Below are 72,089 nucleotides of genomic sequence, written 5' to 3'. Positions count from 1 at the left end.
GAATCTCTTTCACACTCCAAAAAGCAAAAGATAATGTTTTTAAATTCTCTAAAAGAGGTGTGTGTGTGTGTGTGTGTGTGTGTGTGTGTGTGTGTGTGTATTCACACATCTGTGTTGGGTTGGCAGTGGTGGGAGGCACCCTTCTACAGTTCCAGTAATCAGTAGACTTATCTCATAAAGATTAATCTCCAATAAAAGAAAGCAAAGGAGAGGAAGTTGTTTGTTTTTTGATGTAACCTGCTGCAAGGAATATAACCAAACACAGCATCAAAGAAAACTGGAGATTTGTTACAAATTCAGCTACCACAGAAGCAGTTTTTATACTACAATGCTAGAAGCTGAGGACTTTGGGAGAAAACTGCATGCCAAAGACCCAGGGAGGCCCTAAGGCTGTAGGAAACCTTTTATCTATCATGTAATTTGACTGTTTAAAAAATAATATTGTGGAAAAAAATGGCTATGCAGGTTTCTATGTGATTTCATTGACATACTCCTCTTGTATTACCCATTCAGCCCACTATCTTCACTATTACCCCTCCAGATAGTCTATCCACCCTCCCATCATGCCCTGAGCCAGAAGCTGACCTTTGCTCACACCATCTGCCCAACTCCTTCCCTCTCTACCTTCTGGTGGGTGCAGCCATTGCTAGGTCCTACAGGAGATGGGCAGGAGATGTGAGGATACAAAGAACAGACGAAGTGAGGGCAAGTTTATTCCCCGCAAGAACAGGGTTGCCAGTGATTCCTTTTCTCTGGAAAAGACCATAGTTCCCACCATCTGGTATTCTCCAGCAGCTACATCTGTCTTGCAGGGTTCTGGTAGCTTTTCCCTCGCTCTGCCTCTTATTGCCTGTGGCTGGTCAACACTCTCCTCTGCTGCTAGCCCTGGGTACTGTACCATCCTTTGTTAGTTCCCTTAAATTGGCTTGTGACCTTGTATAAATCAACTTTTTCTTATATTTCCTTGAAATAGCCTCCTCTTTACTGATGCCCTCAGGAAATTAAGGATGGTGCTTATCTACACAGTGCCACATGAGAAAGTACAACAGCCAGTGATGAGTAAGCAAGAGACAAAAGAGAGGTTAGCTATGAGTCTAAATGGACAAGTCAGGGACTTCTGAGAAGTCAGGGAAGATGGTGGAGTGATGAGCAGCACAAAAAGAGTTTCTCTGAGATTTGGTGCCCAGATACTGGAATATAGCAATGTGAGGAAGACAAGAAAGAGGGAAATGGGGCCCTGGGACCCAGGAAGGATCTGAAGCAAGAATGGAAGCCCATCCGGAGAGTTAAGAGAGAGACTTCAATGAAAAAGAAAGAAGTTGCAGGTGGTGCTTTCTCCCTGAGCCCAGACTCAGGACGGGAGGGGTGGCTCAAACCTGCAGATGCATGGTGACTACTGTGACCCCAGAGGCCTCCACAGAGAAAGGCACCAGTGGAACAGAGCAGTAGAATGGAGCAGTGGACACAGTGGACTGCAGTGGCTGGTGAGTTATTCTGGTTCAGACATCCCCCAGGAGTGGACAATTGGCCTGTAGCCATCTTGGAGAAGGTCCAACTGAGCTCAGAACTCAGAACAGCTGCAGGCTCTAGCCAGCAGCTCCCAGAGTCAGGGTGAGCCTGCCAAGTGAAAGCTGGGAGGAGATCAGGGAGCTGAGTTCAAGCAGGCAAGAGGTTCATGGAGTGTTACAGCTGAACAAATCAGGTACCAGCCTTTTAGACAGAAAACAGCCTGAACTTCAGTAGAATTAAAGGTACAGGCTCACTGGGATTATTCACTACCCCGCTGTAAAGCTAGAGCTGGCTTGCTGTGATTTAATCAACTCAGGTCTGGACTTTGTCTTGCCTATCTATGTTATCTACCTGTGACAGCAAAGACATACCTTGAAGTGGATATTTTCTTTTTCTTCTTATTTTCTTTAGTCTTGATTTTGTTTTTGATTTGCTTTTTCTTGTTTTTATATGAGTGTGAACATAGTTTCTAGGTTTTTTATGCTGTTGTTCTGTTTTGCTCTTTTTATTTCTTCTTTCTCTCCTTCCCTCCTGTCTTCTGCACCAGTTTCCCAAAGATTGTGTAATCTTGCTTTGACTTCAAGCATTGCTTCAAATCTCTTCCTCTACTTCTATTTCTCTATTTTCTCCCCCTAACCTCTTTTAAATCTTATCCCCTGAAGGAAAAATATCACCATATTGAGAGCATATTTATTGCATACAATTTTCTGGTTCATTTTAGACTGCATTATACAACCATAAATCTAGTTCATATGGCTAAAAGTGACAAATTAACAGTTACCACAGTTTGTCTTGTTCTAGGCTGTGTTTGATGCTATTGTTATTGCTGATTATACTACTTTAACCAAGGTGATATAACCAAGGTGACTATACTACTTTAACCAGTTGTTCTAATCAGTTGTTCTTCCTGGTATGCTAGGACAAAGGTTGCCTAAGGATCATAAACAATACTATAAGCCAGTGCCAAAGAACCAGGGGCTGGGCCAAATAGGCAGAAACTTCTCATTCCCAATAAATTGAAGAGGTAGGCTCTTGCAACAGACTCAAAACCCAAAGCCCAGCTACACCTAGAAGACATCTCTGGGGAGTAGTCACTTTCTAAGGTTTCTAAATATTAGCAATAAAGCTGCTCACCATAAGTAATTTGCAAGCATCCACCTAGGAATTAAACTTAAAATATATATGTATTTGTTATATAAATATAATATGATTTTTATTTATATAATAAATATATATATTTTAAGTTTAATTCCTACTTTGATGCATATATATCTATCTATATATATATCTGTATATATCTATATAGATATATACAGATATATACATATGAGAGAGAGAGAAGACACTTAAACAAGATGCAACCTCAGGCCCAGGGATATAGGTTAGCAGCACAGTGCCTGCCTGTCAAGGGTGAGAGCCTGAGTTTGATTCCTGGTAACAAACAAACAAAAAAGAAGAACAAAAAAGATGCAACTTAAGAGTTCTAGCTAACCAAAGGCAAACCTAGGAGGTAATGAGGTAAAACAATCAAAAGCCACCCAACTGGACTGTGAAGTGGTAATAGTGAAAGCAACAAAGCAGAGAAATGAGGCTCAAGAAAAAATCAAATCAGAAATAATTTCTCAGATAACTATAGAGATAGTGACTATAATGAAAGACATGCTCAATGACTGTAGAGCAGATATGGATAAAAGAAATCAATGAGCTTAGGAAAATGATGGAAACCATGAATGCCCAACACAGGAAAAAAATGAAATTCATGAAACAGACTCAAACAGATATCCAGGAAATTAAAAATTTCATTTAAAATGTCCTAAGCAGAATGAGCCAATGAGAGGACAGAATATCACATATGGAAGACAGGATTGCAGTTAGTGATCATGAAAAGTAAGATTCCTTAAAATTAGCAAGGGACCATGAGAATCAGTCTGGTAGTTGCTAGATGATGAAAAAAATAACATAAAATTTATCAGAGTCAATGAAAAAGCAAAAAATCACACAAATGACATAAAAAACCTGTTCACAGAAATCCTAGCAAAAAACTTCCCAAGCAGAGAAAAAGAACTTTACATAGAGACAAATGAGGCATATAGAACTCTAATGAGGCATGATCAAACCAAAATAAAACAAATCTACAGCAAGGCAAGTAAATAAAATAAATAATAAATAAATAAAGTAAATAAAATAAATAATAAAACAAATCTACAGCAAGATTCCAGAAATTTAACACAAGAACAGAATATTAAAAGCTGTTAGGGAGAAGAAACACATTATCTATAAAAGGGAAGTCCATCTGAATCACAGTTGACTTTTAAACACAAACCCTCAAGTCAAGGAGAGCTTAGAATGAAGTATTTCAAGCCTTAAAAAAAATAACCTCCAACCAAGATTGGTGGACCCCACAAAACTATCTTTTAAAATTGATAGAGAAATAAGATACACTCATGACAAAGAACATCTTAGGAAATTCATGACCACCAAACCAGCACTCTAAAATATCCTGAAGGACATTCTAGAAAGAGATAACAAGGACTACAACTCCATGAACCCCAACAGAAAGAATCCACCAAACAAGGCAAGCAATTAAACAGAGGTAGGAAAAAGGAAACCAAGATCAGAAAAATAACATGGCAAGGATAAGCAAATACATATCAATTATAACCATCAATGCTAATGGTTTCAAATCACCAGTCAAAAGAAACAGACTGGCAGAATGGATCAAGAAGGAAGATTCAACAATCTGCTGCATACAAGAAACACATTTAATTCAAAAAGAAATTCATAGACCAAAAAAAGGATGGAAAACAGCACTCCATATGATAGGTACCAAGAAAAAAACCCAGGAGTAGCTATTCTATTTGCAGACAAAGTGGATTTCATGACAAGATTGCTTAAGAGAGACAAAGAAGGTTACTAAACCCTGTAGAGGGTACAATCCACAAGGAAAGAATAACAATCATAAATATATATGACCAAATACTAATGGACCCATCTATATAAAATACATATTAATAGACATGAAAAGTCAAATAAGCACTAATACAATTGTAATGGGGGACCTCAATACCACATTTTCACAAATACACAGATTAACTAACAAAAATCAACAATAAAATTTCAGAACTGAACAAAACTTTTGAATAAATAGACTTAGTAGCTCTCTACAGTGTTCTACTCCACTACATCAGAATACACATTCTTCCCAGCTGCAGATGGAACATTCTCCAAAACAGACCAGATACTACCTCATATAATATGCTTAAGTAAATGTAAAAGAATTGAAATTATCTCATGCATATTATCAGACCATAGTGCAAAGAAATTAAAAATCAATGGCAAGAGAAACTACTGAGGGCTGATTAGACCCTCAAATATCTATAGTGGGGACAATGGGGAATAAGGAAAGACAAAGAGACAAATCTCAGGGCTTGAGGGGAACTGGGAGAATTTTGCCTCTAGTAGATTGGCTCAGCTACCTCTGTGGTTAGCTCACTTTTATTAACTACCAGGAAGCACAGGAGGAGTGGTAGTACCCATTTCATGGAACAGCAACTATAAAAGCTGGGTGGATAAGGGTTAAATTAATGTGGAACCATATTTTCTCTAAACTCGAATGTCTGTATTTTGACAGCTGTCCTCAGCAGATGCTACCTTGTCTCAGGAGTGCCAGGTTATTAGCATTCCGCCCATAGCAAAGGGGCACATGGCCCTCCACATACCTCCTTGTTCCTGAAGCAGGGTCACACCAATCTTGGGACTGTGGGGCTTAAGTGATATAATCAGGCTCCCCATCATCTATCACATAGCCTGGTCCCCAACAAGAAACCACAAAAACATCATAAACATATTAAATAACACTCTCCTGAACAAACTAATGGGTCACAGATGAAATTAAAGAAGAAATTAGACAGTTTCTACCTTTAAATGATAATGCCAGTACAAGATACCAGAACTTATGGACACAATGAAAGCAGTCCTACGAGGGAAATATACAGCAATGAATTCCCATATCAGAAAGACAGAGCAAGCTCAAATAAACTGACAAGTCATAAATAAAGGTGTTGTCAGTGGCCTTAAAAGATTTTCATCTTGCTTCCTTGGGAGGAAAAAAAATAATACCTGTAAGAAAAAAAAAGGTTTTTAGGCAAAGTCTTCACAAAAGAGAACAGTATTATCATTTTTCTGTAGCACTTTATGCAAGTAAAATTACATACAGCCCAGCATATCTTCAAATATGCTATATCTGAGAGCACAGGAATGCAATGAATTTTAAAATTAATCAAGTTAAAACCTCAGAAATTAAGAGATGATACATATTTGAAGTGATAGTTATATTTAACCTAATTCAAACATCACACAAATGTATAAAACTATCACATAGTACCCTATAAATTTGTAAAATTATATTTTTGAGTATCAGTTGAAAATAAATTTAATTTTAATGCAAAATAATTTTAGAAATTAATACCACATTAGAAATTTGACCTAGTGTTTTCTGTGCAGTTTGAATATGAGAAAATAAGATTCTGAGTTTAGTTTCTCTTTATATCATATAGTTCTTTTTTTCCTTCCAAAATAGGCAAACATTGTTTGGATGATGGTTAATAAGGCTGAAGTTGGAGGATCAAGCAATTGAAGAAGATACACATAAAAGAGAAATCCAGCTGCTACACTTCAGAAAAGTGTCCCCATGGTTTTGTGTGTAAAGGGTAGGTCCCAGTTTTGGGGGCTATAGGAAGGTGGTAGAACACTTAGGATGCAGAACCTAAACAGAGTCTTAGGTCATTGGGAACATGCTCCCTTCTCTTGATTTGCTTCTTGGCTGCATGAAACGAGCAACTTCCCCTTCCACGCTCTCCCACCATAGTGTACTGCCTTGCCGCAGGCCCAAAAACAACGATAAAGATAGCTACGGACTGTGAGCCAAAACGAAACTTTCCTCTTATCAATTGATTGTCTCAGGTATTTGTCACAGTTACAGGAAACTAACATAACAACATACATTTAAGAAGCCATCTGTCTAAATGAAGATAAAAAATAGAAAAAATAACAGGTTCCTAAATGAGGCATGAACCTTAGTCATGTTGGAAAAGAAAAATGAGGGCAGATGAGAGAACAGTCTAAAGGATCTCACTTCTCAAATAAAGATAAATGTAATCATTTTGATCCCTTTTTAGAAGTCTGACATTGACCATTACAGTTATACCACCATAAGGAGTTGGCAATTAATATGGCACTGTAGAATATGTTAGCTTTGTATTAGTATGAAGACAACACAAAAAATAATTCATTTCTTTTCCCTCACATAAAAGATTCTGCTTACTGCAGTTCTCAGTTAAATTTATCTCCATTTTATTCATTCACTCATTCACTGAAGAGCAATTGGTTATAATGTTCAAAGCCCCGTGTTTGATAGTAGGAAGACGGACACAATATGATTTCATCTGTCTTCAAAATTGTCACAACTTAATGGATATTGACAGTTGATCTAAATATGTGAAATTAAAATGTATTGTGATTCATTCTGTCATAAAACAATAGAATTAGTAATATGGTAACTAGTATCTATGTCTACCTCTATCTGTCCACATATCTATCTATCTATCTATCCACACACATATAAAGTTATGGAAACTCACAGTACATTATTGTGTCTGGAATTATTACATGTGTTCCCATAATTTCTCTGCCAGCTTCTCAAAAAAGGAGATGTGTGATGTTTTCATCTGAACCAAAGTAGCTAACATAGTGCCTGGCAAGTGGCTGGTTTTAATGAAGACTAAATAAATGCCATAAAATTTATCTGAAAAATATAAAGTGCACCATAAATACAGACAACTGCTAGTGTGTAACGAGTGGAGATGGAAAATAGATAAATTAATTAAAAATGACCTGAGAGAGTGTCTATCCTTTTTTAAAGGTAAGAAGGTAAGTAATATATGAACATGTCCAGATCCAGGGAATCACCAACATTCACTGGAATCTCTGATAGTCATATTTTAAATGATAATTCTCTTTAATACACAAAGTCACTCCCAGGGAAATTATAAAATTTTAATAAATAAAATGTAATAATTTTAAAAATAAAATGTAATAATTGTGCTATGATTTTAAAATCTAACGAAATTACTATATTCTAACTTGCTCAATATTTACACAGTGGAAATAAATACTAATACAAGTTTGACTGAGATTTTCCATTTGGCGGATTCAGCAGGCAAGGAGGTAACAGCTGAGCTCTGTCAATGAGAAACCAATTTGGGTTAAGCTGATATGAAAATTAAACCACTGTAGTGTGTCAGAACACGGTAAAGTGCTTTAAATCTCAGCCTTGGTGATTTATTGAAAAGAAGGAAGTAACTTATTGGAAAGGAGAAAGTGAAGAAAGAGTAGTGAGAGGAGTTGATGATGAAAGATAGAAGAAGTGATCATGAAACCAACCAATTCCTTCCTTCAGCTTCTGCACTCATATTTTATTGCATTTAAAGGGAAACATAGAGGTTAGATTTATATTTTTCTCTTTTTTCTGCATAGGGAAAACATCAGGAATAAGAAAGAGAAAGAGTGATGGTATAATACAAACAAGAAAGGAGAAATCTGAGTAAAATTAAAGAATTGGTAAAGAAGAGGAAAAGAAAAATAGAAACCCAATAATTTTTTTAAAAAAGAAGTAAGAAAATTGGTCAGAAAGCAGCAGACAGAACTGGCCCCTTTGTGTATTTTCACCCCTCAAAATAATAAAACTAATATTTTGATATGGTTTAATATTTTTTCTTCTGCTCCTTTCAGCTCATCACTCTACTTCTTGCTCTAAAATGACCACCATGATCCGTCCTTCCTACCCCACCCATTAGTATTTTAACAGATTTCTTCAGGTAAGAATTTAAAGATCCATGTGTCTTGATGTTTGGACCAACTGCATTGGTATTATCTTTTTTTTTTCCAGAATAATGACACCCAATTCTATGTATTGGGTCAGATTATCAAAAGTTGAGTGTGGCCCAAATTGTGGGTGACCAAGCCATCCTAAGATATAGAAATGAGAAGGGAAAGGCTGGCTTGCAGGTATCTCTAACACTGGGATAAATGTATCTACTGGTTACAGACTAAGAATGAGATGGGTCAATATAGACAAAGCACAAAGAGTAGGTACATAGCAAGAGCTCAACAATTGGATTTTGAATAAAGGTTCAGTTTAAGAGAAGGATTTGTGCTTGAATTACTTTAATCTCTGAAGCATCAAAAACAAACTTTGTTTAATTTGGGAACATGTGTATTTTAAAATTCCTTCTTACAGTTTAACACCTTTGAGATATAAAGTCCACAAAGTAAGTTCCACTCCATGACAGGTCCTCAAAGAAGGAGTGACAGGAGCCCTCCCGCTAATGAAAATATGGCCCATGTGTCCAAAAGAAAACCTTTCCATTTACCTATTGTTTGGCATCTTGGCCTTAAAAGATGCATTGCATTTTCAAAAAAATCATTCAAGCTATTTTCTTTCCTTTTCTACCACAGAGACAGTTCAGGTAGGGTCTTACCCACCCACCCGTCTTCCTAGAACACTATTGTAAAAATAAACTTACAATGGCAATTTCTGCCAAGGAAAGGGTCAAAACTATGCCAAGCAATTTCATTTTAAAAGTGATTTTTGAACACGAAATAAGGGGCTCATTTCTGGGTAACTCAAGCAAGGCTGAGGACTGTGATGAAGTCTCAGATCCTGCACCCCTCTAGACGTACTAGGGTCAATGTCTACAAAGAAAAGTGTGTAAGCCCTTGTTAGAAGAATATCTTACTTTCAGGCTGCTGACTGTCAGTTCTCTGCTCTGGTTAGTGTTATCCAGGGAATCCTTGCCTGACAGAGTGTAATTTAGGATCTATTAAATATGATTACTTGGCCTTGAAAATGATGGATATTGGACAGAATTATAGAGCCACTTTACAAAAGAAGTCTCTTTTACATCCTTTATTGTGGAGCCTAAAAGGAAGCCTGGGGAAATCCCTTAGAGGGGCTGTGGCATTTATAGGTTAGGTTTATGAAGAAGGAAATTGATATTCATATTAAAACCTGTAAAAATTGAGCAAGGTGAAGATAGTGAGCATGCAGACAGCTGTGACGTGTGTCTGAAGGGTGAGTGGCATGTGGCCCCATTGATTTACTTCCTTTAATTATATGAGCAATGTGAAAGTCGACATGATTCAAAACAAGCTCTTTGGGTTTTTCATTCAATGGTGGCCTCCAGTGACTACCTTTTACGGTCCTCCCCGATTCCAATTACCTAAGTGTTCACAGCTAAAGTACTTTGGAGTTCATTGCTGGGTTTGCTATAGAGGTGGCCTGTTTGGGTTTTTATTTAATTGCACATTGTCTCTGATTATAAAAGTAAAATATAGCCACTGAAAAAATTACAGAACATAAAAATATTGCAAAGAAGAAATTACAATCACTAATATTTCTGCCACCCAGAGATTGTCATTAACATTTTGCTATATTACTAATCATCTTCCCCCTCCCTCTCTTTCCCTCTCTTTCCCTCTCTCTCGCTCTCTCTCTCTCTCTCTCTCTCTCTCTCTCTCACACACACACACACACATACATACACACAGTGTTCATATATATACACACGTATACATATAGGAGGGGTGATCAAAATGGTGAGTGTTTAATTTTAAATTTATTACAGTAAAAGATATATTCTCATTAATCCCCTTCAAAATACTTCCTTTCACTTTAAACCCACTCATCCCATCATTCTGTAATAATTTTTTAATTTAAACACATATTGTATCTTTCAATCACCCCCTGTGTAGTTATATATCTCTGTGTTATTTTAATTAGTTGGTTGGCATAATATTAACTAAATAATATCCAAATAATATATATATAAATTTTACTATAGCATAAGTATACCCCTTATTTTTAATTCTTCCTTTTTGTAAAAGATAAGTTTGGCCCCAAAGGTTGGCCAGATTGGCCCCAAACTCCAGGGTTCAAGAGACTCTCCTGTCTCAGCCGTCAGCATCCCAGAGTTGCTGGGACAGCAGGGTTTTGTCACCATACATGGCTTAATTATAATTCTATAATGAGATATTTATTCATTTTATATAGACCACATATACATGTGTATATGTCCTATCACTTTTAAACTGATCAGCAATTGATAGAAATTTGAGACCTGCTTATTTTTTAAACCATTATCAGATAATTCTTTGTACATATCCCTACTTATTTCCTGAAAATATACTTCCCAAAGAATCACTATGTCCAAAAGTTTACAAAACATTAGGACTTTTTACATGAAGCTGAACTGAAATTTTCCCTTATGCAAATTCTACATGTTAGCATTTCTTCACTATGTCTTTTATCTCTCCAGGATAGAAAATAATGGAAGTAGCAGATGGGATTGAGATTATCACTATTAAGTGGCTGACAGTGAATCTGGAGTCAGGGGTAATGTGGAGCCAGCATTTGAATTCTAAACTCCTTCAACGTAAAAGCAAGCTGTGAAGGAGAATTGCTGTTGGGGAACTGCTTTTTAATGAAATAGAGTTCCAGGTTTGCAAGGTGAAAAGAGGTTCTGGAGATGAGTGTGGTGATGGTTGTACAACAATATGAATCTGCTTAATAAATATTAAATATGTGTGCACTAAGTGGAATATTTAAAATGATGGAAATAATAAATTACACGTTATATGTATTTTAACACAATAAAAAATGGAAATAGACAAAAAAAAAAAAAAAAACAAGGAACCAAATGTACTAAACACTATTCATGTGGCAGAGAAGCACATTTACAAAAATAGAAAAATAGGTTCCCTGGGGTCCATGATTGTGTGCGTGTGTGTGTGTGTGTGTGTGTGTGTGTGTGTGTGTGATACGATGAACACTATCTAACTAACATTGGTATGGTACCTCATGGTTTACAAGTGATTTTGTACACCTAATGTCATTAGCATAAAACCCATGTGACACTGTTGATCATCCTCATTTGATGCTGAGAATAAAGTCAAATAACTTCCCAGGATGATAACATTGGCAAAGAACAGAAGCGTGACAGCATTTGAGGGCACCGAATCCTCACCCAAACTGTTGGCCTTGAAAGACACTAGCAAGTCAGCAGCAAGCCTGGTGAGCTGGCAAAACCAGGCATTTTCGTTTATCATGTCAAATATTTCTACATAAACTCAGAGCCAAAATATTTGAATATTTGAATACATATATTTGAATTACATATAAAGAACACATGTAGCTTAGGAAAACAACTTTTTGCAACAGTTTTAGAGAGTTTAATAAAATATTAATTTTATTAATATCAATAACAAATATGTCTTAATGTCTTCTGTGTGTTTTGTACTTTTAGCTACTGACTTAATTTTTTAAATTTTCCCTCCATAAAATTTTAAATTTTCCCTCCATAAAATTTTTATCATCCGAACAAGTGAAGCAGATGACATAATGAGTTATTACCACGGCCACTGAAAGTTGCAAAGCAGAGAACTAAAGAAACTTCTAATACACTAATTCAGAGCCATGAGCCACCCTCATCCCGGTAAGACACTGGTACAAAAGTCATATATTTAAAAATTAAATATTAGAATAAAAGTAGACGTTTTAAATGCAGATTTTCCTTTATTCCTCAGGGTGATTTTTTTCCTAATCATGTTTTGGACATAAGATCTGATCAAAGATTTCAAAACTGTTATTGGTTCTTATTTTTTTCACATATCATCTTGAGTTAAATAGATGTTTTCTCCAACTTTTCAAGATTTCTTATAGTTCTGCTTCTGGATGGTACCTCAAATAATTTGATCTGAGAAGCCAGTGTTTTTTGTAAACAGAAATCTGATCTGTAAAATATTGTTTGCCTCTCATTTATCTTTGCAATTACAAGTATTATAGGCATCATGAACTTTTTTTCCATATATTGATGACACACATGAATTCAATATGTATTATTATGGACTGGTATGTACCCAGTTTTACAAAAATAAGTAAGACACAGGGCCAAGGAATTTCCATTATATTATTAAACTAACATTTACACAAATTATTAGAATTCAGAAAATAATTAGAAGTACATGGGGCCACAGAAACATTATTTTTCTCTCTGTGGGTAACATAAAGCTTTATCAAGAAAGAATCATCTGAGTAAGGACTAAAAGGAAAGAGACGGACAGTTATAGACATGTACTACTTTACTCCTTGCTTTATGATTATTTTTCTTCAGTGAATAGTACAGAATTATGCAATGTAAGATGCTCTTTCTGTGAAGTCAAAAATATTTTCAGGTTGCATAGTCCATTCATTGCCCTTCCATAAAGTTCACATTTTTTCTAAAGTGGTGGAATTGTGTCTCTTCCCCTGTACATGCCATTGAGTGGTTTGATAACAATTTAGCATATCTGTTTGATGAGAGACACTGCTACTGCTTTCCCACTGTGGTATATATGCTGACTACTGTATTATTCTTTCCAGGCAAACTATACCTACAGGAGAATTTTAAGATAAAAAAATTACTGCCTGCTGTCTGTGCTGGCCACTTGCCCACTTAATTTGGTTAAACAGAATTTATAGAATGACAGTGATGAATTTCTGAGTCATTTTATCATCATCCAGGTTAATCTCTTACTGGTATTGATGTAGCATGGACCACTGAACAGTGTAATCTTATTTTATAGTTGATAGTAATGATTTCTGGTCAACCAATAGATACCAGATTTGTTCAGAAATCATAGCAACTTTGAAGTTTCCAATCATGTAGGCTGTACTTTTTAAAACATTAACTGAATTCTGAAAAGAGACCAACATTCCACTAACTTTCTTTATGAGGGTCAATCAGGCCCAAGTAGTCTAGAATCTTGACTGTGCCTACCTTATTTATTTACAAGTGAATATCGCAGGTTATTTTGAATTTTTAAAACATTTCAATCGAAGAAGTGATAGGCCATACCTTATATGGCTCTTCTGAGTGACCTTACTTCCTTTTACAAAGTTTTACTATTGATCTTCTCCAAACCATCAGATTCCTTTAACTTTGATGGGTCTGCCTAGCAAGGGGTTTAAACAGCGTCATTTTCCATGCTTTAAACTTTGCCTGTCAAAGGCTGTGAACTTCTCTCTCTATAGAGAAGTAAAGATATGAACAGAATAATTTAAATATTCAATACTTACTTGTAAAAATGAATTCTGCAGGACTACCAGCACTAGGATTCCATTTGTAAAATGGCAGTGTAAAAATAACAGATTGCGGTTTTATTACCGTCATCTGTATTATGTCAGAGGAATAAAAATACAAAATTCATCCTGAAGCAGATGAGACGGTCCAAAGAATTTAAATGGAGATGAAAAATCTATTAATTGAATTGCGAATTATAATTTACAGTATTGGGACAGCACAGATTAAAATAAAAATTTCTTTAAAAATTAGTTATAACTCTCCAAAGGTTTTTGATATACAGTTCCTTTATTCATTTTTTCAGACATTTTGCAATGTGACACTTCACCAGGGCTGGGGAAGCTGCACAGTCAGGAGCTATCACACTGCTGTGTTATCTTGTTGCAGGGTTCTCTTTACAGTCAGGTACTGCCTGCAGAACAGGGAGTCAGGGCAATTTAGGGACCAGTGATGGTGCTGTGAGAACAGAGGAAGACAGGTTTTCCAATACCGGATAAGCATGTTTTCTAATTTTAGAGGAAAATTTCTCTCTATGTTATTCAAGAACAAATGGAGCATATGATCAATGCCAAACCAAACTTTTAAGTCAGTTATATTTTTAAAATATCAGTAGAGCCTGGATGTGGTGGTGAACACTTATAATATCAGCACTCAGAAGGCTGAGGCAGGAGGATCACAAGTTTGAGCACAACCTGAGCTGCATAGACAGATACTTTATCAAAAAAATTAAAGGGATGACTTTTTCCTGTACTCATGTTCTTATGATTAGTATGCAGCTGCTTAGAGCTGTATGAAGTGTTTCATTAATAATGCATACAGTAATGTTTTAACACTGCAGGGTAATAGCCTACCGCAACACAACTATATCAGGGAAATCTTGTTCTATAAACAATAGATTTCTTTTCTTGCTTTATAAAGAATAACAAATATTAATTTCTGAAAGAAAGGCAGGTATTTATGTTAGAATGATGTTCTTATAGCCATACCCTCCATACAGCTCAATAAATAAGACATCCCACTTCGGTAGCATATTCTTTTTAGATGTTTCATTAATGTTCAATGGACTCATAGTAAATCTCATCTTTCTTTTTATAATAATAAAACCTAACCCTTGCTGAGCAATTAATATGCATTACCCTGAACATTTGAGTTGTAACATCTCGTTTAATTTTCACTACAGATCTATACAGGGTTTCACTCTGCAGTTCAAGTTGACCTTGAACTCACTTTGTAGCCCAGGCTGGCCTCAAACTCACAGCAATATTCCTGCCTTAGCCTCCCAAGTGCTGGGATTATAAGCATGTGTCTCTACACCTGGCCTAAGGTAAGTACTGTTAATAGTCCATTTTACAGATGAGGCAAAAAGTGATTGACAGCTTTGGCCTATAAAATCAGTAAAAAATACAGTGTACTAAAATTCAGATTTCCTAAGATGACTGCCATGCCATAAGGAAGAAAAACCCAGTCTTATAAAGTAAATAGGAAATGAAAGAGCTTTTCATCTACCATGTGGAGTTTATAAGAGGGTTTTTCTAGAAAGCAGACCATGTACCAAAAAATTATACATACTAAATTTGGGTTCTGTAGGCACTGACCTTTACTACTAAAATTTGATTTGGAAGCCAACTTTTATAGCTCAGTTAAAAACTGCTAAACCCTGACACTTAAATAATAGAAATGCTGACATGACCTTAATTCTAGAGGTGCAGAGGGTATAATTGAATTTAAGAACAATGTATCTCATCCATTAAGTCATTAAATAGATGGCAATAATCTTACACATTTTGTAAGTACTACACAAAAGTGGTAACAATGGTATGCAAATAAAATCAGCTTGTATTCTTAGCTACTGCTACTGTATTCTAGGAGATGTTTGCCAAATATAAAATTAAATTATAATACAGTCATTTAGAAAATGTTATGGCAATACATTTTAAATGTTTCTGAACATGATACACACAAAGAGGAGAGAATGTTGGAATATGCAGAGTTGCCAAGTGCCTATGTATAGTAATACAGATAGTTTATGTTTATAGATTTTAGAATTAAACCTTATTAGTTTGGGTCTTTTTTAACCCAAACATCTGGAGTTGCCCTGGTAGTGTGGTGCATCTGGTTAAAAAGCATGTATAAAGATGCCAATTACATGCCAAAATTGGAACATTTGCCTACTGAGGTGCATAATTGCCACTTGTGAGAAAAAAAATACAGATGTTTGGCATTATACCACCAAATGCCTAAATCCAAGCAAAATCATGAGCGGGAGAATATAATCAATGTAGTCATCCAATTGAGATCATTTTAGCTCAAACAAAATAAATGAAAGCCAGAGCCACTCTCTTCTTTATCCAGGTTAGGACTGAAGACCTGGATTTACCATTTATTTTGTCTCAATTCTTCATTTAATCTGAGGGCTGATGGGATTGCTATTAATGAATGCTATCTCTACAGTGCAACAGAAAACACAGTAATACAAAAAGCTTTGACTCAGAATTCCAACAAATAACCTGACTGGGTTTTCTGCTTGTTTTATTTCTCTATGTAAATGCTGGTAGAGCAGGTAAGAGTTAATAAATAAATATAAATATATCTAAAAGATTTTCCAGGTGAATTTTGGTCAAAATAATTGCAAATACATTCACATGTTTTATTTTAGGTTTAAACATAGATAGTGAGCCCATGGACATGAATATGTGCATGTAAAAAAGACATATAGCACAGTGACTCCAGAATCTAAAATGTCAAAAATCATTGCACAGTTAAATGCATTTGAAAAACCCCAAAGGTTTAAATTAAATATAAGTATAGGAGAAGGGGTCCAAGAGATGTAGGAAAGGGGAGGGAGGGACAGGAAAAGGAGGAAAAAAGAATTAAGAAAAGTCATGTGCATGTACCAACTATCCATGGTGAATAGGATCATCATACACTGCAAACATCTATCAATACAAAAGTAAATAAATTAAAAATAAGTGAGTCAGAGGAGAATGACTCCAGTTTGCATACTTTTTTCCAACAGTCTGCGTAGTTCTTCCAGTCAAGAGGTAGAATGTGCTTGTCCTACACATCCGTCCCTTGAATCAGGCAGTCTTGTAGTTTGCTAAGGCCAGTAGCTGTAATGGACATGATGAAGTGCTGGGCTCAGGTCTCCAGAGGTATTGTGCATATACACTCACAGACTGATTCTTCCTTTGCTATAAGAACAACTCTGAATTAGCTGCTGAGACCAGGTGGGAGAGAGCCAAATGTCCCAGCTAAGGCCATCCCAGATCAGCCAGCCCCCAAGTGAACCCACCAGCAGATCCGAGCAGACCCCAGCTGAGAATGACATAGGGCAGAGAACCCACCCCACTCATGTAGGCATATGGGAAAAAATAAATTTGGGACTAGTTTCTTACGAAATAATGTATTACCCATCTAATTAGTGTCCAACTATATTTGAATAGCAAACAATGTAAATGTCAGCATTAATGATCCTTGAATTTACATGTATATGATTTTTAATTTATTGTCACAGATTTGGTCTGAAGGTCAAACAGGTATGTTTATACTCTTAAAGATGAGAAAATTGAAACACCAAAAAAATTAAATGACTCATCTAGGTATTTTTGGGAGAAGAGTAAAGACTAGAGTCCAGGAAGGAGGACAAAATAGAATCCAATTCTTGTCTCTCTAAATCCACAACAACTCCTAGTCATCTTCATATACTGACTTTGCTATGCACTGGAATTATGGATTAAAAATACGAGCATCCTGTATCCAACAAGAGAACTATCATGTCGAGTCCTAGCTCTATTACTACAAAACTAGGGAACCACCGCCTCCAATAAATCCCCTAAAATAAAAAATAAGTATTGTTTAAAACCCACATGGGACTCCATGTTAATTATTACTTGGTTTTTGCTGCACTTGCTGTCAAATATCCTAGGCTTTTGCTATGTTTCACTTCCTCAAGAAGAAAAGGAAAACAGGGAGACTTCTCTGACTTTGCTATGAGCCTTAGGACTCTTTAATAAACCAACTAAATTAAAGATGCAGAATGTACAAATCTTTACCCTAAGATAACCACTGAGAAGATAACCACTGAGTAATCAATGATAATTAAAAAAATCAATTGGTCCTCTGTAGTAATTAAATTTGTCCACTTAGATATAATTGATATTGTTCGCAACTAATTATCCAAGTAAGGGCTCTGAGGGACTTTTAGAGACTAAAGGAATTGAGCCAAAGATTCTTCCTAATTTGAAATTGGACTGAACACCATGTTTTCTCAAAAACTGATTAAGTCTTCCCTAGAAATACAGTATTGAACAAGCTCAAGTACTGTCAGGAAATCAGTATTTTGTTAAGGAAAGTTTGGCACAATGCCTCACACTCTGTGTGACCATAGGTGAACCCAGACCTTTGTGTTCCAGTCCCCTCACGCCTGACACAGAGTAACTGTATCCCTCTCACAAAGCAGTTGCACAAATAAACTAATTATTATTATGAAAGCGGACAAATGACTAGTCAACAATACACCTTGTATTAATATTATTAGTTATCATGACATTATTTTTATAAAGAATAAGATAAACACCAATCAAGTGTTTCCATTGTTTTAGGCTCACTCACATCTAATTCCTATAGACATTTTGTATATGTTACTACTTTGCCCACATTATGAATTTATTTTGTTCTTCTTAGGAAAAAGATGTATAAAGCAGGGAAATGGGAAGTGCACATTTGCTGTGTGGCGAATCTGATTACAAGTGATTAAGCCAGTACCCACTTGCCTCTCATAAGAATTCATTTCTCAGCACCAAAGGGAATGAATAATAATAAAAGAAGATATTGGGTCTTCTTATCATTGATGCTTAGCTTTTGTATATTCACATAAGAAGATGGCAGAGTAATTTACTACAGCCCTCAGGCAGCCTAAATGACATGTTAGCACATTACATGGATATGCTATTACCTATTTATCCTGATATTCAACGCAAAATGCCAGAGAGATCTCTACTTAAGTACCCTAAATTACTGACTCCTGAAACTTGAAAGTGTAAGTAGCAGCTATCAACTATTGAACCCACACCCTGGATAAGAATCTATGGTCTGGAAAAAAAAAAGAGAGCATCTATGGCCTGTATAGATGCAAACCTTTCCAAATTCTAGAGAAAAGCCATTAAACTATATTCTACATTAAGCTCCTCATTCTTCCAAGAAAACTTTTAATGTATTCTGGCTTTAGCTTAAGTACATGTGCATTTATTCCATCATTTGATGGAATGAAAGTAGCTAGTGAACCTCTGACCTACGCAACATTTCCATGAACTCTCTCCTTAGTCCCAGACCTCTATTTCCCAGCACCAACAGGTAAGCATTACCTGATTTCACCCACTTATCCCCCAACAGATCTTCCTCTGTGAGGTTAGATTATGACTACATATCCTATACTTTCTGACTCTGACAATACAATAATAATAACAAGCTTTGCAGTTCAGACATGCCATCTCCAATCCTCTGAGATACCATCAGTCAAATAAGTGTTAAGAGAAGAAACAGCAAGGAGAGACACTTTTCTATTGCTACCACCAATGTTAGATAAAGCTGTCCAGCTGAGGATCAGAGTTTGAGCCAGAACACCAACATATCACAGTGTCAGCGATCATGGGACAGTGTAGCTCCTAAGAAAATGCAGAATTAAAAACAGATGTATGAATGAAAAGCATCAAAAAACAAGCTTTTATGTTTCCAAATCTATTTGTTAAATAATGTTGGCACAAAACAACTGGAAACAACCTGTTACCTCATGTAAGAAATTAAATTTTGATCTTTGACAGCAATCTTTGATAAACCACAAAAACCTGTGCAACAATGGCAGACTAAGCACAGTACTGCTTCCATGTCTTTCCAAAACCACTAAAATTCATACTTTTTAATATACATTGTGCCAGAAAGCAAAATAGAGCAAGTATCAGACTGGAAAGTTGAAGGAAATATTAGAAGAAAAAAGACAAGACTAATAGATAAAACAGAGTAGGGAAATTTGTAGTCCAAAACACCATATGGCAAAAAAAAAAAAGCTCTTTCCTAAGAAGCCATGGAGAAGGTCCAACTTGGGAACCGTGATAGAGGTTGGCCCCTAACTGAAAAGTTTTATTTGAACAACAGAGCAGGTTGACCCTCATCCAGTCTTTTTTCTCCCCTTCTATGAAGTAGAATGTATAAATCTAGCTTCTGGGTTTTGCCCCAAAAGAAAACCTCAAAACTTCCAAGATACCACTCTAGGTTTCAAAAAAGCTTTTCAAAGCAGTCTGCAACTATAACGATTTCAAAATAAAAAGTAAAGTCTATTATGAACACAGAGAATTAATGTCATTAAATATACTAAACAAGATCAGGCTACTATATAAAAGAGTAACTAGACAACAATAGTATAGACTATCAGGAAATCAAATTAGAAATTAAAAATTTAATAATTCAATGAATACAAAAAGTACTTAATGCTCAAAATAAAAATGAATTGAAAATCATGAAATTGCAATCTGAAAATTAAGTGAACAGTACCAGACTAAGCTGGTAATCAGGGAGATAAATGCAAAGAAACTTTCTATTTCATAAAGGAGAGAGCCAAGAAAAAAAAAGGAGGAGAATAAGAAAATTAAAAGTTGAACTATAAGGGGCTGGTGATTTAGCTCAGTGGCACAGAGCCTGCCTGGCAAGCATGACATCATGAGTTCAATTCCCAGTACCGAAAAAAAAAAAAAAAATTAAAAATAAAAGTTGAACTATAATGGAATGAGGGAAGGAATTTAGGAATTTCAACATCTTTTTGCCTATAGACAATAGAAGTGGGAGGGGAATAATATAGGAAAGACAAGAAAGAGAGGAAGAAGATGAGGAAGAGGAATAGGGAAATTTCTCTAATTCAAGAAAAAAATGAGTCACCAGGCTTAAAATACCTAGTGAAATAACCAGCTAAATATGTGAAAAGAAAAATAAAAGTGTATGCAATTCTCACAGGTTGGCAAAAACCTAAAATGGTAAGAGATTTAAATGTAAAGGTGAAACCATACGTGTACCAGGTGAAAATATAGATAAGTTTCTACATGAATAAATAGTAAGGAAACATTAAGTATGGTTTAAAATCCAAAAGTAAGGAAAAAAAGTTTGATAAATTCATTACATACAAATTTAAAATAATATATTTATTTTGCTTGTTTTTATTTACCAGTTTGAGCATAGCTAAGAAATATACAATATGAAAAATAACATTGCAGGGAGGAGCAATCAGCAGTTTATATCATATAGAGTTAATATTTCAAAACTTATTTTACACAGTATTAAAATCTCTGACATATAAAGAGATTATAAAAAATGGACATCTGAAATACACAGACACTTCTCAGATGAAGAAACACAATTAGCCAGTGGATATGTAACAACCTCACCGACCACTACAGAAATGCAAATTAAAACAGTGTTAAGATTCCACCTCAACTCAGAAAGAATGGCTACCATTAAGAAATCAACCAATGACATATTCTGGTGAGGCTGTCAGGAGAAAGGAACTCTTCCTTAGTGTTGGCAGGTGTATAAACTGATACAACCGCAATGAAAATCAGCATGGAGATTCCTCAAAAAACTAAAAATAGAAATTCCATTTGACCCAACTATTCCCTTTTTCAGTATTTTCCCCAAACAACTAAAGCTTCATACTACCTTGATACATATGCACCTATGTTTATAGCAGCACAGTTCATAAGAGCTAAATCTTGGAATCAGCCACTAAGCCTATCAACAGTAGAATGGATAAAGGAAAGTGATACCTATACACAAGGAGTACAAGTCTGCTGTTAAGAAAAATAAACTTGAGGCATTTGTAGGAAAATAGAGGCACCCTGAGACTACAACATTAAGTGAAATAAATCAGAAACACAAGCTTTTACATCATATTCTTTCCTTTATATGAAAAATTTAACAGGAAAGAGGTGAGTGAAAAAGAGAGAAAAAGGTAATTACATTCTAAGTATGTTTCTCTTGTTGATCTCTGGTTTCACTCTAATATAGTGTCAGGGCTCAAATTACAAGATTTATACTCCTGTAGATATGTTGGGATCTTTATTGTTGTGAGCATGGTCTATTTTGAAAGAAAAAAAGTAAACTCCAAGAATAAGAAAATCTATGAAGATAGAGGTAGAGGTTTTGATTTGGAACTGCAAAAATGAAGATCTTCCTGTTTTTAGAAAGGTATAGATCAAATATTTTGTAAAACAATAAACAAAAAAGACTAGCAATATGAGCAGATTGTTCACAAGAAATAAAATTCAACTTGCTTTCATTTGTGTAGATGACGTTCAGCTTCACTCACTATAAACAAATGCCAATAGAAGCCACAAGGGAATACCATTTCTTATTTTGTTTTTGGCAAAAATCCAAACATTTGACAACATGTTTTGGAGAATTTATGGGAAAAACTCAATTCTGCTGTTGATTGGAATACAAAATGCCACAACCCCAGTGGAAGGAATTTTGGCAATATCAAGCAAAATTACATATTCATTTATTTCTTGATTCAACATCATTTCCCTGAATTTGTCCCAAATATGCATTGTCAAAAATATGAAAAAATAATATAGGTACAAGGCCATTCAGTCCACCACTATTTTTTTGTGTGTGTGTGGGGGGGGGTTTCTCCGGTACCGGGAACCGAACTCATGACCTTGCGCTTGCCAGGCAGGCGCTTTTGCTGCTGAGCTAAATCCCCAGCCCCTCCACCACTATTTCTAATAGTAATTTGGGAGCAATCTGAATGTGCACTTATAAACTGACTGACTCAAGGGAGTAGCCCAACAGTGGATTATTATACAGTTGAAAAGAGGAATGGAGGCTTTTTGCACTGTCAGGGATATTAAGTGGGGGAAAAAAGCAAATATATACATATATACATATATGTATATATTTCTATTTGTCTAAAAAAGGAAGAGGAAATACAAATATATTTTTGCATTTGCTTAACTAAAAACAACAGAAAAAAATGGAAGGAAAACCATAAATAAATAAATCCTCATTATAGAAGAAAGGAAAAGGACAGAAGCATGAGGATAGCATTAGACTTGTCTAACCCTGAGTATATCTTGTTTATACATTTCACTTTGTAATAAGGAAACATTTTACACAGTAATAAAACCAAGTCATATCAAAAATGTAAAAGGAAACCCTGAAACTTAATTGCAAAGCAAACTATATTCCAAGTGTTTGAACTAACTAGGCAGAGTAAAAAAATATTTCAAATTACTTTGAAGACAGTAATTTCATTGCACATCACTAGTGAGATATAACCTATGTTGGGCAAGGGAGAATCCCACAAAAGTCCTAAACTTTTCTTAGTAATCTAATTGTTAGTTCGATTATTCAAGAACTGTTCAACCTAGAAGAGAAAGTAAGAAATCATATCAAAGTGTGAAGAACCACGAAGAAGAGAGACTGTCATGAAAATAAAGTCTAACAAACCCTTATAAACCTAAATTTTAGCATTGAACACCAGTGAAGAATTCACACTCTATCCCCCTTTTAGGAATGTATATGCAGTATCTCCTAGCTCTTCCTACTGGGAAGGCTGACCACTAACTCTGCAACAGCAAGCACCCAGCGCAATCAGCCTGTGGCCTCTAAAAATGCTATCTCCCTTGAAGAAGTCAAGACTCCCTAAAGGCCTGGAACAGGAGGAATATAATTTGTGGTTGAACATTTTGTAATTAAGAAAGTAAGGAAGATATCAGAGACTATGGAGGTCATGCCCAACGGTTGTCTTGAAGAGGTCTCCTTTGACCAAAGATGAAAATAAATAAGAATATTTACTGCAATGGACTGGAAATATATTAAACATGTTAAAATCTATGAGTCCATGATATTTAAAAAAAAAATCTCATTGGTTACCTTTAGACGATTCTAAGAAACTGTAGAGAATGAATATTTTTTCCTACTCTTTCACATTCAAATTAAACAACAGACTGATAAACAAGAGAAAAGGTACAGAAATTTTATTTGCCATTTGTATATTAATAGATGTAAAAATGAGTTCCATGGAAAAGAAAATAAAAATTGAAAGCTGGTAGGCCTGACAGCCTATATTCTATTTTAACAAAGACCTAGAAGCCAGGAGTAGGGCACATGCTTGTGTGAAACCCTAGGTTCAATCCCTAGTATGGAAACAAGGAAGGAAAGAAGAAAGGAAAGAGGAAGAAAAGGACAAACTTGTGGAGAAGTGACAAACAGAGAAAAGATTTCTAGGGAGAGTAAAATGTGGGCTACAAATACATAGGGAAGCTAAAGGAAGAAAAAGATTGTTTCAGTAAGATTTTGTTTATGTCTACTTTGCTAATGCTGTGATCAGTCCTGAATCATCTCTTCTGGTGTGGGAGAGGGGTATTCCCCATACTTATGCAGAAAGGGGGAAAGCAGAGTAATTTCCTGTGTCAGCAGTTTTGCAATTGCCTTCAGCCCAAAACCATTCTCATGCTAAAGTAAGATATTTTCAAGTAGCATATTCTGACCCGCTTCAGAATCAACTTACCATTCTTAAATCTTCTAAATAAAAGGACGAGGAATCAAGCCCTCAATCTGCCCTTTTGTATTTGATACAGCACAGCACTCGAGTGCCCCTCAGAACTGAGGTGCTCGTTAGGCCACTGGGGGCCCTCACTGTAAAAGGTCCTCAGCTGCTCTCATCCTCAGGAATTCCCTGGGGTAAAGGGGACCGCCTCCTCCAAAGGACAGCCTCAATCTGGGTAGCCCACAGGGATGAGTGCTGCAGGGGTTGGGACAAGGCACAAAGGCACAGGCTAACTTCAAAAGGCTCCCTGCTCCAAGCCCCCTGTGGGATGGGCTGAGTTCCACCACAGTTCTGTTTCTCCCTTACCCTGCCCCCATTTCCCTGCCTCTCTCACAGTGCTGTCGCTTGGAGTGCTCCTCTTTCCATCTCAGGCTTGCCTCCCGTCTCATGTCTGTTCTGCAGAGAACTGCTCTATGGTTTGGAAACGTGCCTTAGGTCAAAGAGCAGTTGAAAAGGTAAAGTTCCCTTGGAGGATAGATAGAAGAAGGGTATAATAAGAATGACAATAGTTTTCCAATTTCTAGTTAAATTATGGATCTAGGCAATTGCCATCAATGGCTAATATTACAGAAAGAGTCCCTGGTTATTATGTGCCTCCTAATAGAAGTATGCACCACTACCCATGAGATTTTCTTGCAAAACATTTTAACCTGAATCAGAAAAAAATCTCTAGGTCCAATCACTAGTTTATAAGAATACATACACAAAGGGGATATACCCAGAAAAAGTGAGAATGTAGGAGACTTGAGTAGACCACCAACATTCCTTAACAAATAGTTTGCAAGGAAAGGGGGGGCTAGCAAAATTATAGCAAAAGGAACTTATTTAGTTTCTGGCTTTAGAAAACTGTAAAACTTAAGAAACAATTAGAAAAGTCTGAACCTTCATTATGTATTGGATAAGATTAAAATACTGTTAAATATAAGGTGAGTACAGTATGATAGGTATGTTTAAAAATCTTTGTATAGAAAAATATATTTAAACATTACTGATGAAATGATTTCGTGCCTGAGATTTGCTCTAAAAATACAATGGTAATGAGGAGGAAAAACAGGTTAAGGGAAGATAAACAAGCTTGGCCATGAAGCGATAATCGCTGAAACTGGCTGATAGCACATGGAGGATCATAATATTTCTTCTACCATTGTATATATTTGAAATAGTCTATGAAAAGTAAAATAAATACAGTTCTATGGAGAGCCAAAGAGAATAGATGAAACTCAATCCTCAAGATTTTCTACTGTTAAGTGGTGATTTGTTTGTCTTCAAATAATGCATAATATTGACTATTAATAGACCATTGTGATAAAAGTCTTTATTGATTTAGAGTTAAAACAAGAAAACCCCAAGAAAGACCCAAACTAATCAAGAAGTTAAATTAAATCTTACAATCCTATGTAAAGAGAGAAAAAGAATGGTTATTTTGAAAGGAAATGTAATTTTAAAGAAATAAGTAATAATATTCAACTCATTTAAAGAATAATGCTAAAGAATAAATATTTCTACACAACTAACACTGTATTTTTCACTGTGGAATAAACAAAGCTGAGGGAAAAGAAGAGGCTTTCCAATGAGTGTTGCTAGGTAAAATACAGGGCATCCAGTTAAGTTTGAATCTCAGATTAACAATGAATACTGTTTAATGTGCAACCCGAGTATTTGTATTTCCTAAATCTATAACCCTACATCTAATTCTTTAGCTCATTTTTCTAGCTGATCATTCTCCTTTTTATCACTGTTTGACTGTTTGTCCTACAGTGTTATTCATATGGCACTTCTTTAAGGCAGACATTATTTAAAGCCTCTCATGTTAAGAAGGCAAGGGTGATTTCTAGCATTGTCACCTTGGGAATGACAGTTCTGGTACAGGTATTTAATTTTGAGATCTCAAAATACCAGCAGAAAAATTATCCCCTAGAGAAAGAAGAATCTGGAAAGTGTTTTTGACAGATCTACCACATTCTTACACAGGGAACACTGTGACTTTATTCTCTCTCCTCCTCCCCTTGCCCTTATAATAACACAGGAACCATATTAATCAGCTGCATAATGGCAGTGGTGAGTGGGTGGCTGATGAGGGGCTCCCTTCAACTGACTGTGTGTGAGGTGGGAAAAATGAGAACCAGAATGTAACCCTGTAGCCCCAAGCACAACCCTTTAAAGATGTCCCCAGCTCTTCTATGTCTCCATTGAAGTGATTCATATTTGTCCTGTTTTCAAAGTAGTTACCTTTATCTTGCTACTCAGAAAAGCTCTGGGGTTGAAGAAGTTAAATAACTGGGAAAAATCCACACACTCAGATGAACTTCATGTTCCTGACTCTCATCCTGAGATCTCGAGTACCATCATTTGGAGAGGCTTGAGCTTTGGAGTGAGCCACTCTACACCAGGGCTCCTATGACTGATCACAGGTCCAGTCCCAGTTTTGATCCTTCTAAAGTCAGCTCATGTGGCTCTTCCCAAGATCCCCAGCTCAGTTTGATACAGTGCCACCCGTGGTCCTAACTGTGGCTTGCTTTTATTTCCAAAAAACCTATTTTTATCCTCTTTCATCTCACCAGTGTCTCCATGGGAAATGACAGGAGACAGTGGCCATTCCTGCTAAGAACAGGGGCTGAAATTGAAACAGTGGTGAAAAGGAGTTTGTCTATACACTTCTTGGCCCTATCTGAGGCCCTACTTCACTCATGAAAACCTTCCCATAGAGCTGGCCACATGCCGGATGACTGGAGAAAGCAAGCTATGTGATGACCAGGATTGATTTGACTTTTTCATGGGCCAAAGGGACAGTTCTAAAGTGGCAGTGGCAGAGGTACTGCATTCTTCTAATGATGGGTGATTACCCCTAGCACATCCAATCACTCCTAAGACAAAAGCTGTCCATGGAAGCACACCAAAATTTTTCTTTGACATAAGTACTTGGATTATTTAGCATCTTTCTCAGAATTGAATTTTTGAACTTATATTATTTCCATTTTCCTCATTTTTTGCAGTTATGTAAGTGTGAGCATATCATGTCTACTAAAAATATTTTATATTATCACTAAAAATATTTTTTAATATTTTTGTCATAATAAAGTTAGTATAATGTTTGTTAAACACAATTCAGAAAACCCTGACAATGTTATATAAACAAATAGGTAAAACCATTTTGAATTATTACCTAAAGATAATAAAATTAATATTTGGATGTGTTTTTTATATGCATGAAAGTATATTTAATAAAATTGGTAAAATTCAATAAATATCATTTCTGAATCATACCTTTTCACTAAACACTATATTATGAATTTGTATCATATTGCTAACAATTTTCAAAACTCTAATTTTTAATATGGACAGTATTCTAGCATATAAATATTATATAATTTATTTCTCTGTTGTTGGACTTTTAGCGTTTTTTCCTAATTTTTTGCTGTCATAAATATTAAGAGCTAACTTTCTTATTTACACTTTTCCTTTGGGAAACCTAACTTAGAGAGTTTAAATGGCTTGCTGCAGGGTTAGAACTGAAATAAAAATTCCATACTCTAGTTGAATTCCCTTTTCCATAGACCACAAATATTAATTTGTTGTAACACCATCAATCAATGCTTCAACTATACTTGCCACTTCAAAACATTTTATTTCCTGGCCTTCTCTTTAAAAGAAAGTATTACCAACAGTATGAGAGGATATGAATGAGATTGATACATAGTCCCACAGTGGGAAGGGAGAGGCTAATTCAGACCCCCTATAACACCTGTCTTCATTTTTACCTCTTCTCATTCTACCAACATCATGGACTGAAAGTCCCAGCACTAAAGACATGATGACATCACTTCCTGCTTTCACTGATAAAGGAAGATAAAGTTTTTCTGATGCTCAGCCTCCCAACCAAGAAAGGCTCTCTCTTTCTCCTCTCTCTCCCTATTTCTACCTCCATCTTTCTCTCTCTCTCCCTTGCTGTCACTCTCACTCCCTCTTGCACATGCACACATACCTCAGCACACAATCTGACCAGCCTTTTATTTGTAGTATAAAAATATTGGTATTTGTAGCTTTGTTGTATCACACAAGCAAAAAGATATGTAAAAGCTATCCTGTAGCCTTCATTCTTTGATATTATTTGAAGTTACACTTTAAATGAATTCAGCATTCAGTTATGGAAAGAATTTAAGTCTGAGAACATACAAGCTCAACTTCCAAGTTTTAGGGTGGGACTATGTTATGTGTGACCTTGCAGTCTAACCTTGACCAAATTGCTTATCTCTATGGTCACATACCACCTTTATTAGATTATCTTGAAGTTTCTTTCCAGTTCTGACATGGCACATTTTTGACAGTCTTGTTATATCAGATACTCTTTTAGAACATTTGTGAATTTCCCCTCTTAAAATACAGCTTATTTAAAGGTCACTTTTTTATGATTATCAAGTCTCTATGCTTCCATTCCTTCCTTCCAAGAGGTAATAGAAAAACCCCTTCCCAAAGCTTCTTTGCTTTTTACACAGTCTTGATCCTAGTCCTATGCATTAGAAGACCCTACTCGGGAACCCTTCTCATTCTTCTCAGAAGGGTCTAAGTAGCCAACGGGACTGGTCCATGTGGAACCTCTTTCTCTCATATAGGCCAAGTTCCCTTCCCATTAAGCTCTAAATTACTTCCAGGATCTGTTTGGGATCCTCTTCCTCTACATTCTTTTAAGAGCATATTATGCTACCTAAAGAGTGGTCAAGGAATAGCTATTTTTGGAATATGTATTTGGAGTTGTGAGTGGGCTTTAGATATGTGGGATGGAGTCTACACATGTCTACCATCACCCTCCTCTCCTTGAGATAAGTACGGACTTAAGAATGGATGATGCATTAGAGAAAGACAGGAGACACCCATTTGCACATTCTCCTTAAACTCACATATGTGAGAATGGGCCTGTGTGCGGGATATATTTCTCACAAGATGCATTTAAAAAAAAGAAAAAAATAAGAGACCCCTCTGAAACTCTATGAATTACTTGTGACCATGAAGTGTGTCTCTATGTGAAGTGAGTGGGCAGCAGAAAGAGGACAGAGAAGCTACAGACTTTTCGTATTTAATTTTGCACATTAAGGTAATTTATAATTACTGGTCTAGACTTCATACTGTGAAAATAGAGTTATTGATAGTATGGGCATAAAGTGTAATATTATATTAACAGTAATAATAGTGACAATAGATTACTGAGCCGAACCAAATCCTCATGCTAATATTATTTCTGTCTGTGTCATCCTATTTTCTTTTAAATCTCCCAGAAAAGGTCATGAGGTAAAAACAAAGCAATATATTTAGACTCACCTAATAAACCCTCAATTGAGTGCATCTGAGACCAGAGTTGCCATAAGTGTGCAATTTAAAAGCTTGCTAATAACAGATATCATTTAACCACTTTTCACATCACAGAGTATTTCAGGTTTAGAAGTGGTGATTTTGTGAGTTTGGCTCTGTAAATAATATCGTTGTAATATTTCCAAAAGATCAAAATGGAAAAGTATGTGCCATTTCAGATTTGTTTTATAGTTCTACCCAAGTTAAAAAATAGTTTGGGAAAATTCTATCTGGTCTACAAATTATCTGGATGACATTGAACAAGTTATTTACCCTCTTAGGGACTCAATTCCTTTAACTGTAAAAATTAAGAGGTTGGATTATATGGTCTCTAAGTTTCCTTCCAAATCTCAAGTTTTGTAATTGTCTATGATTTTATAAACAGTTATGCTTACAGCTATTTATCAGAGAAAATTGCAGAATGCAAAAACATGTAGGTTTTGGCAAAGAAAGAAAAGACCATTCATCAAAGAACTGGGTCAAGTTAGAGAGCAAAGAGTGGAGTTGCCTGAGCAACTCAAGTTTAAAAAGAAATTCTTACAGATTAAGCATGAGCCTTCCAGGCGAAGGAGAAAGAAAAGAATCAAAAGTTCTGTATTTTTCTATTGCTGTTCTGGAATAGAAATCCTAACCAAACTTTCTATATCTTTGTGAACAAAGTGAGCCATAAAATAAACAAAAACACATAAAGTATTATTTCTTATAGTACTTGTTTCCAGTGGTGTCTTTCCTTTGTTTTTTAATCAGTCTGAAAGCTTGAAAACCACTCTCCATAGTAGTTCAGTGGCTGCCCATAGCATGCTAATTTTCTCTCCCTCTTTTCAGTATCAGAAAGCCCTGTTTTAGTTCTTTCGAGCTGCTACAAGAAAAGACATGAACTAGATGGCTTATAAATAGTGGAAATTTATTTCTTACAGCTCTGGAGACTGAAAAGTCCAGGATCAATGTGTTGACGGATTTGGTGTCTGGGGATGCCCACTTTCTTCACATGGTAGAGGAGAGGAGGTTCTCTACTATAACAACACCAATCCCACTCAGTACGACTCTACTACCTCCCCATAACCTATCCACCTCCCCACTTCTTAAAACCATGAACATGGGGAGTAGGACTTAAACATGATTTTGCAGGGGTGCAAACATTTAGACCATAACATAGCCCTGAAGTTCTAGACATATGATTTATGCTGAACCTGAGGTTTAAAGCTGGTGTCAAGCTCCCAAATGCTATTATTGATGATGAAATTGATGCATTCAACTTTGTTGTGAAACTAAAGCATTATATAGCAACCAAACTACTTGGTGAAAGTGTTCAACTGGAGGCTCCGGACAAAATATTCCAAGAAAATGTAACCTCCAGGAGAAAGTCTTTAGTCCTTTTATCTTTCTGCAAAAAAGGGAGGTAAAGAACTACTCAGTGTGCCCTGGCAACAGTTGCATTTCTAGTTCATATGCTTTGTAATTGATCAAAATGCAAGAAATGGCAGACATGGGGTGGAAAAGAAATAGTAACTAAAATCTTGTAAAATCTCAGGTCTGATTAATCATCTCTTGAATAAATAAAAATTGGCTGTATTTCTAACATTAAAGTTTGAAAACACAGGATATAAATATACATATAATCAATGAATTTTGTACTATTTTTATGTTGAAAAAGTCATAGAAATTCCTGAGAATTGTAATTATATTTCTGAAAGCTGACTCAATTTTTTTCTTTGATGTGATTTTCCAAATCTCTTCTCGTTAGAATAGTTTGTTGAACACAAAGATATTGAAAAACTGACACTCAATTTTCTATGTATAAAATAAAATATTAATTCTCATAAGAGAAAAATCACACAAGAATGACATCTGTTTTTGTATGTCTTTAACATATAGGCATATTTGGACATAAGTAGAAAAAGTCTAAAAGTCACATACAAACCTCTTAAAATTGGTTACATGTGGAAAATGTGCTGAAGGTGAGGAGTGATAAAAAGTAAATAAAATTTTTACATCATAGTTCTACTTGCTTGTAGTAGGTAAGATTCACCAAATGTATATGAATTAACATACAAGCAAGCATATGGAAACTATTCAACAACTGGGGAGAGATTAAGAAATCAGCAGTAATAAATAAGGTGTATGAAATTTTGACAAACTGACTCAGGAAATATATTAACCACTTTGCCACTCATCTAAGATTATGTATAAATCATTATTAGTTTTACCAGATTTCTATTTTGCTAATGCTATGGATTTGAAGTTTTGTTTTCATTAAAATTTAAAGAGGAGGAAGAATATCTTCCAAAGACTGATAAGATCTTCATGCACAGGTCTTTTATTCATATATGTTTGTGTGTGTATATTTAGAAACCCATACACATATTTTTGTGAATCACCACCATAGAGAAAAAATTAGAGAAATTAATGCATAACCACTTATTTAAGCAAATAATGATTCATGAATAGGGTATCACTCAGGACAGTAAAAAGCTCAGAGAACTACACAAAAAGAGCTAGACCCAGCAGAACTAGCAATGAGCTTTGATAGGCCAAACATAGAAACAAAGTAAAAAAAAAATCACCTTATCATCTACAGCTGGGTGGCTACTTTATTTGGGCATGGTCTGATCGGTTTGCTGCTTGCTGCTTGTGATTGGCTGAAGTTTAGCTGTTTGTTACAAAGTATACTCTTTGCTAAGATTTTCCCTTTTGTTTTTTCTTCTGTTTTGTCTGTATTACTGGGGATTGAGCCCAGGACCTTGTACTTGCTAGAACTGTACTGCAGAGTATCCCAACCCATTTTATTGCATTTTATTTTATTCTAGTCTAGTCTAGTATATTTGTTTTTTGTTTTTTGTTTTTTTTTAATTTTTTGAGGGGGCTGGGGATTTAGCTCAGTGGTACAATTCCTGCCTGGCAAGCGCGAGGTCGTGAGTTTGATTCCCGGTACCGGGGGGTGGGGGGGGAAGGTGGGATTTGAGACAGGGTCTCACGAAGTTACCCAGGCTAGCCTCCCCGCTGCCTCAGCTTCCTGGGTTTTTATACTAAGTACGATTGCAGTTTCTTGCACAAAAACTCAAAGTTCAGAGACAGTCTCAGGCCAGTAACCCCCTGCTCATTTAAGAACACTGATCAAGTGGAAGTGTGGTATAATAAAAACAACATGACCCAGAGTTAGAAAAACAGTTAAGGTTCAATTACTGATTCTTTGGGAGACTGTTGCCACTTAATACCTACAGGTCTCTAATCTTTTTTTAAAAAACCTACAATTTGCAAAAACAAGGAAGTGGCATCCCTCCTGGTAAGCACACATCTCCAATGTTGACAGACCCTTTGTTAAGCAGCTTACTATGCAGTGCTGAAGATGAAATCTGAAACCGTTTTCAGTGTCCTCTCCTTGCTCTTCCATGCTTCTGCTGGTGCTTCCCCTGTGTCTTCCACATTCCCTGTGGTACCATCAAGGGAGACACCAGGGCCAGTCTTTTATATCTCTGGGCTTCCCCTCTTCCGCTCATTCTCCACTCTGAGGTGTGAGAGAAATCCCGCCCCCTGGCCCTCACGTGTTCTGCCACCTAGGGGAGTCCGACCTAACCTGCTTGTTATAGTTGTATAATCTTCCTAAAAAAACATATCTAACCATATCTATCCTGTAGTACCGTTACCCACCACCTATGACCAAGCCTCAGTTCACCTTCCCATCTCCTCTCCTGCCTTCTACATTATTCTATTGCCAATTCCTGCCTATTCTCCACAGGAAAAATCTTCTGTGCATAGGGATATGTCATGGACCCATAGGGTAGGTCCATGAAGCCTGTGTGCTTCCAGCAAAAATCCCAGAGTCTAGAAGCATTTCAGAATGGATCATTTTCTAGTTTTTCTACAGGTATCCTCATGCTTGTATTGTATATTACACAATCCTCAGCATGCAATAATTAATGATTAAACATACAATATTTCTGCTTCCAGAAGGGATAGCAGTGTGACCGTGGGACCATACCCTGGCACTGGAAGCAACAGAGCTGCTTTGGCTCCTAGGAAATGAGAGAAAGGACCAGTTCTTGGAACATAGAAAGAATATGAGTTGTGAGAATATGACTGCCTATAATATTCACATTAGGTGTGATAAGCTTGCAATGGCTACAAGGAGTTTGGGTCTAGTTTTCCACTGATCTAGAAATCTCCTCTCAGCCCTCCTAGATCTTTTATCAGCCTTTCTCTACCTGTTCTGTGGTCCTAAAAAACTGACCCCACATTCCATCCCATCCAGGCTTGTGTTAGGATACAGGCAGTGGGGAGTCCATCAAGCTCTCCAGGAAAGTTGGGGGTATTCTCTTTGCCTGAAAAATTTTGACCCTGAATGTTGCTCTTAGGCAGTCATATTCTCACAACCCATATTCTTTCTTTGTTCCAAGAACTGGTCCTTCCTCTCATTTCCTAGAAGCCAAAACAGATCTGTTGCTTCTAGTGCCAGGGTATGGTCCCACGGTCACACTGCTACCCCTTCTGGTAGCACCAGCCCCCATGGTTTCTCTGTGTGCCACCCATACCTTTGTAAGCAGTCTCTTTATTAAATCCTGTTTGAAGCAATTACAGTTGGCAAATGCCACCTGTTTCCTGATGGAGCACTGAGAAATGCAGGACACCAGGGAGTTCAGGCTAAAGCAATTCTGGCTTTCTTGTCTAATGAGTAAAACTTTCAGTGTCGAGAACTTTCAGATTTCAGACTGATAGATAAAGTATAGTGAATCCATATTGCGTACTGTATTGTTTCTTCATTTTAACACACACTGTCTTCTCCACCTGAACTGCCTTTCTCTCTCAGTCCACATGGCTAACTCCAGTTTAGCCTTTAAATATCACCGATTCAGCGAACTTCAAGGAGGAGTTACTGACTACATCTCTGTGCAGAACCCACTACCCAAGTCTTGCACATGTGTAAGGTCTCTGGAACAGCATTGGAAAAATGAGTGACAATGCAGCCAGAGGGTAAAAGCACACCCAGGGAAGTAATGATATTGCCACACATCTTAAATACACATTGAGTTAAAGGTTTAAAACATTTTCATTCTGCTGTATGATTCAAGAAGAGAGTGGGTAAGTACATTCATAAGTGACTAATATTCAGTGGCTTTTAAGCCTTTTCTTTATTATCTCCTTATACCAAAGATTAACAACGAACAAAGTTTTGTGGAAAATATTCATTCTTACAATGTGCATGCTACTTGGGAATTTTCTAGATTATTCTAGTCTACATCACTTTTTGAAAATATTGAACATATTCCAGGAATGAATCGGGCCATGCACCTTGTGGAAGACACCAAACAATATTCGCTGACTAACGTTTCCAAATGTTGCGAAAGACTCAGAATGTTAACTAAAATTCTAAACATAGTTTAGTTTTGTTCTGTTTTGTTGTTTCACTGACAATTACATTTTTTCCTATTTTTTTCTTCTCATTTTTGGTGATTGGTTCTCCTGAGCAGGGGCAGAAATTCCTGTCCTGAAGATGGATGACATCTGGCTGGAAGCATAGGACGTGTGCAGAGACAGAAACCAGAGCAGCTGGCAACCTGGAAGTTGGGACTGTCTTCACCAATTTTAGATACTTGGTCACCTTATCTGAGATTACATTAAACTCACATTTTTAGTCTCTCTGAAGGCAGTTTTTATTGTGTAATTTGAAAAGAATTTTTTGTGTTATTTAATGATCTGAGTTAATTTTAAACAAGGATTTATGAAATGTGAGCTTCTGTCAGAAAAATGTGGATCAACTGTCGCTTCCCTAGAGGAAATAGTAATGCTTTTAATAATAGATACTAATAAGGAGTCTATATTTCTTCTAAATTTAAAAAAGTAAATCAAAATATGGGTTGGGTAGGTCTTTTTGGCGCACGTGAAAAGTAAATTGTATATAAGCTGAGTAAGAAAAAACTTGTCCTTAACTAGACTCTTTATTGAAGCAAGCAGATATTCATTTCAATGTCCTTAGAAAAATGTATTCAGTATACAATATCATACCACTTATGAAAAACATTTGCTGCATGGGATAGAGATCCAAATCAGTGATGTCTTAAATAAGATATATTTATCTCTCTTATAAAAACCCAGAAGTGGACAAACCAGAGCTGGTCTGTCTACATGATGGCAAAGAATCAGAACTTTTCTTCCACACATTACTAGAATTTCTACAATGCATACAATATCTAGACACTGGAAGGTGAAAGGGAGAAGAAATCACATGTCCTTTTCCTTTATGAATATACCCAGAAAATTATACACACTACTACCCCTGATATCCCATCAAACAATACAATCATGCAAGAGCATTTATCTATATGTAAGGCTGAGCAATGCAGTTCTTATGCAAGGAAGTTGCTATTTGTGCCCAGCTACAAAATGGAAGATTTCTTACAAAAGAAGGTGACAAAACATATTTGGGGAGAAATGAGCCCTTTCTCTTAAACTAGATTAAATAATTTTCAATCTCACTTGTTAAATATTTAGGCTTAATTTCCACAGCTTTGTCCCTGTCTTCTTAAGCCTTTGTTGGTCTCCAGCTCTTTCTCTCCTCTGCCACCTTCTCCTCTTCCTCTTCCTTCACTTCTTTCTATACTTCAGAGTCAAAGGGAATTACAAAAAGAATCACTCCACTCCCTTTTTCAGTTGATTACTCTGTCCCTACAGAACAGAGCCTGATATGCCACAATAGCTTGTGGTTGGCTGCAATCAGAGCCAAGTAAACCCTAAACATGAGGCTGGAAAACAGGATCTAGCTGAGGAGGCTCTGGACAAATGTATTACCATAGTTTCTAGAAGGAGCTAATTCTGCATTAACACACTCAAATCAAAATTCGTGATTCCTCTCCTAAATTCCATCTCCAAATGCAATACCACCCACTCAGATTTTTAAGCCAAAAATTGTAATCTTTGAGACATTTCTCCTCACTACTCATATCCAGTCAGGAGCAGTTACATGATTTGAAGGTCCCAACAGAAAATGAAAATGTAGGACCCATAGTTGCAAAATTATGGGACAAAATACCCAACAACCAAAGTTAAAGGAGGAAAGGTTTGTTTCAACACACAGTTTGTAGAGGTTTCAGTCCATAATCAGCTGGCTCCAAGGCAGGGTGGAATTACTCATGGGAGGCAGAAGGCAGCAAGGCCTTCTGCAGTGAAGCAGTGAAATAACAAAGCAGCAACTGACAACAGCAGCCCTCTCTCTGTCCCTTATACTCTATCCAGGCTACCAGTCATTAGTGAGGGTAGCACTCACTCCCAAGGTGGGGCACCCTTAATCTTAGCATCACTCCATGAATCAATCCAGCATCATATCCTTACTCCCAGCATCACACACTCCAGAGCCAACCACTATTGAAAAGCACCACCTATGCCCACATGAGGCTTTGGGAAGACATGTAGATACAATTTACAACACCATCCATGAAAGAGAATACAGTGGCAAGAACTCAGTGGTGATCAGCCTTTTGCATCACTCAGTCCTCAGGCTGATGTCAGATCTAAGGGATTCTATGGAAAACCTGCTTTACTTCTCATGAGAAGTCAATGTGCAGGGCTTAGGGAACAGTTCTGCACACCTGTCCCAGGATTTTGTAATCAGTAGGTATCATTTAGTTCCCTGGCCAGCTTTGCCATACCCTAATTTCCTGTCGCATTTCCCTGTAAGAGACACATATCCAGTACTTATTTTTGGGGTGCCAAGAGAATGGAGATCTTTGTCTTCTATAGCTGCTCCTGGCTAGAATGGGCTTGCAGACACTACATACTGAGAATTATGTGCTCCCCAACTACCTTGAAGTGTTATGGCTCACTGGTTTGGTTGGCTGGATTGAAGAAAAAAAGCCTGTCAGAAGACAATGAGAAAAGAGTGACTATTGAGCTGTCTGTTCAGTGGGATATAAACAGTAACTTTACTATTACGTTGGAGATGCAGAGCCCAAATTTAAGAAGCAGGTCAGATTTTCTTGCTTCTTGTGGAGGACAAAGTAAGGCAAAAAGAGAGCTTAGATAATTATCAAGAGCCTGAGAGCCATAGTCTTAGCAAGATTAGCCATGTAATGGAACTAATTAAAGTGGAATCCTGGATACAGCTGTCCATTTAAGCTGTGATGAATTAGGGTCATTACTCATTACTTTCAGTAATACCTCACTTCACAAGTGCTTATGTTCCAGAGCAATTCAGTTTGCAAACAGAAGCATTTAGCAAAATTGTGCTTCCATTCATGAACTCCACATCAGGTGATGAACATGACCACGGCCATCTTCCCCTCACGAACATGAACACAACCATCTTCCCCACATGAACATGAACACTGCCATATTCCCCAGAATTGTGGAATAAATTAAGTTCATGAACCAAGACACAACTGTGTCTATACACAGAGCAATGCTGGAGTCCTGCTTTCTGAAGAGGAGCCTCAGGTTTTCCAGATGTTCTCAGGAATAGCTTTATTAGTTCTGTGAAAATTCTAGTGACCCTTTCCTATGTAGGATTTTTATGGCTTGTCACTACTTACCTTGAAAAAGGACCACAGTGGTTCCTCAGGAACTGAAAATAAGTCTAGAGTCTTGAGGGTCATTAGGGCCCCACTTCTTGCCTCCACTTATCCTGTTTGATTTCCTAAGGAGACTTTACACATATCTCTTGGGATTCCTTACAATGCATGACAGTGATCTGCTTGGGAAGACAGACTCTAAGAGTTGTAGAACTTCCTGCTTGTGTTTTATAGGTGATTTCTTGTTAATCAGTAAGCTCCTTCTTTCCAGATGGCTTCATGGGCATGTAGTACTAGAAAGCACACTTGGACTCTGTATAGATCTACAGCTTCTTACCTCTTCCTAATATCAATGCCTAAGGAAGAGCTATTTGCTCTGTCTTTTGAGCAGAGGTCCCTGGGAGATGAGCTTTAGCTTCAGTGACCTGTTATGAACTGATAGCTGCATAACCTGCCTTTCACTGCCTTTCTTGGATAAAGCTACTGCCATCAGTGAACCATACCTCCTCAGGCTCTTGGGGTGTCAGGTCACTGATGTCTCACCTGCAAACACTGATCTGACAGATTACTTGTTCACAACAGTGGCTAACTTCTGGGCCTGTATGCATTAAAAAGGCAGCATTAAGAGTATTGAAAGTTTTAAAAATAGAATCAGGAGTGTCTAAGACCATGGTTTGATACTTTGCAAGCCATTCTGCTGTTAAGCACAAGAACCTTTGATCTCAATATTTGCTCTGACCTGATGGGGAATCAGGACTTCTAGTTTCTGTCCTGAAGTTAGTTTTAAAACTTCCTCTGTTAGCATACCTGTAGTTGCTACTGACCTCAGGTAGGGTAGCCATCCAGCAGCCACTCCTTCTAATATTTTGAAAAATATGCCACTGGTAGAATTCTTGTCCCAGCCTTTGGGTCAAGATATCCAAAGCAATTCCTCTCTTTTCTGACATGTAGCAGAACAAGGGTTTTCTTAAACCAAGCGTGCCATTATACCATGCAGTAGGATCTACCCGTTTGCTAATTAGGTCAGGGAGACCTGGCAAAGTTCCAATTAAATGCTGATGCTTTATACTCTAAGTAACTGATTTGAAGATAACAATATGCAATGTGCTGATGGTTGTTACCCTCTTATTATATTGTTTGGAATTTTGGTTTTTGGTTTTTATGTTTTTTGTTTCTTTTTCTTTATAATAAATTTTTTTTAAAAAAGGAAACATGGCTGTCTTTGGGTTTTCCCTTCAATGACTTAGATAATTTTAACCATTTCTAATTGCAACAGCTATAATTTTAGCCTTTTTCTTTTGACCCTCCTGCAGATCCTGATTGTTGAACACAGAAAAGGCCATGTTCAGCAACTGGGTCATAGGTGTTCAGGAGTCCCATCAGAAGTTTTTTCATTAAACATGTGGGACAGACCCATATGCTCCTGAGAGGCGGGTGGGGGTCCAAGTGGTAGGGCAAGAGAGACTCCATTTTCTGTTTTTAACTCCATATTGAGAAGCCACTTTAAAGTTCACTTAAGCTGTAGTTGATCTTCACTCTTCACTCCTTCCCCTTGGTTAATTATCAACCCGTTTAAAGGAGAGCACAGTCATAGAATGGGAACAGAATAAGAGTACAAAATGGGGAAGTATGGTAAAAGTTAAGCTGTAATGGTCATTTGGAATCTGGCTGTCCGACAGCTCCTGAGATCGTAAACTTTGTGCATTCTTGTAAGATTCCCAAAAATGAGGTAAGTGTTACTATGGAAACCTAAAATGTACTTGAAGTGAAGGTAAGACACAGATTGGGGCAGACATCTTCTCTGGCTCCTGGTTAGAGATTGTCCATCAGCTGGCTCAATAAAGCTTTGTTCATTCCTGTTCTTTTGATCTCTTGTGAATGCCGTTCTTGATGAACTTACTTGCTGTATCACAAGAACAGGATTGTCAAAGATATCTCTCTCTTCCTTGAAGGGCACTGTAAATACCATTGTTTCTGGGCTTTTCTTGAGACAAAGGCTCACAACATCCTCAGCATATGGGATTTTACTCCATATTCTATGTTTTAAGCAGAAACAATTTAACTGAAAAATAGTCTCATAACTTAAACTGCCATCCCATATCTATCTCTCACCAATTCCTAGTTCATATTGAACACAAACTGTATTACAGCAGTAGATTAGGTGTTCCTTTTTTAAATTGGCAAGGTCAAACCATTTCCACTGACCAAACATACAGCCTAGTGGTGAAGTTGGTGGAATCTTTTGATGTAGTTCTGAGGTTTCCCATGCCTTGTCTTGGGACCTATATAGAGAGACAACTAGGTCTTGTGTCCTTAAAGTGGTGGCCCATGCAGGAGGGGAAGACACAGTGAGTCCGAATGCATCCTTTGTGAGGCTCAAGAATTCAGTAGTCAGATGCCTCTGTTGAATCTAGGACAATGCCAACTTCTTTCAAAGAAGCATAGAAGAAAGCCCTACTGATGGCTTTTGTCCCCAAAGGGGGTCCACCTACCCTTTAGGGAGAAGGGGTTGACCACATGATGGCTCTCCCTAATCTGTTGAAAGAGAGATCAGGGTGGAGTCCCTTCCCACTGGAACTCCCTTAGCCACAGTTAAGCCACTTGATGGCTCTTCTTAGAAGGGCGAGGCCATTTGAGGAACAATATGTCTTCCATTGCCCTGATAGTAAAAACTTCAGAACTCTGTTTAAAGCCGTAGAGATAAAAATCTTTTTTTAAGGAAAAAGAAACTTTAAAAATTCTAAAACAAGGATAGCTTACTTTTGACTCACAATTACTTGAGTTAAAGTTTACTCTATGTTCTTTTGTTCTGTTCAGATGGTCAGGCATATGTTAATCAATTACCTGTATTTTATTAGAAGAAACAAGATGAGGGTCTAGCCTAATTTGAAAGAAAAAGAGAAAATCCACATGTTCCTTGTAATTGGAGGCTTAGCTTTTATCTGCAAGGGTGAGATTTTCTGATGACCATAAGGTGTCTTAAAATCAAACATGGCAGAACCCAGGCTGACCAAAATCATGCAGCCAGTCACATGACAAAATAAAATGGAGACCCTGATTAAGATAGCATGCTGAGAAAGAAATGGCCATTCAGAGGAAGACCTCAGATAATACTTTGAGCACACAAAGAGTAAACCGGAGCAGGTTGTTATTCGGGCAGTCTACCAACTTACCAATAGCTATTTCCCCTCTCAAGAAGTGAAAGCCAAGCAAAGTATCACGGAGAACAGAAACATGAGGTCAAAAAGGCATCACACACATGGTGCCTAAACAATCTGTTCTACAACCAAGTTAATAGCAGGGTCTTTGTCTGCTCTTTACTGACTTGGATCCATAATGAGTGAGCAAAAAAGGGGAAGAGAAGGAAGAAGATGGGAGATAAACCTATGGGCCTCTTCCATGCTGGGAAAAACACAGGGGCCATGCATTCCCCCTACCCTATGTGCTGGGAAACAGGAAACATTTCCTGGTGCCATGAGAAGTCTCCCAAGTTTCCCAGGGTTGGGAGGAGAGACAAAGAAAGAAAAAGTAGAAAAAAAAACTATCATGGTATTTTTAGAGAGAAACAAACCAAAAAAGAGGGTCCAAAGGGCCTTACCTGTTCTCACGGCTGGCTTGTCAAATATGTTACCAGTTTTGGGGTGTTGAAGTCTCCTTGTAGAGGTGGTTTCTATGTATTTTCTGTCCTGAGGAAAGAACTGATCAAGACAAATGCAAATGGTAGCAAATTTTTATTAAAGGTAGGAAAATAAATCAGCTCTGCAGAGTAAACTTGGGTCAAGTAACAGGATGAAAAGAAGTACACACTACAGCATGAGGGTGGGCCTACCATGCAAGGGAAAACACAGTGGCAAAAACTCAGTGGTGACCATCCTTTTTCTATGACCCAGTCTGCAGGGTGATGTCAGGTCTTGGCCATCCTACGGAAACTGCTTGAGTTCTCAGGAGAAGTCTATGCTCAGAGTTTGGGAACTATTTTGTGTTTGAATCCTGGGATTTTATAATTAAACAGTTATACCTATTTCCCCAGCCAGCTTTGCCATGCACTAAACTTCTGTCTTAACAAATGTGTACAATGTATGACTTTAAAATGTCGTTGTGCTCCATGGGGTCATTTTGGGCCCAAGATCTAATATCTGATTATAAATGCATTATATATTGAAATCTTTGGGTTGTTTTTGTTGTTGTTTGTTTTGTTTTACATAACTGTAACTAGCAAAGCATAATGTTTCAGACCTCCTTTGTCCCTCTGGCCTGCTAATGTCTAACACCTGCCTGACAACACCACTACTTCTTTATATTCAGGTTTTAGATTAAAGATAATCTCCTCAGTAAGTTTCCTCCATGACCACATAAAGAAGCTCCCCATGCCTCAGTGTTCTCTCATATTACCCTATCTTATTAGTCCTGATCGCCACCAGAAATTATCTTGTTTGGGGCTGGGGATACATCTTGGTGGCACAGCACCTGCCTAGCATACAAGGGGTGATAAAAATACATGATGAATGTCCACATCTTTAAAAAATATATTACTATAAAAGAAACATCGTCATGAATCCCCCACTGAAATGTTATCAACCACTTTGGTTCTTACACACAAGTTCTTTTGCTTACCACTGACCAAACCAAAGAAAGGCATTTATTTTGGTAAAAAGATTCACTGAAAACTAGCTCTGTAGTGATGAAAGGGCCCATTTGCCTCAAAGCACCATCTCACCTGGTACGGGTGTATTGGGATCTTTTTTTGCAAGGCACAGTGGGTAAGGGAATACAACAAAACAGTAGACATGTTTAGGGTTCTTTCATTCCTTCCTGGACCTGGACATTTCCCTTCCATGTGGAAGGGAATGTAACTGGACTTGACTTCCTGGTGCCAGTATCTGCATATTCTGTCCATTCATCTGGGCTGAGGAGAGGTGGGCATAGCCATTTATGTCCTAGGCTTGAGAAAATCTGGGGAAGCTCCTTGTCCCTAAAGGAAAAAGCTCTAAATTTTAGAGCTCCATTTTGTACTGCCAGCTACAAAAATATTCACCCTCACTTCTAATACTTTTCCAACATTTTTGTTAGTTTATGGAGCAATTCTGGAAATCCTCTTTTGTGAATGTCTTTACAAGATGTGGTGAAATAAATACAATGCTGCTGCTAAGTGTAATCCACCAGAAAGGTATGCTCGTGAAAGCATTATAATGTTTCCTCATCCACCTTATTCATTGGATCTGGGACCATGTGACTTCTGCCTTTTTCCAAAAGTAAAAATAGCTATGAAATGTAAACATTCTGAATCAGTTCAAGGCATCAAGGTAGCCACAATAGCACAACCAAACATACTGATGAAAGATGGCTTCCAGAACTGCTTCTGAAAGTAGCAAGAATGATGGGATAAGTGTGTTTGAAATGAGGGGATCAAGGGTAATGTGTCTTTTGCTGTAATGAATATTTCATTTAAATACTTGCTGCTTTTTTCAATCATATTTTGTAAGCAAGGCCCTGGCTTTATTATCTAGCACTAGAATAATAAAGAAAGAATGAAAGGAAGTGAGGGAGGGAAGGAAAGTAGGGAGGAGAGGGGAGGGAAGTGGGGGAAGGATAAAGAAAAACAATAAATTGTCCCTTTGTTGTTGTTTTGGCTTATTTTCTCTTTCCCATCACCATCACTATCAGAATATAGGCTTTATAAGAACAAACAATTTCTCATTGGTCTGGTACATGATAGTGCTCAATAAATACTTGCCAAAGGAATAAATAAAAATGCTTGAAGCTTCTGATCCTGGTTAACAGGAATTGGCTATGGTAACATGGTTCACTCAGAGGACTTGGGGCCAGCCACCCCTTTGCCATAGTCACAGAAGATGGATGGCTGGAGCAGCACCATCACTACCCGTGGTGCTGGGCCCTCCTCACTAGGTACTGCATCTACTTTAGACTGAAAGCTATGGAGTGACTCCAACTGTAAGAACAGGCTTTGAGAATGAAGAAAGAAATAGGAGCTTGCCAAGTAGAGACCTGGGCTTTCCGAGTTAACTAACCTTAAAGTGCTAAAGCTGTTCAAGAATTCTTCCTCAAAGAAATGATACGTGGGAGATGGGTGTGGGATGGGTTCCTAGGATTCTCGTGCACAACAAGCGAAGTTATATACACGATGGGAAAAGAAAAGGCTGCTACATGTGTTGAAGCTGGTGGGGGAAGTTGCACTCACAGCAAGCAGGTTTGTGCTGGCAGAAAAAAAAAGGTGGCACAAACAGGGAGAGAAGTGGTGCTGGGGCAAGGGGAAGAAAGGGAATGAATGTAAGCTGGGCTTTTGGATTTGAAAAAATGCCTGCCCACCTAGGGACCTTCTCATTTGGTCCTTCTGGATGTGTTTGATAAAATGACTGACAGGGTGCTGAGACATCTCAACAGTATCCACCAACCATGACCTTCCCCATACTTCACTCTTATAATTACATGCATGACATGTAGCCCATACGTATGAACCATTAATGAATTTCAAGTGAAGGAGTTCATTACAGGTCAAGCCACTGTATGAAATGAATGTGTTCTGGCCTGGAGTTTTAGGAATTTCCTGGATCTTTATTATTCTTATAGCTGCCTCTCAGGACAATGGAGGGAGGGTTGGCTCTGGGGTGATGCCCATGTTCAAACGAACAGAGGAGGAGTAGTCCCATGGCCCCAGTTGTTCTATATGTATTAGAAATACAGCTGGTGAAGAGTTGCCGGCTCACAGTGAAAATGAGGAGTTTGTGGACCATCTATAGAAGTCATTTCTGTGCGTGAACCATTGCTTTAGTCCCACAGCAAACTTCCACCAGGCTTCACGTGCTTCTGACTCACTGCCCAACATTTCGTCAAAGAATTGTTAGGGTCCAGAGCTTGGTTGAAGATGATGTGGAATGAAAAACATATCTCAACAGCACAAGATCTAGTATAAAAGATTTCACGAATTCTTAACTTGAAAGTTGAGCTGCTCTGGGAAAATAAGGGCAAATGTGTTTGTTATGCACTGTCCTTCATTGACATCTAACAAAGTTATGTTGAATTTGCATAGATCCATTTGTCTGGTTTATTTATTTTTCTAAGTGAAGTCTATTTTGATACGGAGTTTTCATTTTATAAATACACTCTTAGTTGCTAAAACATGGATTTTGTTTATTCCTAAGGAGACCAGGAGATAAAGAAACTATAGGTAGATAAGGGCACGGGCTGAGTAAACTAGGATAAACCTTGGGAAACTGGAGCACAAGGAACAAAGGCCTAATTGAAGTGTAAAGGACAAAGGACTAATAAAACCTGTTTCCCTGACAAAAAGCCTAGCAACAGCAGCAACTACAGTACATACCTTCATTGTCATGTGCCCACCAAAATTACCGGTCAAAGGCTGCATATAAGCCCCTAGATTTAGAGGTTCCATGATGTCCTCCTTGGAACCCTTCTCAGTTAACTATTTGCAAGCCTCATCCTAACAAGGACCTAAAGGGAGGAGTAACTTGGTTATATTAAGACATGCAGTTAAAATGTATATACACTATAATATTACTTAGGTTTAAAAAAATAGCATTCAATTTTAAAAGACAGGAAAAGGCCTGAGGAATATAGCTCAGTGATAGAGTACTTGCCTAGCCTGCCCAAAGGCTTAGGTGTGGTCCCAGTATTGCAAAAATGAAAAAAAACCAAAAGAGTAAGTAAAAAAGTATAGGAGACAACTAAATGCACATTTTTAAAACTTGCACACTTTACTGTAAATTCAAAATTGGACAGAAACTTGTGTTTGTGAAAAGTTAGCATTAAAATCTGAGCGATTGTGTCTTCCCTTTTATTCTTAAACACTCTCAGTGTTGTTATAGAAGAGAGGGTGGCAAAACTGGCTGGGGAAATGGGCAGCACTTGTCAATTATAAGATCCCCAGGCAATGTGAGAACCTCATGTGTAGGACTTCTTGACAGCTCACATGAAGATCTAGGCAGCATGAAAGGAGAATGGCCACCATGGAAAGCTTCTATCTCCCAGAAAATTACAGGTGATACTAACTAGTTTTAAGTCTTAGATTTAAAAGATGCATTTTTCTACATACACTTATATCCAGACTCCCAATTTCTGTTTGCATTTGAATGAATAAAATCCCACTTCAAGAGAAAAGCAGCAATGTACTTGGACAGTTCTCTTACGAGGGTTTAGAGATGGTCCTCACCTTTTTGCTCAGGCACTAGAGAAAGACTTGAGGGACTGAAAGCATAACCAAGGAACCATCCTACAGTATGTAGATGATATTCTAGTTTGTAGCCAAGTTATTAAACAATAACTTTAGTTCCTTCCTGGGAATGGCGGGCTTTTGTAGGATCTTACTCAGGCTCCAGCACTGGGAACAGTACCCTGCCTAGTGACAATCAGACTTTACCCATATGCCAACATACAGAGGATTTAAACAGATGATTGTCTTAATTGACATCTTTACAAGCTGGATTCAAGCCTTTCCTACCATTCATAAAAGGTTGCAGAGATAGTGAAAGTACTTCTTAACTCATCCTTAGATTTGAATTATCCCAGTCTCTCCAGATGACAATGAACCTCCTTTTACCTTCCAAATAACTCAGGACATGGCAAAAGCTTTAGGAATAAAGCACATTTTATAAAAGAGGAAGGTGAGCAGATATAAGCTGATGAAGATGTACACAGATCTAATTCCTGGTGCTATTTACAGTTGCAGATACTTAAGATATCTGGAACATGTTAAACCCATTGATTTAAACACAACATTTCAAGACTGTACACAGTAGGAGATGGAGCCATCAGTACAGCACAGTAGACACTGTTACAGGGTAGTTCCTTTAGGAGGGTGTAGTGGATTGACAACTAGTGGTCAACCTATAACCCCCAGCTGAACTGAGTAAGCATGGTGCTGGGTATGGGAGGTCCCCCCAAGGATTATTGCCAGCAGCATAAGAGGAAGAACTGGAGAAGAAGAGCCTAGGCTGTTGGGAACTGAAAGAGGCTGTTGGGAGCTGGTAGAAGCTGTAAGGAGCTATTGGTTCTCTTGGAAGAGCTTGTCATGCTGGATTTCCTGATGAACTTGGCTGTTTTCATCCTCCAAGGAGCTTGGGACCTTGCTGGCACTGAGAACAGATTCAGTTCACTTTGGGGCAGCTCTGGTCCTCACTTTGAGCATCGCTTCCTGGCTCATGAGGGGAAGATGGTGCACTGCCAGTCTCCTGGGGAAGCTTGTCACTTTGGCTTCCCTGATGAGAACTCAGCCATCTTGATCATTGGAGGAGCTTGGGACCTCACTGTTGCTGAGGATGGCTGTGGTACCTTTTGGGGGAGCTCTGGTTCTTCAAATTGAGCGTTGCTTCCTGGCTCTGGTGTAGATCCCTTAGCCTGCTAACACAGATCCTTCATCCTGCTGGCACAGACTTTCTAGATTCCACCACTGACCTTTGGGTCTTCCCCAGTGCAGATCCATGAAACAGGCCTGCATGACACATTGTTGTGGGCTCTGAGCCTCAAGTTGGATTCACGGGAGGTACTGTTCTGGGCTCTAGGTATTCAGCTGGATTCATGCAGGACATTATTGTGGGATCCAGGTCCTCAGCTGGATTCCTGTTCTATGGTGTATGGACAGATTTCCTGTACTCTTGTGTATATCACTCTTTGGGTGACTATTATAAATAATCTTGTAAAATATGTGTCCTGTATTATATTGCTTCCCTTTGCAAAATATCCCCCAAACCAACACAGAGGGGCTCACCAATCAAACATGTTCCAGGTCCTTCTTGTCTTGAATAAAGAGCTGGATGAGACAAGCCAATAATGGTGTCAAAAAGTTTATTTGAAAAAATATGAGGTAAGTGGATGTGGGAAAAACCAGCCCTGCAGAGCAAACTTGGGTCAAACAAAGAAAAAAGAGGGAAAGAAAGCAAAATTAAAGTACATGCCACATCTCAGAAATGTGTACATGCTACCATGCAGACTCACTCATGACAGCAAATTTTCATGATGGCAGCATTTTTGACTATATAGATGGCCCACATTCTGTCTAAAAATCCAGAGAGATCCTGAAAATTTTTCCTGGGTGCAAGATTTTATTTTAGCTTACTTACAAACTTTGCCTATTTTTAACCTTGGGTTTGTTGTGGATGTAGAATAATAGGGAGTTTGGATCTGGTTCAAATTTCTGCCTCTACTTAGCTGTACAGCCTTGAACTTACCACCTTAAGTACTATACGTATTCTTACTGTAAAATTGGACTGTGACATCAGGAAATGCACATTTGAGGCCTTTTCCTCAGGTACCTTCCATGTTTGTGATTCTGAACCCTTAAACAGTATTTTCCTCATAACATACTAAGCTTTTTTGGAGGAAAGGTCATTATAAACATGCTGTCTCTGACGGGATCCTAGATGCAATGCGGCATGGTGAAGTTATGTCAAAGATTGACCAAACAGTCCTCCATCAACTCAGGCACTGATAGAGTGACAGTGAGAGGGTGAGCACACATAGGAAAGGGTAAGAAAGAATGGCCCCAGGGAGACCAGGGCTGGCTGGAGTGGAAGGGGCAGCTTAGCAGTGAGAGGGTGGGATGGCTGCCTTTAGGAAGTGTAAGGCAGTCTTTATTTTACATCTAAGGAAGTCAAGGCTGTTTTCTTATTTAAATGATAAGTATGGGGGTTTTAACTTAAGTACTTTTGAAAATTATGTTTGGTCAGAAACAAAATCTAGCTGTTTTTCCTCCCAGAAATATAATTAACAAATGCATCTTTCCTATGTAAAGTTTTACATAGTAATGAAACCAGGAAATGCTAGGTGCCACTGATGCTCAGAGTGGGAGAATGAAGAAACCCAATATTTAGGTAGAATAATAGCTTGAACACCCCCCCACACACACACTTGCATGAAATCTTCAAAAATGGAACATATGTATTAGGGCACACTGAGTGTTTCCTTGGGTAAAGATATCTACACATTTTACTTAGAAATAACATTTAAATAGATCTGCCTGGAAGTAGCGGCTCTACTGTATCAGCATATAACTAGAAGTGCATTTATATTTAATTTATATAAAGGATATAAAACCTACTATAGTGCACAGGAAATAAATGATTCTTCTTACTCCTCAGTAAGTTTGGTATTTTTACCATCTTCTGCCTGCCTTAAGGACCTTGTTGACTCAATCTATAGACAAGAGTGTTAAAAAGATGTTATTACAGGAGAGATTATAGAGAAATTGGAGGATCATGCAAATAACATACCAGATATTTCATTCTTCTTTGTAGTGTACAAAAATGAAGTTTTGTTATTACTTGTGTCTCAGTTGTTTAAGTAAATATTGAAGGGCTTAGAGAAAAAAAGAAATAAAAAATAAATTTAAATTTTCACTAGTGTTCTAGTGCTACCATAATAAAGCAGCACACAATAGGTTCAATATAACTGCAGTTATTTTCTCACGTTATAGAAGCTAAAAGTTAAAATTAGATACCAGCAGGGCCATGACTCCGCTGAAGGCTCTAAGGAAAAGGACTTTTGTGCCTCTTCAGCTTTTGGCAACCTAAGAATTTCTTGGTTTGGAACAGCATAACTCCAACCTTTGCCTCTGTCTTAGCATTCTGTTTTCTTATGTTTCTCTGTGTCCTTTCCTGTTCTTACAAGGACACCAGTCATTGGATGACTCTATTTCAAAATTCTTAATTACATCCACAAAACTACTTCCAACATAAAGTCACATTTACAGCTTCCTGAAGTTAGGACTTGAAGGTATAATTTTGAGGTCATAATTCAACTTTTTACCAGGCTAATTAAAGATTTCTATCATGTTTCCTTCTATGAGAAAGGGTCCCTCACAGATTCAACTCAGAATTTGAGACTATATATTAGAACCTGTAGTGAACACTATATGCCACAAGAAATATGGCACAGGTATTTTCAGGTAATGCAGAAAGGAGATTTTTACATTCTCCTCAAACATCAGAGAGGTGTCAGTTTGGATTTGTACAATAATTAATTGTTTCCAGGATACAGAATTGGAATTTACTTGATCTCTAAGTTGCTAATGCATCCTTTGTTGTACCTTGAGTAGCTAAGTGGGTAACTTTACTTGGCAGTGTGGCAAATTGCCTAGATTTGTAAATCAGGTTTTTGACAATGTAATAGCTGGAAAGAGAAATGACCTTTGCATTTGAATTAAATTTTAAGAGGCTTTAGTAACAAACCATTCCACAATATTGTTGGAAAATCATTTGGAGAAATCAGGTAGGTTGGATCAAGTTGCTATAGGAGAAATTTAAAACAAAGTATTACAGGAGAAACTTAGAACTTTCTGTGAAAAAACTTGAGATACCCTCTCTGTTACTTGTCCCTAAAGAAGTTACTCAGGGGAGGTAGATTACTCAAAGAACTGATCAGAGTTAGAAGTAAAACAACCAGTTTAGCTATGCCGAGCTGGCAATGAAATAAAGTGCAGCGGCCTGCCCAGGTTTCTACCAAAATCTGTAGGTTGAAGGTAACTGGATTCCTTATTCTGGGTGACAATTCACAACCAGAAAAGCTCCGCAGCCCGGAACAAAAGCCATGTGCACTAAACCACGACTACCTAAGTAGGAAACCAGTATTACACTGGGGATTAGTAGTATTTTATGTATTTACTCCTGACACTATTTTAAAACTCTGTAAAATATATAAATACCTGGAAATTGTGTAATATACTCCTGAACAAATAAACAGATCAAGAAGGAAATTTAAAAATTTCTTGAAACGTGAAAATGAAAATAATAAACTGAAATTTATGGGACAGTACTAAAAGGAAGTTATTGCAATCAGTTATGACAACAACAAAAAAGTAGGCTAACCACGCTCCACTCTACCCTATGGGAGAAAGTGATACCACAGGTAGATTGTAACACACATGGTTACCTGGAAAAAGGGTATGGTGTCCTAGCTCAGAGCCATTACCTCCTTGGAGGGGCTGCTGCTGCTTCCCAGGACCAGGAGGAGGACATGAGAAGGCAGAAAAGGACCCTAATGCTGTTGAAAGGAATATGGAGATCTGAATGATCGAGAAGTTCATTAAGAGTTTGGCAGCACACACCCACACATGCTAGCATTCTAGGAGGCTGAGACAGGAGAATGGAAAATTGGAGCCTAGTCTAGACAACTTAATGACTTAAGGAGAGCCTGTCTCAAAATAAAAGATGGGCTGGATGTGTAGCTGCACTAGTCAGTACTTACTAGAGAAACAGATTTAGTGCAAAATATATAAATATATAAGGATTTATAAATACTTAAGGATTTATATTGGTTTACAATGGTTACTCACAGAGTTAGATGTGGAAGAGTGCAAAAGGATTGACGTCCTGATAGCCATCCTTTCAGGAGTGAGATGGAATCTCAGTGTTGTTTTAATTTGCATCTTTCAAAAAACCAGTGATGTTGAACACTTTTTCACATATTTATTTGCCATTTCTGCTTCTTCATCTGAGAAATTTGTATTCAGATGCCCATTTTTTAAATTAGGTCTTTAAATTTGGGGTATGATTTTTTTCAATATTTGTATGTTCTAGATATTAGTTCTTTGTCTGAGGAACAACTGACTAAAATTTTTTCCACTCTGTGGGATGTCTTTTCACTCCGTTGGTGATTTCTTTTACTTTTTAATAAGATGAGATCCAAGTTGTTAATTCTTTGGAGTATTTTCCATGCAGGTGGGGTTTTGTTCATGAAGTCTTTGTCTATACCTATGCCTTCAAAATTTCTACCTATTTTATCTTCCAGCAGGTTTAGTGTTTCTGTTTTACTATTTAGAACTTTAATTTAGTGCATGATGACAGGCTTGAGTCTAGTTTTAGTCTTTGGCATGTGGAAAGCCAGTTTCTCCAGCACCATTTATTAAAGAGGCTATCTTTCTTCCAGTGAACATGTTTAGTCCCTTTGTCAAAGGTAAGATGGTTGAATGCACCTGGAGTTGTTTCTGCATCTTGTAATCTCTTTCATTGATCTTGAGGTCTTCCCCTCTGTACCATGCTGTTTTTATCACAGTAGCTCTGTAGTATAATTTCAAATCAGGGATTATAATGCCCCCTGCTTTCCCTTTGTTATCTGGAATTGTTCTTGTTATTCTAGGTCTCTTCTGGTTCTAAATGAATTTCAGGAATGTTTTCTCTAGTTCTGTGAGGTATGCTAGTGGTATTTTTCCTGGGATTGAATTAAATCTGTGTGACAATTTGGAAGTATAGCCATTTTCCATAGTTTTCTATGTTCTTCTGACCTCAAAGCAAGGGATAGCTTTTGATTTTCTGATATCCTTTTCAATCTGCTTTTTCAGAGTACTGTAGTTTTCAATGTACACATCTTTTACTTTGTTTGTTAGACTGATTCCTAAGTATTTTATTTTTTGAAGCTATAGTGAAAGTGGTTGTTTCCCTAATTTTTCTGTTTGTTATTCATGTACAGGAAGGCTATTGATTTGGGGTGGTGAGTTTGTATCCAGCTATTCAACCAAAAAACAAATGTGATGGGGATGTGGGGAAAAAAAGGAACCTATCTCCACTGTTGGTGGGAATGTAGACTGGTGGAACCACTATGGAAATCAGTGTGGATATTCCTCAAAAAACTAAAAGTAGAGGTCCCACTTGACCCAGGTATTTCCCTTCTTGGTATCTTCCCAAAAGAATTAAAAGTATCATACCACAGCAATACATGTACACCCATGTTTATAGCAGTACAGTTTGTAATAGCTAAACTTTAGAAACAATACAAATGTCCATCAACTGATGGATAAAAAAGATGTGGTTTTTTTATACAATGGAGTACTACTCAGCCACAAAAAATGATAAACTTGAGACATTTATAGCTAAATGGATGGACCTTGGGACAATACTCTTAAGTGAAATAAATTGAGCAAACATGTAAATATCATATTGTCTTTCTGGTGTGAGGAACTAAAGGTGTAAATAAGAACCAAAATGTATAATACATATTGTGAAATAGGAAGAAATTGTTCAAAAGGAAAGGGGATGCTGGGCGTGATGGTGTGCACCTGTAATCCCAGTACTCGGGAGGTTGAGGCAGGAGGATCATTGTGAGTTCAAGACCTGCCTGGGCTACAAAGTGAGCTCAAGGCCAGCCTGAACTGCATAGCAAGACCCTGTCTCAAAAAAAGACAAAAAGTTAGGGGCTGGGGATTTAGCTCAGCGGCAAAAGCGCCTGCCTGGCAAGCGCAAGGTCGTGAGTTCGGTTCCCGGTACCGGAGAAAAACCAAAAAAAAAAAAAAAAAAAGACAAAAAGTAAATAAAAGGGAAACTGGGGTGGGGAAAAGGAAAGGAAAAGAAAATAATGAGATAAGAAGGATAAAATGGAAACAAAGCTCTGTAAGTAAGGAAGGGTGAGGGGTTAAAAGAAGGGAAGAGTAATGGGAAAAAAGAAGAATCCAAATATATCCTGTACAAGTACAAATTCCTTATGATGAATGTGATCATTATGTATATCTAAATGTTACCAACAAACTTAATGATAATGATGATGATGATGATGATGATAAGAGGGCAAAAGGAATGTCTGCACATAGGAGATCTTAAAGATCAAGTCAAAGGTCAAAGGCCTGGACCTCACTGTAGTATCGTATGTGAGGCCAAAGAATCTGAGCTGAATGGCTGAAGGGTCTGTGCTGGAGGCTGGAAGTAATCATCAGAAGGGCTGGTCCTGAAGAGGAAGGCATTTAACCCATGTCCTTTAGTTTAAACCCCTCAGGGGGTCTCTTTCCAGGCTGACTGTGGCTCACTGCCCACAGCTGTCTACCTGGGCTGTCTTTTATTCAGTCACTGTGGGAGCCTAATATGGGAAGTTCTGAGTTGAAGCCATTCTTTGTCTGCTCTGAGTCCCAGTTTCAATCAAGTTTTCCCCAGAATGTCATTTGACCAAGGATTCTCTTCAGGAGATACAGAAGGACCTTGGACGGGAATCACTTACAAGCTGTTGCCCATTGAAGGACTCACATGGGAGCAGAATCCTGCCCTCCCCCTGCAGCTCACAGCACCCACTTGTCCATTCCACTGCTGCATTTCTCCCTGAAGCCCTCTGGAGTCTCAGCTTTACCTTTGTCTCTGCATATTTGATGTCCCCTTTCTGTGAGCCTCAAGCTGGGAAACAGGGAGAAAGTGCAGATTGTTCCTTCTCTTATCTGCGTTATGTTCTGTCTCTTCAACTTCTTTGTAGGTTTTACTTTTCTTGTCAGATCTTTCCTGGCTCCCAGGGATGTCTCTCTCTCTCCTTTCTTCCCCAAGTTGTTATCTTCCAGTGTTTGAATTCTGAATCTCATCTCAGAGAGTCTGACTTACTGTTGCTTACCACTCCTCCATTTTCCCAGAAGTCTCCTCCACTATTTCATCAGTTCTTCTAGTCATGGTGCTAGCTGAAAGAAGAGCACAGCCTCTCCTAAAAGTTTATGACCAATGTTTTTGTCAGCTGGCAGAATCATCTCTTCATCAGTGGCAAAAATGTTCTTACCTTTAGCAATGTGATTCGGTGCTAAAATGGATGCTTTCAGTGCAGACACATTTGATAAAGTAGTGGCCTTTGATATTTGCTTCTGTTCTTCATATGTATGGATTTTATTTTTCTTTTGAAAGGGTTGTCTTTTAATGCAGGATATTTGGTGATCATGGTGTCCTCCTGCCAGGTAAGTATGATGCAAGATATTTGGTCTTCATGACAAATCAGTTTTGAAAGTTTCAGGGATTCACTGAATAGCTGATTGCCACAATATTATGCAAAGCAGGCTTGAAGAATGTGAATCATCTGTTGCAATGAACCTGTAATTTAAGTAGGAATCTTAGTATTTTATTTTCAATACAGCTTTGTTCTTGTCGGCCTCTTAGAATCTTCTCCTGTCTCCACATTGGGCCTTCCCCCTTTCTCAAGTAAACTCTCCAGTGATATTTGTTTTTTACTTATTTTAGCTAGAGTCAGTTTGTGGGCCTACCAAAACTGTGATTGAGACAACTGCACATGTGGGAAAGACATGCGGATGGCAGTGATAAGTAAAATAAAGGGAAAGCCATGAATAGAATAAAATGAGGCCTAATTCTTACTTGAAGTCTGCCACCAGACGCATCTTAATCGTCACTGCCAATCACTGATAGGGTTTTGTATGAATCTGCAAGTCACTGATTTATTCTGATCTCTATGAATCAAATCTCTCTACTAATCTTAGCCTGTACCTACAGCTACTCCCCAGTGCTAACATCACCACTTCAGCTCCATGTCAGGTCATCAGACATAGGATTCTCATAAGGTGCATACAATCTAGACACCTCTCATGTGCAGTTCAAAGCAGGCTTCCTGTTGTAGGCAGCTGAGTTAGGTAAAAATATTATTTACCAGTCAGACATGGCTAGGACCTCAAAGGAGCCAGTATGAAAGATGAGACACCTTGCAACTGTGGGACAGGCACTCCTGCTGTGGGGCAGACCTCAAGACCAAAGATAAAACAAATATACCCATATACATCCCTAAGAATAAACACCAGGGATTGATACTCTAAATAGGTCTCTATCACCTTGAGAAAGTCAGAAAGAGTCACTAACTCAGCCCCCTACAGGAAAAACCCTTGTTCTGTGTTATTACCTGCTTGCTACATTACTTGCTTCCCTATTTGATCCTGATATAATCAAGATTACCTGAGCAATTATGCTTGTAATCTTATTGGTTGACCACAGTTTTGTCCCACCTCATGCCTACCTTGTAATTTCCCATTTTCTCTCACCTTGGACCCGCCTCACCTTGTGGTTTTGCTCTGTGAAAGTCCCTTAAAAAGACAAGTTCTAGGGCAACCCACTCAGGTCCCCTTCTGTCCCTCTCTTAGACAGAAGCCTTCTTTTCCTCAATAAATATATTCTGCTCTTAACCTCCATTGTTCCTAAAATTCACCCTTTGATTTTAGAGAACACGAACTCGTCCCAGATATCTTTCAGTTTGGGAGTTTCTTTCCCCTGTATCATTCCCATTCCTATGGGAATATAATGTTGCTACTGATCTAACAGAAAACAGAACTCAAGTGGTAATTCAAGTGACGGAGTGTCCATAAATACAGATGAAGTGTCATTCACTTACCACTCCCCCCTTCCCTGCACTCAGTCCCTAACAGGTACCCAAGTAGTACCCTGACATACGAGTTCAAACAACTCGGTGGGAAGAAACAAAATTTTAAAATCCACATAAATAATTCCATTAAAATGAGCAAAATTTTAAAATCCACATAAATAATTCAATTAAAATGAACAAAATACATCTTTTGAATTGCTTCTCAAAAGAAGACATACAAATGTCCAACAGGTATATGAAACATTCTCAACATCACTAATATGAGGAAAATGCAAATCAAAACTACAATGAGTTATCTTACTCCAATTAGAATGATTATTATAAAAAAGAGAATATAAAAAATTATGGTAAGAAAGTAGAGAAAGGGGAGCACTTATAGATTATTAGTAGGAATTTAAATTATTATAGGGAAATAGAATGAAGTTAAAAGAAAAATCTATTATCTGATCCAGCAACCTCATGACTGGGTATATATCCAAAGAAATTGAAATAAGCATGTCAAAGAGACATCTGCACTTCCATGTTTATTGCAGCACCCTTCACAAACAGTCAAAAAATGGAAATAAACTAAGTGCCTATCAGCTGAGGAATAAATACAAAAAATTTAGTAGATGTATTGTGGGACAAGTCTCCCATAAGTTATATAGAAAAACGTACAAAGTAGTTGAAAAATGTCCTGCAAATATTTTGTCTTGAGGAAGTATATGATGGAAGGAGAGGGCTTATTTGCCAAAAATTCTCTAAGAAAGGAATGGTTGTCTTTATTGGAAAATTTCTTTGATGATTGCTTGAGCATAGACACTGACATCTAGTGGGTCCAGATTTTGGTAGACTATCTGCAGGAGACAAGGATATGATCTTATTTTGTTTTTCCATAAGGGCAGGTGGAAGAGAAGAGAGAAAAAATTAGATAAGTAGGATGGAGCCAGATGTAACCTCTCTGCCAGGCCTATCTCTTGAGGGAAGAGGGAGCTTTTAACAAGACTAAAACTCAAGTTCACAAATCCTGCCTTTACAATATTCCAAAATATATGTAAAAGATACCAAATGTAGCCTGCTTTCAAGTATAATTATCTTTCATAATAGATAAATATTTTTGATGATAGAGAAAAAATAGAAAGAATAAAAGAATGGGATTTTATATGAAGTCTTTCCTAGCTTTTGTGAAGAGTCTGGTGAATTTGTTCCACTTACTGGCATTCTAGTAAGTAACTCTTCTATCCCTTACTATCCCAAGCAGTTCTTCACACTCCAGCAATTCTAAATTACTGTTTCCTATCCATCATGCTCTCTTTCATTGTGTCATCTGTGTGAAATGTTATCTTCCTATCTTCCTTTCCTGACTCTTTCTTTATTGGCAATGAAAAAATCCCCATACTCCTTTCTCCTACTGCCTCCCATTGGCAGGACTGGATCTCTTGTATCCATCAGGTTTCAACTGAAAAGTCTCAAAACTTAGTAAAGCCATCTCTGACCATCTAGAATGGCAGCAGTACTTTCCTACAAATCTCCATGGTTCATTTCCATGATTTACCTTTTCTCCTCAATGCAATACTTACCATAGTATGTATTTTATTTACTATCTGCCTCTCTCATTAGGATATAAATTCTACTAAGATAGAAATATTTTAAATTTTGCAATTTATTTACTATGCTTTCTCCAGTGCCTAAAATAGGATTTGGCCACACAAAAAAAATGCTGAATAAAATATATGTAGGATGGATGCATGATTAAATGGGCTCAGAGCCCATCTTTACCTGAAGCACTCAGGCAGATTTAGATTTTTCTTGTCCCATACTATCCTGTACATGTTGTCTCCAATACTGTACTTGTTTTTATATTCTCTTCTGTGAGCAGAAAACTACTTTAAGGTCAAAGGCCTTGCTGCTTCATCTTTGAATCCTTCATGTTTGCTATAGTTATGATTTAATAAATGAATGTTTATGTCCCCAATTTACAGATGAGAAAATTGAGGCTCAAAAAAAGTGCAAATAATGTCTAAGGACACAAGTAATAGGTAGAAGAAGTAAGCTACGAGTGCAAACATGTATCATGCCTTTCCTTTTATGTTTTCTTGACAAATTACCTTTATTCCATCCTACACGTTTGCTCCCATGTTCTGTCCTGTCCCCACATTTTCTATGTATCCATATTCTGCTTACAAGTTCAAATCTCACCATACAATGAAACCTTCCTCCATGACTCTTATTTAAATTAATATCTTTCTTTTTTTGCAGGAAGCTCCCAAGTTTACTGTCCGGGTAAATGGGAAAGGACACCATGAAAAGTGTGTGGTTGTGGAGAGGCTCTTGGTGGAAAGGTCTATTTGTTTTGCAGGTAATGAATAAAGAACTAATCTCACCCTCCACTGGTCTGCAATTTTGGGTAGCCTTCTCTCAGAATCTGGGTTACTCGCTTAAGGATTTATGGTGATGGATGATGATGGCTGGTGATGGATGCAACTGTCTGCATGATTTGACTAAGCTGAAGAGACAATGAAGCAAGTCTGTACCTTGGGATTAGCATTCAGGACACTCAAAGTTTGTCTCTTTCCTTCTTCAGGTGGAATAAGCAACTTTAACCCTTCTCAACTCTGACTCCTCTGAGGTTCCTACATGAGAAGCAAAAAGGTTATTCCCCATGAGCCATTTTCTCCTGTTTCTCCTTAGTTGTGTCTGCATAAAATGTTAAAATATTTGTAATTTGGGAGGCAGTAGTGAATTGAAAGCACAGGTCTGGTTTTAAGACTACTTGGGTTCAAATTCCACCTTTAATTTTATGAGTTGTGTGACGTTAGGTTCCTTAACATCTCTAAGCTTCACTTTCCCATCTTAAAATAGGATCCTGTTCAAAGTGTTAAAAACAGTAAATAATAAGTGGTAACAGCTCTTTGATGGCCTATTTTGCACGAGTGATTATGTTGAGAATTGTACACGCATTTGTCAGAGCAGCCTGAAGAAATTCAGAAGTGGCGCACAGGGCTTTGTACAGTACCTTGTAGACCTCCAAAATATATCGAATGAAAGAGCCAGAGCAAGGCCTCTGCAGTTCCTGTCCTCAGGGACCCACAGGTTTCACGGAGGCGACTACGGCCCTGAGATGCCAGGACCTTGTTTCTAGTCGGACCCTATTCCCGGGGCTCCCAAACGCCGCGCCTGCGCGCTCAGCCAGTCGCCGCGCCGACCCTGCGGACGAGCTCGGTGCCTTCGCGGCTCTGTGGCCCTGATGTGTGCAGCGGCCCGGCCTTGCCAGCTTCAGGTGCATGCGGAGGCCTTCAGGAACCTGAGGGCGAGGTGGAGTGACCTCCAGGGAGAGTCAGGTCGGCTTCAATCCCGCTGAGGTGCCGGGGGACCCGGGACAGGGGTGCTACGACCTCAGCTCCACTTAGCATTTTTTTCGTTCCCATCCACTTCCCAGTTTCTGGCCTGTCTCACGGGGAGCGGGATCTCTAAAAAGAAGACTGAAAGAAGGCTTTTCTCCCTCTGTGGTTCTTACAATACTTACGGCTTTTTTTTTTTTTTCCTCTCTCTCTCGCTCATTTAACTACCGTCAAAGGAGTTCACCTGGCGTGGGATGGTGTGGTCTCCAGACTCTGCTCCACCCGCTAGGTGTTCATTGATCGTGAGCTGTTAGGCCAAGCGCTAGTTGTCTGATGTCAGGGTCCTTTGTTTAGTGTTGGGGGGCCGAGAGTGGGCCAAGGGAAGTGGCAGAACAAGCGGAGAACAGGCAAAGGCTATGGTAAGTGCATCAGAGATTATTCCCCAACTGAGTCTGCGCTTGTCTCAGGTCTATTTACTTTTTTTAGTATTCTCACATCTTTTTGCTGGTGTTAGGTAAGACAAAAATCAGGGTTTCAACCTTTGAGTGACATTGGATTTTATTGAGGTCAGCTTTATTTTTATTTCAGTTTAACATAAAAATTATCCAGTCTTAGCTTGCTTTTTAAAAAAATGTTGTCCACGCAGAAAACTCAGTGGAGAGAACAGAAAAGTCGTTTGTAATGGGATGTAGAGCCTTGTGTGCACGCCTGTATAAGAACATTGGGGATTACACTTGGAGTGTGGAAATTCCTGACCTTTCGCTTATAAATAGGAGATGAGATCACCACTTGCTACCAATGATTCTAACAGTATAGGACTCCCAGGAAGTGTTTTCTTACTAATAGGGAGGCAAGTGACAATAGAATTCAGTCTTAGTCCTGATGATGGGCGATCAATTGCAGATCTGTTTTGGCCTAAGAACCTGTAGCCAGCCCCTGTTGTAATCAGAGATTGTCTTGTGTGGTTCTAGTGTGGATTTTTTGTGGGGGAGTGTGGTCCCCCCAAACAGTTATAAAGTGGAAGGAGAAGTATACAAAAGAATTGAGAAGACCAGCTCCAGTCCAAAATCCTATGGACTGACCTTAATTACTAGGCTTTGCCTCCCTGGCCTTATGCGGGGAAGCTCCCTCCGCTACCAGACTTGGTGCATGGCCAGGTCTTTGCAGTTTTCTGGAGGGAGTTGCAGTAACAGACTCCTCTCCCCTGTTGCTAGCCATGCTTACTCTGTAACTTGTTTCCTGGCCCAGCTGTCTCATTTGGAGTTCCTCCCACAGCACCCTAGTTGAAGCACTTTTCTCCATTTTTAACTCAGGTTCTTTTTACCCATAAGCCTTCACCTTCCCTTTTCTGGCCCAAAGGGGCCAAAGGGTCCATAAAGGGTAGGAACCTTTTGTTAGGACCTCCTTGGCAAGAGTATCCCCTCCTGTGCACATACATCCACTTAACCCTCACCTAGTGTCCTGTTTAATGGACCACTAGGGAGCCAGCCAGTGTATCTTTTTGCTTCTTGCTTACTGTGTTGCATAAGTGAATAAAAGCTTGATTATTACTTTCAGTTTGGCTCATTGTTCTGATTGGCGCCTTGACACCTAGTTGCTCAACAGGAATTAAATAAATTGTCCAACAAGAATTAGATAAATTGCTGAGTTCTTAGATGCTCACTGTATTTTTTATTTAATCCTATTCCTTATGACTTTTGCTCTGTACAGCATGTTTAGGCTTTTTAGAGGCTATTCACTTGTAATTCTGGCATTCTGTAGTACAGTGTAGTGAAAATGGATATTCATGGCCTTAATGGATAATTGTTGCTATGGTTGTTGATTGTTGCTGTTTTATATGTTGTGTTTCATAAATTAATACAATAGCTTATGGTCATATTTTGCATGTATTTGTGTGGCACATTTTCCATTTGGCCTCTCTTAGATGATTTTTAAGTAAATATTTTGGAGTAATACAAATACTAAAAAACTGGACACAGATGCCCATGGTGTTTATCACCTAATAGATTACTTGGCCACTGTAAATAGGAAGTTGAGTTTATTGTAGATTCCTCTGTGTCAAAAGGTATGTTAGGAATATCTTTCACAAAATATTTTTAACTATTTTTTTCTAAACAAGTCTCATAAAACAGTATTTACCCTTGCTATATGGTATGTATTCTGACATTTTCAACTTTATTTTATTAAACAAAATGCTGTTCATGATCCACTAAGTTTTAACTTAATAGTTCAATAATGAATACTAACCTGCAGTTTAAAAGGCACTATGATAAAGCAACTAGTAGAAAATACTTGCTTAACTTTTTTCTGTTTATAACCCTGTTTGTTGAAGAAAACCACAGTATATGTATAGTACAGTATTTGATTCTGTGTTTAAGGTATCTTCTAGGAGAAGATAGATACTAAGATATGTGTTGGTTGTTTGCTAAATCATCTGCCAAAGAACTCTGAGTTCCTGGTTATCAATTGTTTTTATTTTTATTTATTTTTTTTATCTCAACTACAAGAAACATTTGAAGGAGAGGGTTGGTGTAGCTGTCCTTTTTCTTTTAAAATATCTGCCTTATTTAAGGGCAGTTCAATAAAAGAAGAAAGAGGAGAAAATCAACTCTTCTTTTTTTTGGGGGGGGGGGCTTTCTCCTGTACCAGGAACCGAACTCACGACCTTGCGCTTGCCGGGCAGGCACTTTTGCCACTGAGCTAAATCCCCAGCCCTAACTCTTCTTTAAAAAAAAGAACATAGTGTATAAGATGGTTGTACAAGTACCTGTTAAACTTTTGTGTGTGTCTTACAGAGGCATACAGAGAAGTTATTTTTATCTTTATGTTAATGCCTAAGACCAAAATGAACCTTTTATTATGTTGCCTGAAAAATGTCATACTCAACATATTCATAAATAAGTATGCAACTTGTCAACCTCATTTTTCTCTGTTTTGTTGGGGTTTTTTCCTCAAGAAGTCCACATATACACACACACACACAACACTACAACAAAGTAGAAAGGAGAAATAAAAAGAACTTTAGTCAATAGGTTTATCTCTTAAAAACCCTAAAATATATTATTAAACAGGAATAAAATTTTAGATTTGATTAGTGTTTAGCTAAATAATGACTTACATTGTGTACACTGTCTCACAGTCTGCAAGCAATGTATGATGTAAGGTTATTTAAATGCATTATCTCTGTTGATTTGCACAGCAGCTTGGTGAAGTAGGTAGTCCAAGTGACATTCTCCCTTTTTACAGGTGGGGAATCTGTATTTCTTTCTTCCCACCACCAAGATTATGTGGTGATAAATCTAGGACGAAAACTTGGGTCTTTGGAATTTTCTTCTAGTTGAATTTGTTCACATAAGGAAGTAATTGAGAGTAAATAGTGTTATTGTAGCTAAGAGACCTCTAATTTGGATAAGTAAAACTTTCCATTCTCAGAGATGTCTACAATCTATGCTATAATTGAATGAAAATACATCTTATTTTTCATATTATATTTCATTTCTCAACACATTTTACTTTTCTAGCCTATTTTTTTTTAAAATGACAAGACAAGTAAATATTGACAAATCTAATGAAATAGGAAAGCTGGAATCAAAAAGTCTATTTAATGTTAGGAAATTTAACTCAGTCCCCTTTAATGTAGCTTCTCAGGTAGAAAAATAGCTTAAAATTACATACATTTTTAGGTGTCTGCTATACTCATCATACCTCTTTATGTGTGAAAGTAGTTTCATGGTTCTAATGAATTGATCTAAAATAATTGTTAGTTTACTTATAAACACAAAGTATGTCCAGAGTCTCCATTAACTTTAAATATCTTCAGCCAAAGGACAGCTTAATTTTTTTTATATGAATAATTTGTAAATTAATACTTCTTTTTAATTTTTAGATATCTCTGGAATTTAAAGACAATATGGAGCTCATCAAAGTGTATCACTGAAGAATATGATGGCTGAAAACAATTTTAAAATGCTAAAGATTCAGCAGCGTGTAGTAGCCAGTAAACTACCTAGAAACAGGCCATATATTTGCAATATTTGCTTCAAGCACTTTGAAACACCGTCAAAATTAGCCAGGCATTATCTCATTCATACTGGTCAAAAACCATTTGAATGTGATGTGTGTCATAAAACCTTTAGGCAACTAGTTCATCTGGAAAGGCATCAACTAACTCACAGGCTGCCTTTTAAATGCAGTATTTGTCAACGCCACTTTAAAAATCTGAAGACATTTGTGAAACACCAGCAATTTCACAATGAAACCTATCAGAGTGACGTTAAGCAAGTCAGAAAACTGCTGGAGGCCAAACAAGAGCCAGTGCATGGAGTGTATAATACTTTTACTACAGAGGAGAGATGGGCATTACACCCGTGCTCTAAGTCGGATCCCACCTATGGCACTACGAAGAGAAAGAATATTCATGCATGTACAATCTGTGGCAAGATGTTTCCGTCACAATCAAAACTTGACAGGCATGCACTTATTCACACTGGCCAGAGGCCTTTTAAATGTGTCCTGTGCAGTAAATCTTTCCGACAGTCAACTCATTTAAAAATTCACCAACTCACACATTCAGAAGAAAGACCTTTTCAATGTTGTTTTTGTCAAAAAGGATTTAAGATTCAAAGCAAACTTCTGAAGCATAAACAAATCCATACTAGGAATAAGACTTTTCAGACTCTTTCATTAAAGGTGAAGAGTCCAGAATCATGCCCTTTGCCTAATAAATTAAATGTAAAGCAGGATGGTTTTGAAAATGGTGATATGGATAAATCTGAGGAGAATAATCCACTTGATGTCCACTCCATTTATATTGTCCCTTTTCAGTGTTCAGAGTGTGAAGAATGTTTTGAATCAGAAGAGATTCTCAATGGACACAAGTGTTTTCCTGCCAGAGGAGGCAAAATTCCAAGCAGACTCAAAAGAAGCTACAACTATAAAACTATTGTTAAAAAGATCTTGGCCAAACTTAAACGTGCTGGGGGCAAAAAATTAGATAACTTTCGCTCAGAAAAAAAAGCACATAAACATAGTTTCTTGAAAACTTGTGATCTGATTTCTAGCGGGCAGAACTCCGAACAAACTCAGAGAAGATTTATGGGTTCTCTTGGCAAACATGGAACGTATAAGACAGTTGGCAATAAAAAAAAGAAAACATTAACTTTGCCATTTTCTTGGCAAAAGCAATTGCAGACCCAAAATATGGGAAAAAATTTGAAAGGTATCCTTACAGCAGAAAGCATATTAAGTATAGATAGCTCAGTGAATAATAAAGACTTGTCAGTCTATGGTTCATCCACCGAGGAATTCTTAAGTAACTGTGAAGTGCTTCAGTGTGATTTTCCAGTTCCAAGTGAAAACATACATACTGGACATAAAATGTGTCCCTGTGATAAATGTGAGAAAGTATTTCCTTCTATATCCAAACTACAAAGACACTATTTAATTCATACTGGACAAAGGCCTTTTGGCTGTAATGTTTGTGGGAAATCTTTTAGGCAGTCAGCTCACTTAAAAAGACATAAACTAACTCATATTGAAAAGAGTCCTTATAGAAGATCTCTTTGCCAAGTAGAATTTGGAAATGTGAACAAACTTTGCATTCATCCAAGTGATAATGCTGACTATAGTGCTTCCCAACAATGTCAGGGTCTTGGTTTTCAAAAATATGATTCAGAGTCAGATCAAACATCAGAAATAGAAGTTAAGACAGAAGCTGAGGATTTTATTCTCGGTACCTACTATAGAAATCGGCAGCCCTATCTCTCTGAGGCACTTTTGGAATCCGATCAAAGCCATCATTGTTTTAGTTATTCAGGGGACCCTGAGAGAAATGATGGCCTCCTTTACCAATGCAGTGTTTGCTGTAAAAATTTCCGATCTCCATCTAAATTGGAAAGACACTATCTAATCCATGCAGGTCAGAAACCATTTGAATGCTCAGTTTGTGGCAAAACATTCAGACAGGCTCCTCACTGGAAGAGGCATCAACTCACTCACTTTAAAGAACAGCCACAAGACAATGTAGTTGTATTAGATTCGGTTATGTAACTGTGGAAACCACTAACATTTGTAGTCTCTGCTGGTCTTGTATCATTTAAACATTTTTTAAAGACCTGCATTAGATTGAATAATTTCATGGGAAATTGCTTGTCCTGTGGTCAGATATAAAGGAAATTAATACAATGTTTTAGGAGCAGCCAAATTAATTTTTGGAAGAGCATAAGTTGATACTAAGCAATTGTTTTGGCTGTATTGAAGTTACAAATCCATGATCCTGTACAAGCAGTTCAGATACATTTTTAAAAGAAATTATTCCTTGAGCTATGCCATTTCTTTAGATACACATACTTAAAAGACAGAAAAAAATGCCCTTTAGCTACAGTAAATAGCATTTATAGTTCACTTATTTTACATTAAAGAATAATTTGTCCAACGTGGCTCATTTTATTATAAGATTTTTCTTGCAATCTTAAAAACTAGTAAGTATGGGATATGAGCAGAAAGTTATGGCATTATTTTCATTGGTCTTTTCAAAACCATTTTTAGGATTATGTGGTAATTTTACCTTCAGTTGCTCAGGTGATGAAGATTTGATTTTATTTTTAACCCAGGGTGGTATTGATTTCCCCAAAAGAACATAAAAGAAGCTAGGATGCACCTACATACATTTGTGTTTACTTATCAGGAATATTTTTCAGGTGCCATAATCTTTTCATATATGCAGTTTCATCTTTTCAGATGGATGAAGGCAATTCATTTATTTACTTGTTAATACAGTGGTTGACACCAGTAGTCATAAACAAGACTCAGCTTGAAGACTATATCCATAAGACATTTACTTTTTAGTAAGACTTTGTTTTAATGCCTCTTTCAGTGGTCCTTCAACTTAAGGTTGATCTACTAAGGTTGATGAAATGCCAGTGACCATATGTAGTTTCAGTTTTCATTCCTCTGTGATTCTGCAGCATGCTAATGCTAATGAATGTTACTTTGATCACCTTTTAATTTTAACTAGTAAAATAATCATTGCTCTATATAGGAATAAGATACCTACAGAGTTGAAAGTATAACTAGACAGAATTGTGATAATTTGGGAAAGATGTAATCCTAAATTATGAGGGACATATTTCATATTCATACATTGTCCTTCATATTTGGCAGTATTTGTAAAATCTTTAGGAATGACATTTTGTAGCAATAAAAGAAGTTTCTAAAGTATAAAGAAAAGCAGATGGGTATTTATCTTAGTACATTTAAATATGGTGGAAAGCCCTCTATTGAGAATGTGGATAAGTGAATAACTAAGTTTGCATTGTATTAGAAGATCTGCCATGGGGGAGGGTGGGGCTTTGGTTGTCTTTAACCACAAGTGAGTTTTATGTAACTTGAGTTTAATTTATAGAGATGAAATATGATAGTATGAGAAAAATATCCAATGATGTATAAATGTGCCTATATTTTAAGGAGAGACATCCAGCTGAAGCAGAAGAAAATTACATGCTTTAGAGCATACGTTGTTCGAAATATGTTTCTTTAGTGTAAGCAAGATATGGTTTACAAAATTTGCTTTACCCAAAACTTCAAGAACACATCTATTACATAAAAGCAAGGAGTAACTAGCTTATTATTTTCTTAGAATAAAAGTTCAAGAGTTACTTCATTAGCATGCCTGAAATTATGGCTTTTGATATTTCCCTAAGTTATTATAAAAGTTTACTTGGAGGAAATATTTCACATACTCCTTTTGCAACCTAAACAGGGAGAGTTCTGATTGTTGTGCTTGTATGACTCTGACTTTATTTGCCTAAGTGATACTACTATACTTTTTTTTTTTTTTGGTCCATGCCTTTTTAAGCTGTTTCATATTGAAAGTTGGTATATTGTAAAAAATTTTGTCAAAAATGTACTGTAGTGCTATTTGAAGTACCTGTAACAAATACTTACTTACCTTTATTATCTTGCAAGCTTCTTATGGAAACTTTGTAGAAGCAAAAATAAAATATGAATTCATGTTAAAAAGATGAAATGAATGTTAAAAGACGGTTTGCTGCATGCTAGACCTGTTAGTGTTGTTGAATCAATTACTTTGGTTTTCTGGAAAAATAAACTTTATAATTGAAGAGAAGTAGAATTTTTTGTTTGGGTGATTCCAGGCTGTGGGAAAATTATTTACTGGAAGAGTTTGATTAGCTGTGTTAGTAGAATTACTGGTGTTTGTTTTGAACTGCAATAGGGTAGAAAATTTTACGATAAAAATGTATGTGCTGATGGGAAGTGGATGGTGGATTAAATTCTTGAAAAACAAATCTCTCAGTGCAGTACTTTGAGAAAGTTTCAAGTTACACAATTTATACTTTTTTTTTTTAAAGCAAAGTCACATTATTGCAACAAGGTACTGACTGATTGTCCAACATTTCCATAGGCCCACTGCAGTACACCTCTCATACTGAACTTCCATGGATATTTAAAAATTTACTTCCTTATTTACATTTATTTGATAGTGACTTGTCACCTACCAAAGAATGTGTTAACTCTATTGCACATCACATGATCAGTCTGTGTGTCCATTAATCCATCCTTCTCTTTGGTCTTGCTTTCCAGATTTGTACTAAAAAAATATGGAATTTGTTTCTCAAAAAGTACTGTTCTTGTTGAAATTTTTTGGTCTTTTATATTCCTAGTATCAATTGAAATTAGACACAGACTCACATTCTACTGAAAGAAGATACTTAGCTGAGTTAGTCTGTTCAATGTATGAAGGAAGAAATTAACATGAAGTAATTATAAACTTTTTACATTATTTTGAATTTGCTCTTTATATTTAAAAAAAAGTACTATAGAAAAGACCAACACAATACAGGCAGCACAGATTTCTAGAATAAGCCTAAAAGTCATCACAAAATAAAAATCAAGCAGGGTGTGGTGGGACATGCCTGTAATCCCAGCACTCCGGGAGGCTGAGGCAGGAGGATCGTTGTGAGTTCAAGACCAGCGTGGGCTACAAAGTGAGCTCAAGGCCAGCCTGAACTGCATGGTGAGACCCTGTCTCAAAAAGACAAAATATAAATAAATAAAAATAAAATTAAAATCAAGATGTCCTCACACACTGTATACATTTATATTTGGATAATGGTACAAAATAGATGGGGGTACAATTGTGGAAGGAGCAAAGGTGGCTGATCTGTGGAGTTCACCTTGGGAATATTCCTATCTCCCTAACTATTCAGGAATAAATAACCCAGGTTTGAGCCAAGACAAATTGGCTCATGGATAAAAACTGACTAAGCTGAGATGATGAGAGTGAAACCTATACTTATTTCAGTGATAAATTTGGGAAAAATGATATGTGGAATCTCTCTGCCCTTTGGTACCATGAGGCATGCCCATCTGATGAGGGCACACCCCCCAAGGGAATGAGTGAGGAGCAAAGCCTTCTTCCCCGCAAGAACTCAGAAATGGAGCTGGAAAGTTAACTGCCTGAAACCTAACTTGTCACTTGACTTTATGTGTTTACACCTATAGATTTTATTTTAAGTCAATTTTAATGAATTTTTTTTCTTAAAATAATCTACATAATAATGGTCATCAATGGTCTAATTTCCAAAATTATGATCTGTATGAAATTTTTGTCCTTTTAGATTTCTTTGAAGCATTTGATACTATTGCTAGTCTTACCTTTTGAAGCCCTCTTGACTCCTCAATTTTTTAGCTTTCTAAACAAAACAGTGTAGAAAGCTTGTGAAATAAATGAAAAAGTATAAAATGCACATCATAATTTTAAAATGTCCAATATCATCAGCCAAAAACTTAGCTAAGAGAAGTGATAAGAAGATAAGTAGATGTAGACAGATACAGATCACCATATGCATTTTGTCATAAATCTGCTAGGTATTATAAATTAGACATTCACATAGAGCACTAGAAAGCTATGTATGACCTGGAATTCATACTCGACCACAAGATCAAAAGATAAATTATGAATTTAATAAATATGTAAATTGGAAAATAAACTTTATCACCACCTGGACCTTGTCCCATTTCCTCTTTTTCCTCTATATAATGGAATTATTTTCCCCTCAAAACCTACTCTACCCCCTCTCTTTTCCATGTGCTTTTAGGGTTCTATCATTCCTACTTAGAAATGTCCCATTTTATCTCTTTAAGGTGTTCGACATTTATTCTTTTAATTTTTACTGCCAGAACACAAATTTGAGAGTTTTAACTTTGGTCTTAAATTTTCAGTTGTTTCCCAGCTGGGATTCCCATCCTCATGTTACCTACTTTAACCTCTAAATCCCACTGAAAATTCATTATCTAAAAGTACCCTTCACTCAGTGGTTTCCCATTATATTTTACAATAAAGACAGTTTCTGCTCCCTAGCTTTCAAGGCTTTCATTACCTCAACCCTCACTTTCTACTAACTTTCCCCCAGCATTACCTGCTTCCAAACCTTTATCCTATAACTAGCACAGATTAGAAACACAATCGTTGTGGTTTCTCCTTGTCAAAATATGTTCATGTGTCTGGAGTTATCATTAAAACTATTAGAAAATCTTGTTTTACTGTTTATAGATTCTACGTTTGGAAAGAAAATGCTAATAGTTATATACTAAAAATCTGTTACATTTAAAATTGTGATCCTACAATTTTTTGATCATGCAAATTTTTATCTCTAGCCCTGTAAACAAACTTTTACAAGTTTTATTAGTACATGTTCTCAGTACACAAAGTTTGCATTCATCTTGGAAAGTAGGTACAAATACATAATACAGCTTTTATTAATCCCCTTTCCCACCCGTTTTCCTTCCTCCACCTCTAAATAACCTTTCTCCATTTTTATTATTATTCTTAGCTCATGTTTATAACCATGTTTATGTTCACTGAGGTTATTAGGTTCCTATACATGGCATATATTATTTCTTATACTCCTTTCTCTTCCCCTTTCCCCTCACCCTTGGTCTCCTGGACCTCTTCCCATTTGCAAGAGATCTATCCCTTTGTTTCCTTCTATCCATCTTTTATTGTGCTTTTTGTATTTTGCTTCCTGAAATGAGAGATACTATACAGTATTTAAGCTGTGGGTCTTATTTATTTCACTCAACATTATATTTTGCAGGTGCATCCATTTTTGCACAAATATCTCAAACTTATCCTCTTTATAGCCAAATAGTATTACATAGTGTATAGATAACACATTTTCTTTGTCCATTCTTCTGTTGATGGGCATCCAGGCTTGTTTCTAGGATTTAGCTACTATGAACTGTGCTACTATAAGCATTGATATACTTTATCACTATAGTATGATGTCTTTAGCTCTTTAGGAAAGATAGCTAGAAGGGGAATAGCTGGGTCATATGGAATTTCTAATTTTAGTTCTTTGAGAAATCTCCATACTGATTTCTGTAATGGTTATATTAGTTTACATCCTCACTCAACAATGTAGGAGGGTTCCTTTTGCACTATAGCTATATCAGTATTTCTTATTCTTTGACTTCTTGATGATTGACATTCTTTCTGATATGAGATGGAATCTTAGAATTGTTTTAATTTGCATTTTAATCCCCTTGTATAATACAATGTCTCTATAATGTACTGTATAGTATCTCCTATTTTATATATTCTAGATATTAGTCCTCTGAGGAATACCTGGCAGAAATTCTTTTCCCATTCTGTAGATTATCTCTTTATGGATTCCTTTGCTGTGCAAAAGCTTTTAAATTTGATGTAATCCCACTTGTTGCTTCTTTCTGCTCTTTCTTGTGTAATTGAGGTTTTATTTAGAAAATGCTTTCCCACATCTATTACTTCAAATGTTTTACCTATTTTATGTCCCAGTAGGCTCAATGTTTCTGCTTTAATTTTAGATCTTTGACTCATTTTGATTTTAGTTTATAACATATTGATAGATATGGGTCGAGCTTTAATCTTCTGCAAACAAATACCAGTTTTCCCAGCACCATTTGTTGAATAGACTATCTTTCCATCAATACATGATATTGGCCCCTTCATCAAAGATAAATAGCTGAATGTGGCTGAGGATGTTTCTGTATTCTCTAGTCTGTTCCATTGATCCACATGTCCATTCTATAAACAAACTATACAACAGAACATAGAGGAAAAGGGAGTACATTTATAATCTCCATGCATATAGACACATTGTTTCTTCTTTCACATTGTTTTTGATTGAGCATCATATATATATATTCTCAAAAATATATTCAATATATACATACAAAATTATGTACAATAAGCCACCCTCATTCTTGTTTTCTGCTCTCTCTTCCTCCTCCTGCTTTTATTTTGTCAAGAAGCATTTATTAGTGATGCTTAATCTATATATCAATTTGTGAACAGTAAGGGTATGCATTCAATTGAGGAAAAAAACCAAGCAATCCAATTAAGAAACAAGCAAATAAATATGAACAGATACTTCTCTAAAGGCAATACATGAACAGCACAAAACCAACATTTTTAGTCATTAGAGAAATGTAAATTAAGCTACAATGAAGTACATCACATACTATGAAAATGGCTAAGATTTTAAAAACTGACCATATTGTTGTG

At 37.2% G+C, this 72,089-nt stretch overlaps 1 protein-coding gene across 3 annotated transcripts; it reads left to right on the top strand.

The window, feature by feature from the left end:
• Positions 1-59,371: 59,371 nt before the first annotated feature.
• Positions 59,372-67,830, top strand: Znf770 (zinc finger protein 770). Of its 3 annotated transcripts, none has more exons than XM_005381180.1 (2): positions 59,372-59,524; positions 63,411-67,830. In XM_005381180.1, exon 2 carries the CDS (start codon positions 63,467-63,469, stop codon positions 65,570-65,572), a length of 2,106 nt encoding a protein of 701 aa, XP_005381237.1. In that variant the 5' UTR covers positions 59,372-59,524; positions 63,411-63,466; the 3' UTR covers positions 65,573-67,830. The 3 variants fall into 3 exon arrangements, with proteins under 3 accessions (XP_005381237.1, XP_013368118.1, XP_005381238.1); XM_013512664.1 differs by having other exon boundaries at positions 59,372-59,545; XM_005381181.2 differs by lacking the exon at positions 59,372-59,524 and adding an exon at positions 59,554-59,943.
• The last annotated feature ends 4,259 nt before the right edge of the window (positions 67,831-72,089 follow it).

Source organism: Chinchilla lanigera, unplaced genomic scaffold (assembly GCF_000276665.1).
Source record: "Chinchilla lanigera isolate Chin_1 unplaced genomic scaffold, ChiLan1.0 scaffold00015, whole genome shotgun sequence".
In the NCBI taxonomy this organism is placed as follows: Eukaryota; Metazoa; Chordata; class Mammalia; order Rodentia; family Chinchillidae; genus Chinchilla; species Chinchilla lanigera.
Note: the sequence above shows the minus strand (reverse complement) of the source record. Positions and strands in the feature narration are given on the sequence as shown.

Bases quoted from the DNA above. Each gene is read 5' to 3' on its own strand.
- Znf770 (XM_005381180.1), top strand. From the start codon at position 63,467: ATGATGGCTGAAAACAATTTTAAAATGCTAAAGATTCAGCAGCGTGTA.